The sequence below is a fragment of the Cnephaeus nilssonii genome, assembly GCF_951640355.1.
Source record: "Cnephaeus nilssonii genome assembly, chromosome: 9".
Classification (NCBI taxonomy): Eukaryota; Metazoa; Chordata; class Mammalia; order Chiroptera; family Vespertilionidae; genus Cnephaeus; species Cnephaeus nilssonii.
Genome location: NC_137080.1, coordinates 84,231,649 through 84,302,319, shown reverse-complemented (window position 1 = coordinate 84,302,319; position 70,671 = coordinate 84,231,649). Strand labels below are relative to the sequence as shown.

Here is a 70,671-nt window from a genome sequence, read left to right as displayed (position 1 = left end):
GAGTCTTTGTTTATTTATACGTCAGTTACAAGTATATGTTAGTGAGAGGGAGCAGCTTCCTTCCCTCGCCCACTGGTCTTTGGGGGTCTCCCTCATCAGACTAGGAGCTCCCTGAGGACAGGGCAAGGCCTCAGGCTGGGGGGTCCTGGGGATTGAACATCTTCCCTGGGGCCTCCCTCTAGGCTGGCCTCTGCACCGTGGGTCTCTCCTGACCACGGTGCACCAAGGGGGTGACTATGCTTCTGTGTGGTACCCAGCTGGCTGTGCGTTGAGGGGGTGCCTGCTCCTGACTCCCCACCACCTTTGCTCTCCTTTCCTGACCAGTGGCAGCAGATCCTGTGAGTGCAGCTGGTTGGGGGAGATGGAATCTGCGGTGAGGGAGGGAAATGTGGGCAGCAGGAGGCAGTATAGCCCCCCACCCCTCCTCCCAGCAGGGCCCCAAAGGAGAGTGGGCAGTATGACCTCCTTCCTTTGGGTGTGAGGGAGGAGGGCTGGTCTTGGGCTGGGGTCAGGGTGGGGAGAGCAGACACTTGGCTGCGGCCGGTCACTCAGAGGCAGGGCTTGTGGCATTTGGGCTGGCAGGGGAGAAGGGAGGGAATGTGAGGAATATCCTGACTCAGCAGTCACCCCCCACCCCCAGCTTGAGAGGCGTTGGGGGAGGACTGATTGCTGAGAACATACAGATGGTGGAGGCATGTCCACCCCTCCCTCCCCCCTCCATTCTGAGTTCCCCTGCGCTGTGTTTGGGGAGGAGGCTGGGGATAGATATAAGTCAGAAACACTGGAGCCCCCAAAAGATAATGGGGAGGCAAGGAAGGAGGCTGAGGGAGGGGGACAGGGTGGGGGGTGCTTTTGACATTATCATAGCAAGAGTAGCAGTGACATGCACAGGAATGTGCCAAACACGAAGTGGATTACTCCTGTGGGGGACACGCGGGGGGACTGTATGAGGACAGAGCTTGGCTAGAGAATAGTGTGGGGGAGAGGGAGGGGCACTAAGTGAACAGTGGCCTGAGCCCCAGCCCAGCCGAGTGGGAGGCCCACGGAAGCCCGCTTTAGCGGAGTCTAGAGCTCCTGTCCACAACTTGATTAGAAGCGTCACTGAGGTAGGGACCGTATCTCATAACATCTCTTAATTATCTGACAACCCCTCCACAGGGCTGGGTGCACAGCCGGCGTCCTGCCGCGGCTTGATTCTGAGTATGCTTACATTATTTTTAAAGTGGTCTCGCACTATCAGTTACCCCGAATTAAACTCACACCCACTAATCCTGACTATTTACTTTCTCCTTGTACCTTCCACCTCTGTAGAGGTGCACACTTCCGGAAGGCCGGCTTATGCAAACTCACGTGAGTCAGGCTTGCCCAGCAGCCGTGGGAGAGGGCGCTGCCTGCGGGGTGTACACGGGTGCTCAGGGCAAGGAGAGCGGGGCGCACCTTCTCCAGGCAGGGCTCCCTCCTCTCCCCTGAGTGTGCGTTGCTGCCACACAGACACCTGCTCTGTGTATCTCCAGCTTTGAAAGCATTCCGACTCAGGTAAAAATGGGTTTATGGACGATTTGTCAGAACGTAAAACTAACCTGATTTGGGAACCACTTGTATGTGGCAACGGTTGGTTGTCTTCATGTACAGAGATACTCAACCATTTTGAGCTGGAAAACCTTATTGTAACACTAAAAACTTCAAAACAACACAGACCTCCTGAGGCTGGTTGTTGTCTGATGGGTGCCTGGCATTTGAGAAAATCTGTGAAGGCAACAGCCACACTGAGTGAGGAATACAGGGAGCCCTCTGGATCAGTGGGTGCCACGTCCTCATTCACCCAACTGCACATGGAAAATATTAAAAAAGAAGTTGGGTGTTGCTGAGATGTGCTGCATATTAGGCCTGTGATGGTCGCATCCACACTGGACAGGTACAGACCTTTATCCCTTATCTTTATTCCCTAAACGACTACTTACACAGCATTTTACATTGTATTAGGCATTATAAGTAATTGAGGGATGGTTTAAAGTATTTGGGAGTGCATGGGTCATATGCAAATACTAGACCATCCTATATAATAAAAGCCTAACATGCTAAATGTCCAGTCATCCGTTCAACCAATCAAAGTGTAATATGCTAATGATATGCTAAGGATGCTCAACCGCTCGCTATGATGTGCACTGACCACCAGTGGGCAGATGCTCTGACTGGTAGGTTAGTTTGCTGCTGAGGTCCGGCTGATCAGGATCAGGACTGAGTGAGATGGGCCGGGCATGCCCTGGATCCCTCCTGCGGCCCCTCCCCCGAGCCAGCCCCACCTCTGATCGGCCCCCAAAACCCTGATTGGGGGCAGGGCCAGCTGGCCAACCACCCACGGCCTCTCCCCCTGGCTGGCCCCACCCCCAATGGGCCCCCATTGGGGCTGGCCAGCCGGACCCCACCTGTGCACGAATTCATGCACCGGGCCCCTAGTTTTATATGAGGGGTTTGAGCATCTGTGGATTTTGGTATCTGTGGGGGGTCCTGGAACCAATCCCCCTACGGTACGGAGGGATGGCTGCAATTTGAAATGAAATCGCGGATCATGAATCTCCCCAGTATCTAAACAAGTTCGAGAGAACAATAGCAAATATATTCAAGAATAATATTCCCTCAACTATGTGAACAAAGATGTTCATGGCAGTGTTATTTAAAGTGAAAGAACTGGGCTCTCTCGGGAGAGGTCATCCATAGCCTGGGTACACAACGTCCCTACTTAGCTGTACTGTGTAGAACTGTGCGAGGAGGTGCAGGTGGCGAATGGGAAGGGAAGGCGTTAGAACACAGCATTTTTGCTTATGAAAATTCAGTGGTCCTTGGGGGAGGAGGGGAGGGAGAAGGGGAGGAGCTGCGAGGATGGTCTCATATCTGTAGGTGCTGGGAAGCCCACTCTGAGAGCAATTAAGTTAGTGCCAGGCCTTGAGTCCTGGGTGGGGTGGGAGAGCAGGCAGGGCCGGGTCACACAGACTCCTGTGGGCGCTGCTAAGCCGAGGCTCCTTATCCTCAGAGAGGAGACTGCCTCTCTGCGTGTAGCATGAGAGACAGCCGGGCAATTCTTCCTTGGGTTCACTGAGAGGGTGGACCCGTCCTTGCTGTGGGGTGGACCCGTCCTTCTTTGTCCCGCACTTTACATAGTTGCTCACTGTGCAGGGCGGTTGAGTGTAGATCTTCATTCTGCAGTTCCAGGGACCTATTTCCCAGACTCCATATCTTGGCCTGAGGTTTGACAAGTCCCAGAAGAGCTGTGGGGATTATGAAGCAGGATATATAAAATAATTAGGGCCGTCCAGAAAACCAGAGCAGGAGCAGGGACGCTGGGGCCCACTCCCACCTCCCCTCCCTGCTGTGGCCCCTGCCTACCCCTTTAAGGGGCTGGGAGCAGTCAGCCCAGGCACGCTGTGTGTCCACAGCATCTTCCGCTGGGTGCTTCTCCAAGAGCAACGTGCTGAGGGAGCACTTGTGAGCCATGGGGGCAGGGGTGGGGGCAGGGGTCAGGGTGCTTTTTAATTTCTCGTTAGCGATGACAGCTGTAGAACTCAAGCAATTAAGGAGGAAGACTCCCCCAGGATGCCAGAAGGCCAGTCCCCCCACCCAGCTGCGCAATCTTCCTCCCTTCTTCCTTCCATTACTACCCCCCACCCGCAAGCACACACATGCGTACACACACACACACACACACACACACACACACACACACACACAGGCTTCCCCGCTCTGGGTCCAGGAAGCTGTGGGCTACAAGTATGGGAGGAAAGGGTTGCACAGAGGCCGCCTCCTCTGGGCTTCAGCAGGGGGAACAGGACAGACAGAATAGGGAGAGGCTGATGAATTTAGAAGGTGCCTTCTTCATCGCCCACTCCTGGAGGTGGGTTGGACTGAGGGAAAAGGGGGGACACTCTCTTTGGAGGTGGTATTGAGGATGAGGGCATAAGAATGAGCAAGACCATAGGCGCTTCCCCTGTGCTTCTGCACCGAGTGACCCCCCAGCCCAGCTTGACTGTTAAGATGCAGGAGAAGCGGGGGACAGAGAGGAGCTTTCCTTGTAGTCTGTTAAGATCTCCACGTTCCGCAACTGGCCAATGTCCTCGCCATCATCTCACTAGGGATTCCTTCCAGACGCTGAATCTTGCCCATGTTTTTTGGATTCTTGTTCTGTCCCCCGTTGCGGGGGGCAGGGACACGTGCTCAATGCCATTCTTTTATCGGCGTCAGTCCTGCCACATGGATGCCCCATTTTCGGATGCAAGAGCAAAGCTGTATATCCCTGTCCAAACATCTCACTCCACCGACAACTGATACTTGAAACCCCACCATTAACTTTTGCCTCTTTAAGGCTGTCTGCTTATGAAATTGCAAATGCCCCTGGGAAGGGAGCCCTTTATCATGAACAAAAGATCTGACAGCTGATACTGATAAGGAAGCACTGGGGTGGGAGCATGCTGGCCGGGACTCCTGGTGTGGGGAGTGGTTGGGGGCGGTAGGTTTAGAGAGAAGAGTAGATACGCTCCACGGCTTTCCCCTGCTTCTGATTAGGTCTTTAGAGCGTGGGAGAATGACACTCCAGGCTGGTCTTCTCTGACCTGGGAGAAAGGGAGGCCTCCACATTCTCATGCTCGTGACCATTATCATGAGTAGCCGCACACAGACATGGAGCACCAACGATGCCACAAAGATGCTGCACACATGGCCCCTGCTCTCAAGATGCTGACAGCCTGGTCTGGGGCACCCAGTTCACCTGAGTGACCAACGAGGAGCCTATGGAGGTGTTAGAGGGAGAGTTTACATGTGCCAAGTGTTACCTTATGGGGATTCGCCAGGTGCTGGTGACCAAGGAGGGTCTGAGGCAGGGATGGGGCTGGTGAAGCCCTCAGTGGGCTTGCCATCATGCAGGTGAGAGCTAAAGAGGCCTCAGGGAGGCTGATGGTGGTGCAGACACAAAGGCTGGGGTTTATGGGGAGGCATTTTGGAACATGAACCTCTAGGACTCTGGCTATGGGGAGGATGGGAGGGGGGGATTAAGTGTGAGTCAAAGGTTCAGAGCAAGGCGGTGTTACTGGTAGCGGAAGGGCAAGCCCGGGAGCTGCTTTTGGGTGGAAGGTGAGTTCTGTCAGCAACTTGCACTTCCCAGAAGAGGGGAAGGCCGAAGGCAGGCCATGCATACACCGAGGGCAGCTTTTCCTTAAGAAGCTTACGTAAACCTCAGCCGGCCTTCGACGTGGTCAGTGCAAGAGACTAGACAATTCCCCCAAATACTTGCCTTCGGTCAAAACTCGTTTGTGGAATAGTTTCCAGGTGTCCATTAGTCTTGTGTAAGGACATGGAAACGGTGGGTTTATGCCTTACGGGAGCTTATTATCGAATCGGGGTGACCCTGAAGTAAACCTCATAGAAAACGTGATACGCACCCATGACTTCCCGTCACACTGGGTATAGCAGTTGTCTGCTGCTGCATAGTAAATGACCACACACTCGGCACCTGAAAACAGCATTTCGTTATTAGCCCGCAGTGGTGTGGCTCAGAAGCTTGGCATGGCGTGGCCGGGCTCTCTGGTCAGGGTATCAAAAGGCTGAAATCAAGGTGTTGGCCGGACTGAGTTTTTATCTGGAGGCTCTGAAGGAAAAATCCACTTCCAAGTTCATTCTTATTGTTGGCAGAATTCAGCCCTTTGTGACTGGAGTGCTGAGGTCCCGTTTCCTTGCTGGCTGGCGGCCACGGCTGCTCACACCTCCCGAGGCCGGTGTTCCTTGCCACACGGCCCCCTCCAGGTTGGAGTCAGCAGCGGCACATCAACTCCTTCTCATGCTGTAAATCTCCTACTTCCTCTTCTTCGGCCAGCCAAAGAAAACTCTGTGCTTGTTTTTTCTTTATCAATATTTTTTATGGGGATAAAATACACGTAACATGAAATTTACCATCGTGACCATTTTAAGTGTACAGTTCAGCTGTATTCAATACATTTATAACATCGTCCAACCCTCCGCCTCCAGCACGCTTTTTATCCTGCAAAACTGAAACTCAGTACCCATCAAACAGTAACTCCCATTTTCTCCTCCTCCTCCCAGTCCCTGGCAACCGCCAGGACACTTTGCGTCTATAATTTTGATTACTCTAAGTGCTTTATATAAGTGGAATCATGCGTATTTGTCCTTTTGTACTGACTTATTTCACTTAGTATAACGCCCTCAAGGTTCACCCACATTGTAGCACAGAGCAGAATTTCCTTCCATGTTAAGACTGAATGATACGCCATTGTATGAATATACCACAGCTTGCTTATTCGTTCATTCGTCAATGGATACTTGGGTTGCTTTTGTGAATAATGCTGCTAAGAAAACAGGTTGCTGGATCGTTTGATAATTCCTTTTCTAAGTTTTTGAGGAACTTACATACTGTTTTCCACAGTGTCTGTACCATTTTACATTCCCACCTACACTGCACAAGGGTTCCAGGTTCTCCACATCCTTGTTAACACTTGCTATTTTCTTTCTCTCTCTTTTTTTTTTTTGTTAATCCTCACCTGAGGACACTTTTCCATTGATTTTTAGAGAGAGTGGAAGGGAGGGGGAGAGACAGAGAGAAACATCTATGTGAGAGACATTGATTGGCTGCCTCCCACACACACCTCGACTGGGGCTGGGGATGGAGCCTGCAACCGAAGTACATGCCCATGACCGGAATCAAACTCATGACCCTTCAGTCCGTGGGCCAACGCTCTAACCACTGAGCAACTGTTCAGGGCAACACTTGTTATTTTCTTTCTTTCTTTCTTTCTTTCTTTCTTTCTTTCTTTCTTTCTTTCTTTCTTTCTTTCTTTCTTTCTTTCTTTCTTTCTTTCTTTCTTCTTCTTCTTCTTCTTCTTCTTCTTCTTCTTCTTCTTCTTCTTCTTCTTCTTCTCTCTCTCTCTCTCTCTCTCTCTCTCTCTCTCTCTCTCTCTCTTTCATAATAGCCATCCTAATGGATGTGAAGTGGTATCTCATCAGAGTTTTGCTTTGCATTTCCCTGATGATTAGGGATATTGAGCACCTTTTCATGTGCTTATTGGCCATTTGTATATCTTCTTTGGAGAAATGTCTCTTTAAGTCTTTGCCCATCTTTGAATTAAGTTGTTTGATTTTTGTTGCTGAGAAAATCCTCTTTTATAGGGCTCATGTGGTTAGGTCAAGCCCATTGAGATAATCTTTTATTTCCAGAGTCAACTGTGCCATATAACATAACCTTATCACAGTGAAGGCGCCCACATTCATAGTCCTTGGACTACAAGAACCACACCTTATCCGAGGAGATACAGTCTAAGACCCCCAGAGGATGCCTGAAACTGTAGGTAGCACTGAGTTCTATAAATTATGTGAATTATACGAATGTGGCCTTTCCCTCTCCCTCTCCCTCTCCCTCTCCCTCTCCCTCTCCCTCTCCCTCTCCCTCTCCCTCTCCCTCTCCCTCTCTTTCTCTCAATGACTAACAGGAGGGTAGTGTACACAGCTCAGATACGGGACAAAGGGATGATTCACACTCCGGGCAGGATGGAGCTGGACTTCATAGGATTTCATCACCCTACTCAGAGCAGCATGCAATTTAAAACGTATGAATTGTTTTTATCTGAAATTTTCCATTTAATATCTTTGGACCACAGTTGACTGTGGGTAACTGAGATCACGGAAAGCAAAACCATGGATAAGGGGGGACTACTGTGTACAGAGTGTGTACATGGGGGGGGGGGGGAGGGAGGAGGAACCCTGGGAGGCCATCTTAGGATTCTCCATGCATTGTGACGTTTCTGCAGCAGCCTATCAGAATTCACATGTTCTGACCCCTGGCGGCCCCTCTCCCCAGCCAGTTAGACGTTCTTGCCTTTCCTCAAAAAGACAAGCATGTTTCAATGTCAGGGACATTGCGCTTGCTTCTCTCACAGCCTGGAGAACTCTTCCCCAGACAAGTCATGGCCTTCCAGCCCTTTGCTGACCCCACCTAAAATGGAAATAGTATAGTCCCCCCAGCTCAGCCTCTATCTCTCACCTGGCTTTGTTTTTCTGCACAGTGTTTATTACCACCTGACTTATTATATATGTATTGAGCTATTCATTTATTGCCTGTGTTCTCCAACTAGAAGTGAGCTAAGTGAGGGGATTAACTTTGTTTATTCACTCTTCTATTTCCAGTGCCTAGAATAGTATCTAACATATAGTCAGTGCTCAATAAATATTTGATGGATGAATTATAGGGTGTGTTTTCATTGGGTGTTACCAAGAGCTTTTGAAATAGAAAGGTTATTCGAGAGCATAAAATAAATGAAAAAATTGTCCCTATATTATTATTGTTTTTAGTCTAAATTTTAATAAATTAAAAAAACTTTAGAGAAAATTAAACATAAAGTAAGCAGAAGAAAGGAACTAGTAACTATCAGAGAAAGTTAATAAAATAGAAAACAGAAAAAAAAACACATTAGAGAAGATCAATAAAACCAAAAGCTGTTTTTTTCAAGAAGAGCAATAAAATTGAGCCCTGGCTGGTGTGGCTCAGTTGGTTGGCTGTCGTCACGTGCACCAAAAGGTTGCTGGTTCGATTCCCAGCCAAGGCATATGTCCGGGTTTTGGCTTGATCCATGGTCAGGGAGCGTGCAGGAGGCAGCCAACTGATGTTTCTCTTTCTCTCTTTCTCTCCCCTCCTCTCTGTCTAAAAATCAATAAAAATATAAAATGAAATACAATAAAATTGATAAACACTTAGCCAGAGTGAGCAGGAAAAAAAAGAGAGAAGACACAAATTACCAATATAAAGAATGAAAAGTGGTGACTTCACTATAGATTATACAAATGTTAAATGAATAATTTGAGAACAATATGAATAATTTTACTGCAATAATTTCCATAATTTAGATGAGTAAACAAATTTCATGAAAGACACAAACTACAGAAGTTTACTCAAGAAGAAAGAGGTAACCTGAGTAGACCTAGAGCTGCTTTTAAAAAGTTGGATTTGTAGTTAAAAGCCATTCCACAAAGAAAATTTGAGGCCCAGATAACTTTACTGATAATATTTGCCAAACATTTATGGAAGAATTAAGACCAATTCTATAGAAAGTTATAGGGGAGGGAATACTTCCAACGCATTCTTTGGCCGACATTACTCTGATACCAAAACCAGACCAAGATATTACAAGAAAAGAAAACTATAGACTAATATTCCTCATGAGTGTTGATGCAAAAATTCTAGACAAAGTTTTCATACGTTGAATCTAACTCTATCTCAAAAGTGCATGCAAGTTTAGGCTGCCATTATATCCTGGAAGTCACTTAATCTGCTATTAGAGGCTTTTATTATTATCAATTCCATGTAGCATGTAAGCTCTCCTCAGGAAGACACATTCCATGAGGCAGGAATTGTGTCCGTCTGGTTTACTGTGGTATTCTATCCCCCAGCACAGGGACTGGTATATAAGAAAGCTTTAATAAATATTTACTAAATTTATGAATCAACAAATGAGTTGCCTTTAGAGCTTTTATTAAATTTTAAAAATTTCCTCATTACAGAATACCAATAGACATGAAAAGATGCTCAATGTCATGAATCATCAGAGAAATTCAAATCAAAACCACAATGAGATATCACCACAGAATGGCTAACATCAATAAATCAACAAACACAAGTGTTGTCGAGGACGTGAAGAAAAGGGAACCTTCGTGCACTGTTGGTGGGATCGCAAACTGGTGCAGACACTATGGAAAATAGTATGGAGGTTACTAAAAAAATTAAAAATGGGCCTTAGCTGGTTTTGCTTAGTGGCTAGAGTGTCAGCCTGCGAACTGAAGGGTTTCGGGTTTGAGTCCGGTCAAGGGCACATGCTTTTGTTGCAGGGGCCCAATGCGGGTGCATGCGGGAGGCAACCAATCGATGTGTCTCTCTCACATCGATGTTTCCCTTTCTCTGTCCCTCTGCCCCCTTCCACTCACTCTAAAAAAAAAAAAAAAAAAAAATCAATGGAAAAATATCCTTGGGTGTGGATTAACAAAACAAAAAGACAACAACAAACAAAAAAAAAAAAGAAAAATTTAAAATAGAACTATCTTACGATCCAGTAATCCCATGTCTGAGTATTTATTTGAAGAAGTCCAAATCACTAATTTTAAAAGATATAGGCATCCCTATGTTTCCATCGATAAATGATTGGATAAAGAAGATGTCGTACATATAGTATATACAATGGAATGAAGTCTTACCATTTGCGACGACATGGATGGACCTAGATGATATTATGCTAAGTGAAATAAGTTAGACAGAGAAAGACAAATGCCATATGATTTAACTTATATGTGGAATCTAAAAAATAAAATAAACTCATATACACAGAGAACAAACTGATGGTTGCCAGATGGGATGGGGTTGGAGGAATGGGTGAAAAAGGTGAAGGGATTAAGAAATACAAATTGGCACTTACAAAATTGTTATGGGGATGTAAAGTACAGCACAGGCGATACAGTCAATAATATTGTAATAACTATGTATGGTGCCAAGTGGGTACTAGACTTTAGAAGTTATATAAATGTATAACCATTATACTATACACCTGAAATGTAATAATATTGAATGGCAACTATAATTGAAAAAAAATTTTTTTTGAAGGAAAAAAATTTCCTCAACGATGTCTAGACTTCATCCTTGGGAACTGAATAGTATGTGGAAAGAGCCAAAAGTTGTTTAATGCCAAGACATGTGACCTAGAAGAGTGAGTGTGAATTGAACAGGTAATGACAACACCTTTTTTTTTTTTTCGGTCCTAAACAAGGTGTGGCATCAAATTATGAGGTTGATTTCCTTGTTTGGCACACAGCGAAGTCTGAGGTCAATTCACAAAAAGAAGTAAAGTCCAAAAGTGTTTTGAATGAACTTGATTTCCTTGGTCCAAATGTGTTGGGCCCAGTGCTTGGATGTATAAGATTTCGCAAGTGCTTTGGAAGCAAATGGTATGTGATTTGGGACAAACCATTTGGGTTGCAGAAGGTCTTGCCTTCCCTATCAGAAAAAATAAAGTTGAACTGGGTAAGCTCCCACTACCTTTTTGCCCATAAAGTTTGATCCATTCAAAGTCTTTGTTGAGCTTGAGATGTGACTACAGGGGCAAGCGAGTGCAGAGGTCCTTGCCATGGCCCTGTGGAGTCAGTATTGTTATTATCCCCGTTTTCTAGGTAAGGAAACTGAGTCACAGGGAGGGGAATGTAGTAGACATTCAAAGTCAGTTTAGCCACACGACGACAAAAGGAAGATAGCAAAGGAGGCCAAAAGGGAATACATTCCCCATGGCCCAATTTTATCGTAACAGCTAAGGATTGGTGGTGGTATATGTGAAAATCAGTCAGCAAGTGGTTTTCTGGTGGGCACTCCGTGTGCTATTTGCTGACTGACCGAAGTTGTCCATTTCATTATCAAAAAGTTGCTAAATTGTTGATCAACCAAGGGACAGAAAATAAGTTTCTCCTATAGACAGTTAAAAATAGAGAGAGGATCAATTGGGACCTTTTGGTGATTGAGCGAGCAAGGCAAGTAATTTTTCTGACTCACGCTGGGATGAGTATTTTTTCAACCTCACTTACTAAAAATTATTCTGAAACCCTCATAAGGAAAGACCCCCACCCCCCCCTCCGGGTGCCTGTTTCTGCAGTGACTGAGGGAGAGGGAGAGGGAGAGGGAGAGGGAGAGGGAAAGGGAGAGGGAGAGGGAGAGTGTGATGGGACTCAACCTCCAGCAAACTCTGTCTTGAAACCCTGAAATCATGTGACTGAAGCTTTGGTATCACCTTGCTTTACTGTTCGTTCCTTCTTTGAGAACAAAAAGGAAATTCTGGTTTTTGGTTCATTCTTTTACTCAAACCAGAGTGCAGGCTTTGGAGCCAGCCAGCCAGTTTAAATCCCAGCTCTGTTTTTCATTTGCTGAATAGCCTTAGGCAAGTTACTTAAAGACTCCAAGCTGTAGTTTTACAATTATAACCTACGTCACAGGGTTATTGTGGGGATTAATGCGATAACATAAGGCACACTGTAGGGGTGCCATCCAAGGCAGTATCTACCGTTATTATCATCATTATTCACAAAGAGGCTACTGTGGGTACTGACACCAGCAGGCCGGTATTACTCTTTAGGCGGGGGTGGGGAGTGATACAGGTCACTGAAAAATACAGTCCCTACTAGGTGTTGCTTGGAGATTTCTCTCTCTCTCTCTTTCTCCCTCCCCCGCCTCTCTCTCTCTCTCTTTTTTAAAGATCTGTGACTCTTTTAAAAATATATATATTTTATTGATTTTTTTACAGAGAGGAAGGGAGAGGGATAGAGAGAGTTAGAAATATTGATCAGCTGCCTACTGCACACCCCCTGCTGGGGATCTGCCCGCAACCAAGGTACATGCCCTTGACCGGAATCGAACCTGGGACCCTTCAGTCCGTAGGCTGATGCTCTATCCACTGAGCCAAACCGGTTAGGGCATCCTCCCTCTCTCTCTTACACACACACACACACACACACACACACACACACACACACACACATTCACAAAGTTAAATGCATTGAATAGCAATTCGAGGCTAGCATGAGAGATAGAGACAAATGCTGTAGGAGTTCTGGGGAGACCACTGAGCAGAAGTGGTCTAGAAAGTCTTCTCGTTTTAAGAGTTTGCAACTTCATGACTGTTGGGGCATAGACCAGGATTAAGAGCTAAGCACTGTGTGTGCTTGGGGCTGTCAGAAGGCGTGTCTGGCTGGATGGGATGCATGTGTAAGGAGGCAGTGGACAATAAGGCTTCAACGTAAGCTGGGGCCACACACAATAGCATTATTAACAATGGGAATAGCCATCACTATTTACTTAGCTTCTACTGTGTGCAGACCAGGGGCTTATACTACACTCCATATATTATCTCTTTTAATCCTCACGACAACCTTATGATGTAGGTATTGTTATCACAAGTTTTTAAGGAAACTAAGACTCAGAGAGGTTCGGTAACTTGCCCAACGACACAGAGCTAGAAATGGGCAGACCCACAATTTGGATGCACAACACACACACACAGCACTGACACAGACAGACACACACACAGGGCCCAGGCTCAGGTGACCGACAGGTGTGTCCCTTCTCATCCTTTGCTCCCTTCCCTTCTAGCTGAGTTAGGGGCTACTTCTTTCCTTTGAGTGGAAAGTGACCCCTCTCCTCATGTACCTGGCCTCTGCCTCAAATACTGCTGTGGCTTTAGTCCCCATGACAGGCAGCCCAGAGGGCAGGACTGGGACTATGATGAGGGAATGAGGTGACAGGTGCCGTATTAAGGGGTCACTCACCATCAGGGCCAAGCCTGCACTTGAGAGTAAGCACCTCCTCAGATTTTGTGCCCTGGCTGCCTCATTTGCCTCACTCTAGTTATGACCCTGAATGGGAGTGTGTGTGTGTGTGTGGGGGGGGGGGGAGGGGGTGGGAGGGGGTTTGCAGCTTTGCTGTGTGGGCCAAGCAGCTCTTTTTATCCCAAAGTCTGGCAGAAATTCCCAGGGCCAGGCCACTGCTCTCCTTTCTGTCCCCAGTTGAACAGGGGGATAGGGTCTCAGATAATCATTCTACTATTCAAAGTCTCCCTTCTTGTCCCTGCACCCTCCAAATAGCCCCTTCCAGGTCTGGCCCAGACTCTTCTGTGTCTAGATGGCTGAGCCTGGCTGCCTAGCCTCCAGCAGGGTGCCCCTCCCCTAGGAGCAGAGGGTAGGGGCAGCTGGTTGGTCCCAGGGGCCTGTGCAGAGAGCTAGCTGGTTAAGCCCCAGGGGCTGAAGTCCAGCACTGCTCTCCCTCGCCCTCTAGAGGCTTGGGGTGGCACTGGGTAAGCCACCCAGGAGGGGTCCTGATTGAGGAGGGGGCCCTGGGCTTCCAAGAATGTCTGGAAGGTGTCTACAGTCAGACAACAGCTTCACCTGAAGCCTGCTGATGGGAAGTGTCAGCAAGTTGGTGCTGTGGGCTCAGGCAGAAGGGGATTCAAGGCCCCCACCTCTGTCTGGAGGGTTGTCCCGCCTGTGGGTTCCAGAAAGAGCTCCCTAGCTTGTGCCCTGCCAGCCCAACCAGACAGCCCAACTCCACTTCTCATCTTCCCCTCGGGCAGGCAGCGTCCAGGGGGCTGGAGACTGCCCCTGCCAGCCCTGGGGGTGTGGGGGCAACTGCAATTCTGTCTTTTGACAGCCAGGAGTCGCCAGAGGGGCTTTAAGTCATAAGGGGAGGGCGGTACTCTGGCCTAACCTCTGCCAATCATTTGGCTGTGGCATTTGGGGGGCTTGCTCCACTCTCTTGCTCATTCTTCTCTTTACTTGGTCCTCACTGCAGCAAAAAAGGAGGTGTATAGAGGGCAAAAGGCACTTCCTTCCTGGCTGGGTTTCAGCCTCAGTTCCCTTAGATCGGTGGTCGGCAAACTCATTAGTCAACAGAGCCAAATACCAACAGTACAACGATTGAAATTTCTTTTGAGAGCCAAATTTTTTAAACTTAAACTATATAGGTAGGTACATTGTTATTAACTTAATTAGGGTACTCCTAAGCAGGCCTTTGATAAAAACTCAAGGGGCCAAAGAGCCGCATGTGGCTCGCGAGCCTCCCTTTGCCGACCACTGCCTTAGGTCCTTAGGAGATCAGAGATTCCTGGTTCGGACAGCAGAGGAGGGCCTAGGAATGCGTTACAGAATTGTCCCATCTGCCCACGGGCCCAGCCAGGAGAGCAAGGGCAGATTCTCTCCTGGAGCCTTACCAGCTGCCCCCAGGGGAGGGATTGAGGGGGGGGGGGCAGCCACAGAAAAAGCAGGACTGGCTGGAGTGTCGTGGCAGTCTTGGGGGAAGGAAGCCCTTGGTCCTCACAGCCTCCCCCGGGGCATCCCCAGCCCTCCCCTTCCCAGTGCCTGGGGGTGCCATTTCTACTCCTCAAACAGTGGCTCTGGGCTCCCCTGCCCAAGCTGATGCCACAGTGGAGGCGTAGCTCTGCCCCAAGGTCCTGCTGTGCCTGGAGTGTGGCTCGGGTGCCCGGGCAGGGAGCCCAGGGCCAAGTGCCCTCTCATCCCCTCCCCACAGGGAATGGTCTTTCCCTCCATTTCCCACAAACACTTGCTTTGCCACTTGACAGCCTTCTCATTCCATTCCCCTGCTGCCCTGCTCTCGGCCCCACCACACCCCTGACAAATTCCTTCCCCCACTTCAGCTCCCAGATCAGAACACAGGCACCCCACCCACCTCTGCTCCCAAAGGGGGGGGGGCGGGCAGGAGCTGACACCCTCTCTCACCTCTCCGCCTTTCTCTCCCCTTCTCTCCCACTCCCTGACATTTCATCCAGGTAAGGAACCGGCTTAGAAGTCTCTAAATAAACATCCTGCTGCTATCGCCTCATAAATCCCCCAGAGCCGATGAGTTTGGTAGGCCTCGCTTATCTGACTGAAATCCTTGCTCCAACCCCACTGTTCTGGGTGACGGCCACAGGAAAACTCAGGCTGTTTATCAGACAACGGGCGGAAGAGCACACTGCCCTCTGCCTCCCCACCCACGTGCGCTGCAGGGAGCTCTACAGCATCTCTGAGAGGTGGTCCTGGCTGGGGCTCCCTGGTCCTCCTGCCATCTCCATCAGCCAGGCCACGGCCAGAGTGTCCATAGCTCAGGCCTTACAGCTGTTTCCCCAGTCCCTCTCGCCAGTGACTGGAGCCCTACCAGAGCGTTAGAAACCAGCCAATGCTTTACTCTCTGGAGAGGACACTGAGGCCAGAGACAGGCGTGCTCTGCTCCGGGTCACACAGCAAGGCAGCCACAGTCCCTGATTTTGAACTTAGTTGTCCTGACTCCCAGCCATGGCCCCACATGCGGACACCTGAGGAGCCGCTCAGGGAGCAGCAGTGCTCAATGCCAGGGCGGAGGGACGCTCTGTGTGAGGGGCTTTCGAGGTAACCCCTCTGGCAGTACTGGGGGCAGCCTCTCACAGCCCTGATCGGCTTGCCTGGAACAGCTGGATTTCTGGAGCACGCTTCTCTTCTCTGTGGGGCCCCATCATAGTCAGTGGTGGTGGCGGTGTGTGTGTGTGTGTGTGTGTGTGTGTGTGTGTGTGTGTTAGTTCCCGTGGCCTTCAGCCTGCAGACCTGAGGGGAGAGGAGATTGGTGGATGAGTGGTGGAGAGAGGGTCACACCGTGGGGCGGAGCAGCTCGCCCAGGGCGATGGTGCGTCTCCTGAGGGCAGATTCACTGTGCCTGCCTCTGTCCTCTTTAAAGCCTGTCAGGGGCAGGGGTTGATGCCCTCACTGTACTCTCTAGAGTTGCCACCCCAACTCCCCTGGCACCCGATGGGCAGGAATGTGTCCCGTCTCCTCAGAAATCTCCCTTCTGCAGTTTGTCCCTTAGTCTCCGGAAGGCTGATGGGAGTTGGGGAGATGTGAAGACCATCTCTCCCCCTAGCTGGTCCCCCACTACCCAGCCTGGCTCCCAACCGTGAGTGGAGAATGGGGAGCAGTCACCTCCCAGGGGACTCTGAGAAGCTCAAGTTTCTGACGGGCACAGAGAAGCACTCAGCCAATAGGACCCACTAGGACGGGCCAGTTGTTCTCCTGGGACAGTGGGGGTCTGGCAGAGAAGAGCGGGGGTTGGGGGTTGGGGTAGGGTGGGGGGGGAGAAGGAGAGGAGGTCTGGAGACAGCCAAGGAAAGAGAAAGTGAAAGGAAAGTGCTTTGATTACTTGTCACTGTCTGTGATCTGGGCACTTGGGGCTGGGATTCCAGCCCAAGGGTGGGCTTGGCCATGTCTGCCAAGCTGTGGCTGGAACCTGTGAGGTCCCTGCTGTGGGGAGTGTGGGCTACGCTTATGTCCACAGAGTCGGGGGGATCCTGACCTGGTCTCCCCAGGAATGGAGGAGGTACGGAAGCATGTAGATCAGGGCCCCAGACAGGCCTCCTTCTCGGCTGGGAACTGCACATTCCAGCCTAGAGTCGACAGTGGACCGGGGTAGGGCAGACAGGCAGCTGGTACAGCCCGGCACGGCCACCTGATTGGTCAATCGCTGCTGTTCCAGCCCCCTGAGTCCTCTGTCTGCCTCTCTGACCACCCCTGTCCCTTTCTGGGTCCCCGGGACCTCCCCACAATCCAGAAACTGAGGGGTTTATGCCTAGCTCGGCATATGCCCCCAGTTCTAGGTGAACGGTGCCGGGGCCATAATGGTGTTAAATACTATTTTAGCCGTCACCTCCGCTGGGGGAGCAGGTGCCTCAGAGCTGGAGCTGTCCAGGGCCAGGTCTTGGGACGTGGGGAGCTGGCAGCAGGCAGAGCCACCCTACCTTACGTTTCCTGGTGCTTCCTGCTGTCCTGGAAGGAGATGGTCTGGCTGAGCAGGCTGGCATGTGGGGAGATGGAGGCAGGACCATCTCTCCAGGGGACCCAGGCCGTGGTTCACACCAGCGCCCCCACATGGGAGGGAGGAGCAGACCCTGGAGCCCTGAGCCCAGCAGCGGACCTGCCCCAGATGCACATGGCACCCAGCGCACCCTGGCACTGCCTGGCTCCCCAACTAGCGAGTCAGCTCTGGGAGGCAGAAGCTGTCAGTATCCCAAAGGTGCCGGGCTCAGCCCTGGAGCCCGAGTACGTGACCAAGCGGCCCTTGGAGAGGTAGGAATGTCACCAAGCTATGAGTCAAGAGATCTGAGTTCAGGTGTTGCCTCTGGGTAGCTGTATGGCTTTGCACAACTCTGGGCCTCATTCTGTTCATCTGGCCAGCGAAGGAGTTTTCAAACTTCCTCTTTAGCCGTGGAGTCTTTTCCAATCAGTGAGGCAAGATAAAACGGTGTGCTTTGCCTGCCCACTCCCACCCTTCCCCCACCCGCCCCACCTCCGAGGCCCCCCAAGGCCTCCAAGATCATGGTCCGAAGTTCTCCTCACATGGATACCCCTTGACTAACTGTCTGCTTCACGGATGACCTCGAGGACGTTAGGCCAGGCTGCTCCTGGAAGCCGAGGCGGGGTGGGGGGTGTCTTTCCCACTCCCCATGGCCTGCCCTCTCCTCTGGGTCTGGGAAGGCAGGCAGCATGGTGGGGGTGACTCCTCCCAGGGGCCAATCATTAACTGGCTTTATCTTTGTGAACGGTCCTGGGGGGCTTGGGTCATGGGCCAGGCTTCCGGCCAAGGCCCAGGGGGTCACTAGAGGAGGAGGGAAAGGACCCTTCTTGCTAAGAAGTGGGGGGTGCTTTGTGTCCCTGCCTCTCTTATTTTCCCCTAGAATTTCCCTGAAGGAACCTACATTGCAGCCAACTCAGTGACAACCTGGTGACACAGTTGCTCCGAAGAAAGGCAAAAGCAGGAACCCAGCCAACATACTCCCACCCCTCGTCATCTTTGGCACGCATTGTGTGACTTCTTTTCTTTTTCTTTTTTTAACAGGGGGATGGGATGGGATAAACCCACGTTCCTATTTCTTTCCGTTTGACTTTAGCCAAGTGATAGCGGGCTTGCATTCTCAGGGAGTTTGCTCCCTCACGGGGGTAGGGACAGGAGAAAGGGCAGGGAAGTGACATGATGGGGCACCGACTCTAGCTAGGCCAGGAGCTTTGCTGTGTTCACTGTCACTCGGTATCCATAATACCGCCAGATACCAAAATCCTCCCTGCCAAACCTCCGAGGGTATGGCGGGCAGACTGTCTCCCTACCACCTTGGGAGGATGGTCCATGACTCCCATTTTATAGATGAGGAGACTGAGGCTCAGACAGATGAAGTCACAGCTTGGACATGGTGAACCGAGACTGAGCCCAATCCGCCTGGCTTTTCTCACTGCATGCTATGCAGGTAGGTGGAGGGTCGGGTAGGGGAGCTGGTGGGGGCTTTTCACAGTGAGGGCTCACCAAGCTAGTGTGTTTTGTTTTTTTTAAAAAAGACCGAGGTTCCGGCCTCCCAGGGAAGCAGTTCCCTACCTGCTGAAATGTGATGGGCTCCTTGGAACCACATCTCCCCTGCACCACGTGGTGCCGTGCCTCAGATTTCACATGCATGCTGGGGTTCTCCGAGTTCAGTCTTGTCCTCTCTAGGAGCCTTTAAGAAGGCACACTGCCTGGAAGATGTGCACTTTGTATTAGCGATCGCACTCGGATGCTTGATGGAGCTGGTACAGAGACTGGAAGCTCAGGGGACTTTGACCTAGGCAGAGCCTGAGGTTCAGAAGTGGGTACTGACTTGGCCAGGGTCACACCACATGGAGGAGGCTTGGCTTTTTTTGCCCAGGGCGATTGCCAGGTCTCCATACATCCGTGGCAGGCAGCCAGGGGCGCGCTGGGCACCTGCTGGGGACGGGGAGAGGGCAACGCTGGAGCGAAGACCTTTCTGCTTTGCCTGGCCCCGCTGAGCGGCCCTGCGCTGGTCCCGGGCTGGCCTCCTCCTCTGGCCCCCAGGCAAACAACAGCAGTGCTGGACCCACCTCCAGTGTCTGCTTGTTTGTTTAAATTCTCTGGCAGAGACATGCTGTCCCAGAGGGTGGGGACACCAGTGTGGGGCTCACCCCCTGAGGGAGTGTCATTGTCCCTGTGGGCTTTGTCTGGGAATCTTTGTGAAAAAGCCCTAATCCCCCCTGTGGGCCATCAGAATCCTCCAGACCTCACTTCCCTGCCTGTTTTTTCTTCTTGCTTCACCTTGTTGACTAATCTGTTCTTCTATCAAGGCTCAAATGCCACCTCCTCCAGGAGGCCTTCCCCTGCTCCCAGCAACTATGGCCCCCTTTGGAGAGTTTCTATTTCCAGGTTCTTCTTTGATTCACCTCCACATAGGAAGCCCCTTCCACACTGGTGCAGTCCCAGGGCCCAGCCCCAAACAGGGCTCGTGGGCTGAGTTTAATGCCTGCTTATGGCATACATGTCCTACATCACCTCCTTCAGAAAGCTCTTCCCGACGCCCACTCCAGCCGGGTGGGCTGCTCGGCCTCAGAACCTTCATGGCACCGTGTGCCTCGCTCAGGGGCTTCTTTCCCATCATGCCTTCTGGGGTGACTGTGTGCACAACCATCGGTGCAGCAACCCTCCTATGCCGGTATTTTCAGTCAGTTTTACAGACAAGGGGAACTGTGGACCAGAGAGGTGGAGTAACTTGCCTAAGGTCACACAGTTAAAAAGAGGCAGAGCCAGGAGTGCCACTTGGGTCCATTTGGACCCGAAGCCCCCGAGCTTTCCACTAACCCACTTAAGGTCTCCCTGTGCCTCCTATAATATCAGCACAGTGTCTGGTGCCTGGTAGGCCTTGGAAAAGATACACAAGTTGAAATGAAGCTCGGCTCCAGGCAGGAACGAGGTTGGAAGGGGGAATATGTCTTTAGGACTTCAGCTACCACCTTGTACCATCATCTTCTTCCCAGCAGACTGGGCAGGGGTGTGGATGGGGCAGCAATGGGCAGGATGGGGGTCTGACTTTGAGGGTTAGCAAGGACAGCGTTGTCAGGAAGTGGACATGTCTGGCGCTGACAGGGAGAAGCAATCCAGGGAGACAATCTGGTGTTAGGGGTTAAACTGAGGCCCAGGAAGGAGAGGCAGAGGTTTGGCTGATGGGGCAGGGGGTGGTGTGGGTAGGTGTGCTCCCCCAGATAGTGACCCTGCCCAGCCCCTCTGCCCGGTCTCCCGCCTGCTTCCCCTCCTACTTCCCTCCCTTTTCCTGACTGGGTTCTAAAGGGAGTTAACCTCTCTGGCGTCCTCTGCTCCCATTTTGTTACCAATCAGCATGATTACCTATCATTAACCGAGTCAAGCCTCCAGATCCAGATGTGGCTATGATGTTGGCACTGGAAAAGAGGCCCTGCTTCCTGGCTTTTGCTTTGTCTCTCCATTGCTTTGTTGCAAAGATAACTAGTGAGAGACAGAGAGAGAGACTGACCCACAGCCAGACAGAATTGAGAGGAACCCACCCCATTCTCTCTCCTTCGATTCAACGGCTGGTATTCCTGTCCTTGCTGCGGGTTAGATCTGTGGACTACTCCGTGTCTGGGGGTCGGGAGTTAGTGGAGGGAGAAGACCTTCCTTCCATCACAGAGAGACCACTTGGAGAAATGTTTAGACAGCAGCAAGACTCAGCGACCCTCGCCTCACCTGAGAGGGGCTCTGTGCCTTTATCCACAGGCTTGGAGGTGAACTGCCCACACCCACAGGCGGGAGAGCTTCCCTGAACATCAGAGGTGACAGGACCTCAGGACAAAGTACAACTATTGTGCCTTGGGCCGATCACTACCTCCTTTGTTTGGGGCCACAGCTGGCTCCTGGCCACCTTTCACGTTCTTTTCCACCCCACCCCTACCCCTCTCTCCCCTCCCCCCTCACCTGGAACACCTTCCCCTTCCTCCTAGGCGCCTTCTGAACTGCACAGAGCCTTCTGTGGAGGCCTCCTCAGCCCCGAGTGCAGCTGAGGTTGTCTCTGAGGGGACCCAGCATGACCTCTGTTTGGGCTGCTCTCTGCTCCACGCCCCGTCCCACACCATGTTGTTGGGTGATCTTGGGTCCCTCTGTGCCCTTGGGATTTTCTGGAGGGACAGTCTTCCCTGACACTCCTGCCTGAAGCCACCTACAGAGCGAGGAGAAGTGAAATTAAGTCTGTGGATTAAGCTGTTGGGAAGAGAAGGTGCTATAGAGACATGACGTGGTCTTATGATTGCTGATTTGTGTTCTTTGCTCTGTGCATTGGGCTTTCGATTCCATGATAATGTGAGCATTGGCTGGGTCCATGATTGTGTACTGTTACCAAAGCTTGTGATACCACGTTGGGGGACGGAATCCAGAGTCAAGCCCCCTCCTCTAAGTCGCCACCAGGTTGTGTGTCTGAAATAACAGGTGGAGATGGGAGACCGCGGCCCCCCCCTACCCCCACACCTTGTTCCAGTCTAGGGTGCCAAAATCCCTCAGGCCAGTCTGCAATTCCGCTCCCCTGTTTCCTGTGGTTCCTTGGGTAGAGCTCACAGAGGGAACCTCACATAGGGCATTGGAACACACATGGCTGAATGCCACCAAGGGGGATGGCTGGCTCAGGCTGGGGAGAGCACTGGGGCTAGTAAGTGACAATGAATGGCCACACCTCCTTGGAACCTCTTCACCCTCCTTCCAAGTTTAGGGTCCTTTATTAAGACCTCCTCTTCAGGCCTCCCCAGAGGCTGGGGAAGCTTGAGATGAGAAGGGATATGGAAGTGATGCCACTGGGAGTCTCTGTCCTGGGCTCTGCTGGCTTCAGGGTAGGAATGAGGGAGGGGGACTGTGCCAAGGTGCCCACCCATACTTTGTGCTCAGGAGGTTTGAGAGGAGAACAGGTTGGGCAAGGAGGAAGTTCAGCAGCTTGCCTCCCATGCAGCAGCTTGAGCGTGGAGTCTAGGTGAGGAGGCCTGCCTGGGAGGGGGGCCCTGAGCCAGCAAATAAATGTTTACTAAAAAGTAAACTGTAAAAAGACCTTGTTCCTGCTGCTGGGAAGCCTGCCAGGTGGTGGAGACAGGCCTGGAGGCATGAATGATGGGAAGGGTAGGATAGAATTGGGGGGAGCCAGCCCCTCTGCTCATAGGGGTCTCAGGACACCACTCCCCTAGAACTGGAGTACTAAAGGGGTAACCTAGCACTCCCACCAAACCACAGAACCACTGCTGAGGTGGGGGGCTGGCTGAGTAACCCTTTTGGATCATTTTGACCAACTTGGGGGACGTTACTGCATTCCCATTCTCTCTCACCCTGGCTTCCACTCTCAGCCGAGGCGTTCACAGAGGCTACACCAGCCCTAGGCCAGGCCCTGGCCAGACCTAAATAAATAAGGAGACCAATTGGTCCCTCTCTTCCCACAGGTATTAGAGCCCCCCTTTGTTCCCTGGGGGAGCCCAGGAGCTAGCTACTGGGTCAAAGCCCAACCAGGAATTTTTCCAGGTTGGTCCTATATGCAAGGGTGGGGTGGGGGGCCTTGGGGAGCACTTAGAGAAGATAGGGGAGTTGGGAAAGAGCGAGGCTTTGAAGGAATGGAGGGGATGAGAGGAGAGGAGAGGAAAGAGGCCACCAACTGGGAGAAGCAGGCAAGGGATCCGGGTTCTGAGGGTGCAGAGGACAACTCCCCAATTCTTTTCAGAAGAGGAGTGGTGAGCCTGGTTGGGGCTGATGGAACCCTTGGCCCCCAGCCTGGTGGGAGCTCTGGGCAGCTGGCCTACAGACGTTCCTTAGTGCTGGTGAGTAGGTTTGAATCATCACTCAGGCCCTGGCCTCCATCCGCTCCACCAGCCCCTGGCCTCAGTTCCCTGGCAACATCTGGGTGGGGGGGAGCAGAAACAAGGGCCTCTGTCTGCCCAGCTGCCTCTCCCTTTGGGCTCTGCCAGACTCCACTGAGCATACGTGGTCTCCAACAGGTCCTCTCTCCTCTGGGCACTGACTAACCCCGGAACCACACGCTTCCCATTCTCGGCCCCACAAACTGTGTCCAATATGCTTCCCAAGGGAAGCCCCTCTGGATGCTTCCCAAAGGAACCCAGTCACCCCAGCCTGCTGGCTGCAGCTCACTCTGATGAGCACATTGTCCAGATGGATACACGGGGCCCTCTGTGCCCATCACGGGGCTCTCTGCACATGGGACCACGAGTCCAAAAAATATCAGTTTGGGAGGTCAGAAATGCAGGGCTCAGGGGTAATCTTTCACTCTCATCCTGAGGCCCATTCCCTCTTGAGCCAGAGCTGGGGTGTGTCGCTAGGGGGCGCTCGGCCACCACAGGGAGGCTGGGTGAACTTGGTAGAGCAGCGTCAGCGGAGAGTGAGGACGCGTTGAGTGTCAGTGTGAGTGTGGGGAGGGGTAACTGAGTGTTGGAGGAGGGTGTTGGAGAGGGGAAGAAGGGCAGGGGTCAGCCCAGGACTTCAGGAGATCTGTGTTTCCCTATCTCCACTCGTTCCTGTTTGATGCCCCCATCCTCACGCCCTCTCCAATATTCCCAGCAAAGGAGAATAGCTTTCTAGTCCTGTTCGCACGTAACCTCACTTTCCTGTTCCCTCCCCGCAAATACAGCGTGTGGGTCTCCGGGCAAAGGGGGGGCGGATGGGTAATTTTCAGGCTGTACGCCGTGGTGGGGGTCGAGCTTTCCCTTCACTGGGGTGGGTGGGGGGGCGTAGGCTTCACTAGGTGTCCGCAGGCGAAGGCTGCGCCAGGGGGCCGAGCCGAACTCAGAGCTGCTGGAGGCGAGTGTCTTCGCCTCGGGGGCGTGCCAGAGGCGGGGTTCGGTGGCCGGGGGAGGAGCCAGGCCTTTTTTTTTGGGCGGCTGGTAGCGTTGAGAAGCGCAGAGGCTTGGGGCAGCCAGGCTGCGGGGAGGCCGCAGCGCGGGGGGCTAGAGGAGCCGGCGGCAGCGGCGCACGGTCGGAAGACGCGGCGACGAGGCAGACGAACCCTCGGAGTCACCAGCCAGGGGTCTCCGCACTGGAATTTGATATTCATTTAACCAGGGTTTACCCTCCTCCTTTTTTTTTTTCCTTAAACATTTTTAAAAAACCGTATTCTTTTCAGTTTTAATTTATTTTTGCTTCCCACTCCCCGCTTAAATCGGGCCGACCGTTTGGGAAGATTGCTCCTGCACGCTCCCCAATCACTCCGGATTCTGGAAACCAGTAGCGAGAAGAAAGAGGTAGCAGGAGCTCCGAAGAGAAGTCGAGGAAGAGAGAGACCGGGTCAGAGAGCGCGCGCGAGCGAGCGAGCCACGAGAGGGACAGGGGCGAAGTGAGTGACCTGCTTTTGGGGGTGACCGCCAGAGCGCGGCCCCGCATCAGAACAGCCGCGCTGACCGACAGACAGACAGACACCGCCCCCCGCCCCAGCGCCCACCTCCTCGGCGGCCGGCGGCCGGCGGCGGACGCGGCGGCGAGCCGCGGGCAGGAGCCGCAGCCCGCGCTCGGAGGCGGGGTGGAGGGGGTCGGGGCTCGCGGCGTTGTCCTGAAACTTTTCGTCCAACTTCTCGGCTGTTCTCGCTCCGGAGGAGCCGTGGTTCGCGCCGGGGCAGCCGAGCCGAGCGGAACCGGGAGAAGTGCTAGCCCGGGCCGGGAGGAGCCTCAGTCCGAGGAGGAGGGGGAGGAGGAAGAAGAGAAGGAAGAGGAGAGGGGGCCGCGGTGGCGACTCGGCGCTCGGAAGCCGGGCTCATGGACGGGTGAGGCGGCTGTGTGCGCAGACAGTGCTCCAGCCGCGCGCGCGCCCCAGGCCCTGGCCCGGGCCTCGGCTCCGGGAGGAAGAGGAGCCCGCCTGGGCGACGAAGAGAGCGGGCCGCCCCGCAGCCCGAGCCGGAGAGGGAGCGCGAGCCGCGCCGGCCCGGGCCGGGCCTCCGAAACCATGAACTTTCTGCTCTCTTGGGTGCATTGGAGCCTTGCCTTGCTGCTCTACCTCCACCATGCCAAGGTAAGCGGCCGTCCCCGCCCGGCGCCGCGGGCAGCTGCGAGCGCCTCTCCCGGCTGGGGACGTGCGTGCGAGCGCGCGCGTGGGGGTTCCGTGCCCCACGCGGGTCCTTGGGCACCGGGCGCGCGGCTTCCCCCTCTGTCCTCGTACGTGTAGGGGGAGGGGGCGCGCGCTAGGTGGGAGGGCACCGGGGTAGAGTCTCACCGCCCACGCGGGCCCTGCCCACCCACCAGATCACCGCACGTACGATCTGGGCCGACCAGCGGAGGGCGGGAGCCGCTGGAGGAGGCCGAGGGGGCTGGGCTTGCGCTGCCGCCGGCTGCTGAAGTTTGCTCCCGGCCGCTGGTCCCCGACGAACTGAAAGTCCGGGCAGCGGGGGCGGGAGCCGGAGTCCAGCGGGCAGGGGGGTGCTCGGACCTTGGACCGAAGGAGGGCTGAGAGCGTGGAGGGGGCAGGGCGCTGGCGCAAGAGGGGCTCGCTGTCACTGCCGCTGGATCCCTTCGGCCCTCTCCGCGAGTTTAGGAAAAGTTTTGGGGTGGATGGCTGCGGAGACCCCCTCTCCGCCGGGCCACCTGCGCGGCGCCACCCCCGCCCGTCCCCGCTCGCGTCCCGCTCCGTGCCCGCCCTCCCCCGCCCGGCCGGGCGCGCGCGGCGCGGAGCCGATTACATCAGCCCGGGCCTGGCCAGCCGCGTGTTCCCGGAGCCGCCGCGGCCCGAGCTGGGAGTCCCGGGCGGCGAGCGGCGCCCCTCCCCCCGCCGGCCCTCCGCGGGAAGGTGACCTCTCGAGGTAGCCCAGCGGGAGCACCCGGAGAACCACCCTGTCCCTTCCGGCCGCTTCCAGCCCCTAACCTCTTCCTGTGCGAGGAGGGATTTCCTGACGCCCCTTCCCCATTTCCTCCCTAGCGCGGAGAGAACCCCCCTGCCCATCCCTTTAGTTTTCGCTCCCCTCTGCTGAGAAGACCCATCTAACCTCTCTCAGCCCCCGAGTCCAGGCAGAGGAGGATCTCCGTCAGGGGTCAGGGTGTCAGGGCCCACTGGGGGCTTTGTGGAGAGCTACCGCTTGGTGACAGGCAGCTTCCCTCCCTTCCCCCACACTTCCAAGTGGGATGCGCTTTAGCTTTTATGGGGTGGGCCCTGGGAGGGTTTACAGAGTGTCATTGCCCCACTTTACACTTTTTGGAAAAATGGTTTGAAATTTGCTGAGATGTAGGCACCCTTGGGAAGAACTCCTGCCAGCCTTGCAAACACACTTTGTCCTAGTGAAATGAGACACTGGAGCAGGAGCAGGTGGTTTTTTGGGAACTTCAAACTTGCCCACCCAACTTGATTCTCCAAGCCACCTAAGAGGTCATTTTTCCACCCCTCCCTTAGACCTTCCCCTTGCAGAGAGGCCCAAGGAAGGAAATGGGCTGGGGTCCCTGCTGCCACCGGAGTTCCTCAGACCCTGGCACAAAGGCCTTGGCTCCAGGCCTCCAAGTAGGGAGGGGAGGGGAGGGGAGGAGTGGCGGACTGGCCATAGCGTGACCTTCAGAGGCCCCCAGAGAAGGGCACCTGGCCCCTCCCCGCACAGAACTGCTCCTCCCTGTGCCCCCAGGCCTTGGAGGGGGTGTGAAGTTTCTCTCCCCTTTCCTAGTTGGGGCCCAGGAGGTGTGGAGGCCATAGAGAGAATGTTGGCAGAGGGAAGCCAGGGGGGGTGTCCTGGGGATGGGTGAGGGGCTGAGGTGGACACTCTGGGGGGCCCCTGAGGGAGCTGCAGTTGGAGGCTATCCAGCTGGGAGTCTGGAAACTGTTATCTGACCTTGGTCCTGGGGGCAAGGCTAGGGGAACTGGGGTGCATTGAGGGTGGTGGGTGGGAAGGAGAGAGAGGCAGACAGAGACTCTCATCTCAGTGGGTCTGCAGTTCTGTGGGCTAGGGGGTGGCTCTGCTGTTCAGGATCTGCCCGGAAAGAGGGGCAGATGGGGTGGGCAGTTGGTGAGAACCGGAGACCCTCTGGAAGGGCTGGGAGAAGCCTTTGCCCAGTGCTGTCAGGTTCACATGGTTGGACTTGTTGACCTTCACAGCTTCTGGGGAGGGGAGGAATGATCTGGTGGGGGTGGGGAGGGATGGGGGCAGGCCTCAGGCCTAGGTAGTGCAGGGGGCCCCCTAGGGGCTGGGCATTGCTAAGGCATAAAAGACTTCCCTGGTTGCAATTGAGGAAAGAGCCCAGCTGAGAGGGACTTGGGGACCCCCTCAGTCTGGGAGGGAGGAGAAAGCAGGGAACAAGACAGGAGTGTGAAGCTAAAGATGTTGGAGATATATTCAGGCCCTGGTGAGACTTGTGCTTGGGGAGAAATGAGCTCTCCCCTCCCTCAGGCCTTCCTCCCAGGTTTTACCCTCCAGGCAACCTGTGGGTTTGCTGAATATTCCTGAAGACTTGAGAGTCTGGATGGGGGAGGGTGGTTGGTGCCCTTCAGGCCTCTGCACCCCCTCCCTTCCTAGCATCAGCTCACCCTGGTATTTGTCATGTCAGCAGGAGAAGGTCACCATGTTGTTTTTCTCGCCCCCAGTCCTTCCGTCCTGCCCCAGTCCAAATTTGTCCTATTTGACCTTAATACTTACCTGTGGCTTTGGACCAGGGAGTGGGGAGTGTGTGTGTGTGTGGGTGGGGGGGTGAGGAGATTCACTTCCCTTAGCTCAGCAATGGGCCAGTGAGAATGGGGAGAGGGAACTGTGGAGAAGGGATCTGGACATTCTGCTGTTTTCCTACTGCATTTTGAGCTTCCCACCCCCAATGTCTGGTCAGTCTTTATCTTCTTTGGCTTCAAAATTGGAGCAGTCTGGGGGTGGTGGTGGGGTTCTGGCCTGTAGGGAGCCCCTGGTGGTGCCTAGTTCTACTCAGAAGCTTTGGAGAAGCCAGGGGCTATGGGCCGGGAGGGCCAGGAGGAGGGAGGAGGGGCAGAGTGGGGGTCCCCCTGCCCATGCCCCTGTCTCACTCTTTTGTTTTGTCCTCAGTGGTCCCAGGCTGCGCCCACGGCGGAAGGAGAGCAGAAAGCCCACCAAGGTGAGTCCCCCTGGCTCCTGGATGGGATCCCTTAACTCCCCAAGGGTTGGGTAGGGAAGCCCTGTTTCTTCTTTTATGGTCTGGGGTGGAGATCAGGAAAGGGTAAGATTAACCCTTCTTTCCAGAGCACTGGCTCTTCCCTATGCAGGCCTTTACTAGGGAAAGGACTTGTGGCCTTTTTCTTCTGCTCTTTCCAGTAAAGTTTTCTTTGGAGAGGGAGCTATGAGCATGGACCAGGAGGACAAACAATGTTCAAGGATCCCAGAAGTCTGTTTGTCGCACCCCCACCTCCTCCAAGGGAGGATGGATACTCCATGTCACTTCCAACCCAGCGTGTCTCATCTGTGGGGCCTGTGTGCAGGGGCTGTGACCCTTGCCATCCAGAGAGCTGGCTGTGCATGAGCTAGGGGGTGCGGAGACCCAGCCTCATGGGACCCCATCGCCCAGTTTGTATTCCTTTGGGGGTGGAGAGAGAAAGCCCTAGGCCCCCCTCTGCCCTCCAGGTGGAGGAGGTTTGGGTGCTGTGAACTTCCCTGCTGGGCCAGCAGAGGGCTGGCTGTAGCTCCAAGGCGCCCGCCCCACCCCCTGCCCAAGCCCAGTCTGCCTGCCTTTTGTTCCGATGAGGTCTGGTATAGGGAGCCTCCCATGTCTCGAGGGATGTCCAGGCTCTCCCCACCACTGCATGTGGCCTCTGCTCAAGCCTGGGGCGGAGTGCCCAATGCTCCTCCCCCAGCTCCCCATCTCCGAGGAGGTCTCCCTCCAGGCGCTTTTCCCTGACCTTAATCAAGTCGGCCCAGGGTCGTGGCCAAGGGCTGTGTTTGCACGCCCCGCTGGTGGTGATGCCCAGCCGGTTCTGCCTCCTTCCTGGCCTGGGAACCCTTTCCTTGGCCCAGGGCCTGGCTTCCTGGCCATTCCCAGCCTGTACCACGGACAGGCCACCCGCTCCCTGTGTCCCTACCCCCTCGGCCTCCCGGTGGTCTCAGTGGCCTGAGAGAGGCAAGACAAATGGTCTTTGTTGGGGAAAAGTTTGTCTTCGAGAAATAAGGAAAACAGCGGAAGCCCGATGCTCGAGTGTCTGTGTGTCCTCGCCCTGTGCCAAAGCAGGACAGCTTTCTTTGGAGGCAGTGGCTAGGGTGCTAAGGGTGCTGGTGGAGTTGTCCCCTTCTACCTGCCACCCTGGGGAATCCAGGGAGCTTTCCCAAGGAATTCTCACCCAGAGTCTTTTTACCCTCAGCTATCAGCCAGCTGGCCAGACTTTTCTACTCTCCTGTCCTGGGTGGGACCTGTGGCCTGGGCCACCTCTGTCCCCAATCATGACAAAGTGTCAGGTCTTGATTAGTCATCTTCTTCAATGTAGACTTGGCTTAGCAAAGGACTTCTTCAGATCCCTAATCTTGTTTTTATACTCTTTTTTTGAAGACACTTTGCCTTAACCCTTTTGGGGGTAGAGAAGAATTTTGTGGCCATTGCCTGAATGGAGAAAGTAGAGGTGGCAGGCAAGGCCTGGGACTGGCTTGGGGGTCCCCCCTGTTCTTTCTGTTTTCACATCTGTGGCTTCCCCGCTTCTTACTTTCCCTCGTCTCTCCAAATTCTCTTCAACCCACGTATGATACACACAGCCCGCTGGCTCCTTTGCCTTCGTGGCCCTGGAGGGAGGAGGGAGAGGAGGCTCAGCTGCAATCTCTGGGGAGAGCAGCCTGGCTGAGGTTCCAAACCTTGTGGTACCTGGGCTGAGAACAGGAAGCTTGTTTTGGGGCTGGAAATGGTAGACAAAAACTCCACATTTCAGCCTTTGTTTCAGTGTCTTTAGAGACCCGCCCAACCCGCTTGCACAGATGTGCAGAGGGAGGGGCTGGCCCGCGGTCACACCAAGTGGCGGCCGGAGCCCTGCCTCCTTGCTGGCTGGGTGCTGCTCTTCCCTCCTGTGTAGGGGAAACTCATTTCAGGGACGGAATTGCTATGTGGAGGTGGGGGTGTGTGATAGGGAGTGGCAGGCTGGGCCACAATTTGGAGTAGTCATTCCAGAGTCCTGAGTTTATTTATTCTCAAGGGCCCGCCCCTGTGGCCCAGAATTACCCCTTCATGCACCGATGCACCCCAGGCCCCGCCTCCAGCCTGGGAAGCTGTCTTTGCCATGCTCTCCCTCCGGATCAGCTTCTGGAAGTGCTCTGTGGCTGCAGTGGCAACACCGTTTTTCCATGATGCAAGCAGTTTGCCCTCTTGGGTGGGGTTATCGGTGGCTGGCAGGGCCGGCACAGTGTGCCCGCCCACTGCCACCTGCTGATTCCAGGCAGCCCCAGTCCTGTGCTGTGCCCACTGCCTCCTCAGCCTACCTGCGGGGAGGGGTCTGGCAGGTGGCAGGGTGCCCCCCCTGAAGCTTCCCCTCTGTTTGCTCATGGCAGAGGAAGGCTAAGGAAGGCTCTGATGCCCAGGCTGATTTTAACGCTACCACTTACTAGCAGCGTGGCCTTGGGGCAAGTTACTCAGCCTCCAAGCCTCTGGTTCCATGTTTGTAAAATGGAGGTCCTGCTAGAACCTCGTAGTAGAGTATTGTTTGAGATGTCAACTATAGAGTCCTGTGCACAGGGCCCAGCATACAGTAAGTGCTCATTGAATGTGGCTATGGAGAGGTTGTACATAAATGGGGAGTAGGATGGCCAAGCTGGCTGTTCCTTTTTCTATGGGATGCTTAGAGCACCCCAACAGGTATACTCCTACTCACACTGTCCTCTGGCATCAAGGTTGACCCAGGAATTGGCTTGGCTGTCATGCTGAGGCAGGGGGATGAGATGTGGCAGGCAGGCCCTCTCCCTCAGAACCCCACAGCATCCTGCGATCTTTGGCATAAAAACAGGTCTTCAGCAGTGTTGATAGAAAGCTTAGGGAAGGACTCTATATAACAATACAGTTTGAGGGACTTAAGTCAGATGTGTGGGAGGACTTTCCCGATAGTGGGTACCTCTCACAGAAACCCTGGAGAGTGGCCTTATGGAGCTGGGTGGAGATCGGGCTTGGCCATCTTTTGTGTGACCTGCTGGGCTCATGTGCCACCCCCTCCCGTGCAGTGGTGAAGTTCATGGATGTCTACCAGCGCAGCTACTGCCGTCCAATCGAGACCCTGGTGGACATCTTCCAGGAGTACCCTGATGAGATCGAGTACATCTTCAAGCCGTCCTGTGTGCCCCTGATGCGGTGCGGGGGCTGCTGCAACGATGAGGGCCTGGAGTGTGTGCCCACTGAGGAGTACAACATCACCATGCAGGTGCGTACCTGTGAGGAGGAGGGGCAGGAGGGCACTTGAGAGGAGGAGCCCGACCTGCCTTGTCCAGCTCCGGCCCCTGAGTCAGTCAGGGAGGTGTGGCAGGTCTTGCCTCTTTGGGGAAAAAGAAGCCTGTACTTCCCAGTCCAGGTTCCCAGGAAATCCCAACCGCCTCCTCCTTCTCCCTGACCTTTGCCCCTGGGTTCAGGAGGAGAATGATACCTGTGACAGGAGCCTGTCTCGTCCTCCCTCCCTCTTTGGGGCTCTGTTTGGGAAGCTGGATGAGTGTGGTTTGTGGAGAGTTTCTAAGCCAGTGGTTTGATGCTGTCTGGTGATGGGGTCCGTTTCAGCCTGGATAGGGTGGGAGGGAGGGCGCTGTGAGACCCCAGGGTGGGGGCTCTCAGGGTGAGGCCTAAAGGGATGAAAGGAGGGGAGGGATGGGGAGTGGTGAGAACTTAGGATCTGAATTCCCAGCCTGGCCAACCCGTGCAGCTGTGTCTGCCCTCAAGAGGAGCAGGGGCTCCTTGAGGTCAGCAGGGTTGGGGGAGTTGGGGTGGGCCTGAGGCTCTTTCTGATAGAGCCCCCGGTCCCCCTAACTCCACCACCCATCACTGCTCTGTAGAACCCCTGGGGGCTGAGTGGCAGGAGCCACAGGGGTGTCCCACCTGGGTATGGCTGGCTGGGTCACTAACCTCTGTCATGTGCTTCCTTCTCCTCTAGATTATGCGGATCAGAATTCACAAAGTCCAGCACATAGGAGAGATGAGCTTCCTACAGCACAGCAAATGTGAATGCAGGTGAGGGCGCAGTCAGCAAACGGCTGCCTGCTCTGTGCCAGGGTTAAGCCCGTTCCGCTTCTTAGCCCCTTTCCACCTCCCAGCTGTGTGACCTTGGGCATTTCAATTTGACCTCAGTGCCTCAGTTTCCACTTCGGTAAAGTGGGTACAATAATAGTATGTACCTCATAGCATTGTTTTAAGGATTAAGTGAGTTACATGTAAAGAGATTCAAACTGTATTGTTATATCGTAAATAACGATGTTAAGTTTTTATTAGTAGAAGTATTGTTGTTATATCATCACTATCATCACCATCTAAACCCTTCTCTGTTTTGTTCTTTTCTCTTTCTCTACCACTGCAGACCAAAGAAAGAGAGAGCAAGGCAAGAAAAGTAAGTGGCCATGACTTCAGTTCTCCTTCTCCTTGCCTGTTTTCTTGGTTTGGGGCTGTTGGCTTCCTCTGTCAGGGGCCTGATGACTTCACGGGGTCAAAACGTGGTCTCATGAGGACATGTGGTGGCCGCAAGGGGATGGAGCAAACTCCAGGATGATGGCTGTAGACGTAGGGACAAAACCCAGCCTGGAGCCTGCAGCTTCCTTTGGGAGAACCGACGAGCTCCAGGTCTCCAGGTCGTCCCCGGCTGGGACTTGAGGTTTTGGTGTGCGAGGGGTAGTGTGGACGCGGGCTCCCTGGCATGCCGTAGCTTCCCATCACCCACCGCAGGGAGCGGGAGCGGGTGGCAGAGAGGCCAGCTTTTGTGCGTCAGAGGAAGCGGCCTCTCTGGTGGCTGCCGTGGGAGTGCAGTTGGCTTTGGGGCCGGCTGGCGTGCTTTTGGGTGTATGCCCTCCTGCAGGAGTGAAGCAGGCCAGAGACACCCAGCCCTCCTGGTCAGGGAGAAAGAATTGATGGAATGTCGGTCATTTTCTGAGGCTTCCAATGGCTCAGTGTGGAGGGTCAAGTCAGGATGGAGCAGGGGTGGAGCCGGGCAAGGTCTGGGGGCAGTGAGCCCTCAGGACTCGGTGAGCAGCTGGCCTGGGGGACGAGTCTGCAGGAAAAGAGACAGAGAGATCACCTATGCCCTTCCCTCCCCTCCCTCACCACCCTATCTGCTCAGTTTCGGAGGACATTGAAGGCCCTTAGGCCTCAACCCTTTGCCTCTTCCTGAAGTCCCCAACTTCCAGAATTCCTGTGGGAGAGAGAGAGGGGGGGGAGGGAGGGGGAGAGGAAGAGAGAGGAGAGGTGAGAGAGAGGAGGAAGAGGGAGAATGCGAGTGCACACACTTGAAGACCTTCCTCCTCCTAGCATTTCTCCCGACAAGAGGAAACAGACCCGCCCCTTCCTCAGTGCCTTTCTCCCTTTCTTCCCCTGGCGGACATTCTGAGGGGCATTCTCTTGGGCTGGCCTGTGAGAAGAGCGCCGTTTCCCTTGACTGGACAGGCTTCAGCCTGCCTCCCTTGCCCTTTCCCCAAAGGCCTGCTTTGCCCACAGGGAGAGTGGGGGCTCGGTCTGGGGAGATGGTGTAGCAGGCTTTGACAGGCTGGGGAGGCGCAACCTGCCAAGTGCGCCCAGGCCCCTCCTCCCCACGCCTCCCTGCCTCCCACCCCACCCTCCTGCCAGCCTGCCCGGGCTGTGAGGACACCCAGCCCCACCTCTCAGCAGCCCAGGTTATGACTCGGACGGGCTGATGCCTTATATGTGCCGCCCTTGGTGGTGTGCCAGCCCCCAGTGGAGCTGTGCTCCCCCACGTTCTCAGAGGCAGGGCCTCTGGAGGGACCCTTTTGCTATTGCACTTGGAAATGAAGATGGAAGGTGCCTGGAGCACAGCCAGCCCCCCCCCCCACCCCCAATTAAATCAGGTTTCTGACCTTTCTCCCCAAAGCCTGGCCTACCTTTGATAGCCCCCTGCCAATAGGACCGGGCTTATACAGGGTAAAGGGGCTGCTCTTGGTGCTTTGCCCCCTCCCTGGGACCAGGAGCCACCATGAGCATGGAGGCCTTTGGGGTTTGTGCCCTCCACCCAAGGCCATGCCCGGGGCTGGGTTTGGCACCCCAGGGTGGCTAAAGTGAGCAGCAGGAGCCATCCGGTGCTTGCTGCCCCAACCTGCACATGCGTGCGAGCTCTTCCTCGGAGGCTGCCTGCCTCCTGCCCTGAGCACGTCCTGTCCCCTGCCCTCCTCACGGCTTCTCTTCCTCTCCCTTGCCCCGCCCCTCCTCTCTGGCTCTGTTTTTTTATTTTCCAGAAAATCAGTTCGAGGAAAGGGAAAGGGGCAAAAAAGAAAGCGCAAGAAATCCCGGTATAAATCCTGGAACTTGTACGTGGTGCCGCTACTGTCTCGTTCCCTGGAGCCTCCCAGGGCCCCCGATCTAACTCCCGCTTGCAGGACCCCTTAACCCTCCCCCCTCCCTCTGTCCCTCCCTTCCTGCCTCTTGTCCTCCCCTCTGCCCCAGTGTCTCACTCTCTCATTCTCACTCCACTAATTGGCACCAGTGGGTAGATTTCGTGGTGTTGTTGCTGGTCCAGCGTTGGGGGTGGGTGGGCAAAGTGGGCTTGGAGGAATCAGGGAGGGGGCTCTGGCCTGTGCTTGGCTGGGCACTGCCTTTCTCTCACCCACTGGGCACTGGTGGCCGGCCCATGTTGGCATGGGTGCCGGGCACTGGGGCCTGCTCACCCAACTGGTTTCCACTGCTCTAGGCTTCTGTGCTTGTCTGGAAGCTGAGGGTGGTGAGGAGGGTGGTGTGAGGAATGGGCTTGAATGACTCGAAGCAGCTTGTTGTTGGCCGAAGGAGGAGGTGGGGTGGGGTCAGGCACCATCTGGCGCCTCCTCTCATGGACTTGGAGCTCCTCGAGGAGGTCCCCCTCTCCCAGCCCGACCACGGCACCCGCAGAAGCCTCTCAGCAGGGCGGCTGCTTCCTCTGTGTTAGAGGCTGTGGTGGGCCATGCTCTGGGGCGGCTGCCCGAGCTCCCCTCCGTGGACACTGCCTCTGGGCTCAGCCGGGTGTCACACCCTATTTCAGCCCACCCCCGGCGGAGGGGCCTGGGCACGCGCCCTCGCACGCACGGGGAGAGGGTGGCTCCTGAATTCCGCCCCAGCAGGTGAAGAGTCGGGTGCTCTTTTGGGGGCAGCAGCAGTTGGGACCCTGTGGCCCGAGGCTTGCGCTCGTCCGTCCGTCCGTTCGGCGGACAGCACTGCCCTCCCGGCAGCCCTCTCCTTGCACTCTCTGCCCGTCTGTGTCTGCCTCTCTCTGCGGGGGGCTTCCTACCAGTGCCGCCTCTTCCTGCGCGCTCTGTCTTCCACTGCAGCACTCGGATCCTTCCAGGGCGTGGAAGGGTGTGGGGGCCCACGAGCTGGGTGGGGGCCCTGCTGCACACAGTAGGGGGTGTTGCATGGTTTTTTTTTCTCTCTCTCTGCTGACGCTCTAGCTTAGATGTCTTTCCTTTTGCCTTTTTGCAGTCCCTGTGGGCCTTGCTCAGAGCGGAGAAAGCATTTGTTTGTACAAGACCCGCAGACGTGTAAATGTTCCTGCAAAAACACAGACTCACGTTGCAAGGCGAGGCAGCTTGAGTTAAACGAACGTACTTGCAGGTTGGTTCCCAGAGGGCGAGCGAGTCAGAGAGGGGCTTGACACAGAGATGGAGACAGAGAGAGGAAGAGAGAGAGTGCGAGAGAGCGAGCGGTACCTGCGAGGGGCCAGCTGCTTGCTTGGCTTCTAGCTGCCTGCCTGGCGACTACTACCTTCCTGGCTCGCGAGGCCCCTGCGGTGGGTGGCGGGCGCTGGTGTGGCCGGGCAGGGCCCCTCAGAGGTTGCCCTGGTTGCCTGAGTGGGCAGACTGGTGTGGCTCAATGTGGGGGTGTGGACGCAAGCTGAGTGTTGTGTCCTGTGGTCCTGCTCGTGGTGGCTGTTGGTCCTGACCTTGTGGTTACTACCATCGCTATTAACACCGAGGGCCCTTCCCGGTGTGGGGACGCTATAAAACGCAGACACTCTCCTGGGGGCCTGGCCCTCTGAAGTCTGCACCACTAGGCTTTTCACCCCTCACTGTCTCTCCACAGGGGGCAGGGCGCGAGTCCCTCCTCAGACTGGGGTTCCGGAAGGCATGGGCTCTGGCTGTTGGTTTAGGGTGGGTAGGAGATTTAACATCTGGGGACAGAAGAGTTCTTTAATACTCCAGTAGTCGAGGCAACAACCCCTAACAGCCCACATATTTCAGATGCCCCCAGGATGGGTGGAGGGAGGGCTGATGCCCACTTTCCTAACATTAGACTGTGAACTAACTCCTCACACCTGGTCCTGGTTTTTACTCACCTGTGTACCTGTGTGACCCCCCTCCCCCCCCCTAGGGCATCTATACCTCAGTGCACAGTGGGGACCAGGGGAGTGTCAAGGGTGTGAGCGAGGTCAGAGGGTGAGGTCAGGAGCACAGGGCTGTTTGTACCAGCGTGGCCTGTGCTCAAGCATCACCCGGGGAGGAGGGGCTTTTGTGGGATTCCCAGGGCTAGTCCACATGCTTCATTAACAAAGCCCTCAGAATGTGGCTACCGCCCCGCCACCATGTTCCTGTGGCTTGTGAGTGTTCAGAGGATGCTGGGGACCGTGTCTTGGGGTGTCGCTGTGGGGCTCTGTCTGTCTTGGTGATATGTGAAGACAGAGAGTGTATATTGGTGTTGGCGGTGGGGGCTCTGCCTAACTCCAGGAGTGGATGAGGGGTCTCCACACCCCCTGGTGTTGGGGGGTGGGGTGGGGACTTGCCACTTTAGGGCTTCCATAGAGATTATTCTGCAGAGAGACTGTCTGGGGTGGGGATGTGTGCAGTGACCTGGGAGCTAACTGAAGTTACCCCAGCTTCTGGAGACCTCCCCCAGCCCCTGACTTAGCTGTATGGGGGATTCAGCACCCCAGCTAAAGGCTTAGGATCCCCATTCTCAGACTCTCAGAAGGGCAGGGCCTGCTCCCACTCCTCACAGTGCGGCGGGCAGATGTCCATCAGCCCAGGGGCAGGGGCATGAGGAGCGAGTTCTTGGAGTCCCCTCCGCTTCAGGGCGACAGCACAGCGCCGATGGCCTCTCCCCCACCCCACGCAGAAGAGCATATTGGAAAGGAAAGGGGCCTGGGGCCTGGGCCTGCTGCTGCCAGTGAGCGCAAGAAGGACGAGGCCCGTGGCTGAGGCTGGGAGGGCGGGGTGGGGAAGGGAGTTGTGCCCCCACCCCACTGGCTCCCCCGGCCTTGGGAGCCCTACTTTCTCAGCGGCAGCGTCCCCCTTCGGCTGGCTGTCTCCCACTGGGCCCCTTTCCCTTGCTCACTCTCCCCCAGACCTGCCCCATGAGACTGAGCTGAAACACCTCCTTCTGCAGGGACCTTCCTGGCTCCCTGGGCCCAGCTCTGGCCCCCCATTAGCCCTTAAGCATCACGCAGGGACTGTTCCTTCGTTTGTGTTTATTTGTTGCTTGTGATGGGTTGTCCCCATGTCCTTGCTTTGTCTCAACTCGATTGTAAGCTTTAGGGGGCAGATGGGGAGCCCTGAGCATGGCTACCGCTCAGACAGTGGCTGGGACAGGGCCCCTTGGACAGGGGCTGGCCTCTCCCTCGCCCGGGCTCCCCGAGGCAGGACCATGCTGTCACCGTCCTCCTGCTGCCGCGGACTCCCCCCAGCTCCTCCCCTGGCCCTCACCCCGCCTCTGTTTTCCGTTCCGCAGATGTGACAAGCCGAGGCGGTGAGCCAGGCTGGAGGAAGGAACCTCCCTCAGGGTTTCGGGAACCAGACCTCTCACCAGGAGAGATGGATACAGAATGACTGATACAGAAACCACGCCGCTGCCACCACACCACCACCGTCATCATCGACAGAACAATCCTTAATCCAGAAACCTGAAATGAAGGAAGAGGAGACTGCGCAGAGCACTTTGGGTCCGGAGGGCGAGACTCCGGCAGAAGCATTCCCGGGCCGGTGACCAAGCACGGTCCCTCTTGGATTTGGATCGCCATTTTATTTTTCTTGCTGCTAAATCACCGAGCCCGGTAGAGAGTTTTATTTCTGGGATTCCTGTAGACACACCCACCCACATACATATGTTTATATATATATATATTATATATATAAAAGTAAATATATATATTTTATATATATATAAAATATATATATTCTTTTTTTTTAAATTAACATTGCTAATGTTATTGGTGTCTTCACTGGATGTATTTGACTGCTGTGGACTTGAGTTGGGAGGAGACTGTTCCCACCCAGATCCCGACAAGGAAGAAGATGGGAGGAGAGACTCTGGCATGATCTTCCCGTGGCTCTTAGGGAGGCCAGGGTCCCCTCCCTTGCCTAGGAGCATGCAAGGCCAGGGCATGGGGGCAAATTTGGCCTGCTTTTGGGAACACCGACAAACCCAGCCCTGGTTCCGAGCCTCTGCCCCGAGTCAAATGGACAGAAGGACAGACGACAGGTACAGGGGTGAGGACGCTGGCTCCGATCAGGAGTTTGGGGAGCCTCAGGACACTGCTGTGCTTTGGGGAGCCCCTCCACGTGCTGCACGGGCATCCTGCCCCCAGGGGCACTGCCTGAAGGATTCGGGAGCCTGGGCAGCCTTGACCTACTCTCACCTGCCTCTGAGATGCCCAGGAGGCCGCCGCCAGGTGTCCTGGCGAAGAGGAGAGGACGCTGGTGGAAGAACAGCAGCCTGGTGAAGCTCGTCGTCTGTGGGGAGGGCCTCTTGCCTTGGCCACTTCCCTGCTCCCTTCCTGGGCGCAGCCCAGGGGGCCCGAGGTCCTCAGACCATTGAAACCACTAGTTCTGTCCCCCAGGAGACCTGGCTCTGTGTGTGTGAGTGGCTGACCTTCCTCTGTCCCCCCACCCGACCCTTCCCGCGGCACAGAGAGACAGGGCAGGATCCATGTGCCCACCATGGAGGCAGAGAAAAGAGAAAGTGTTTTATATACGGTACTTATTTAATATCTCTTTTTAATTAGAAATTAAAACAGTTAATTTAATTAAAGAGTAGGGTTTTTTCAGTATTCTCGGTTAATATTTAATTTGAACTATTTATGAGATGTATCTCTCTCGCTCTCTCGCTCTCTCTCTCTTATTTGTACTGGTCCTTGCTGGTCTTTGTGTATAAAATTCATGTTCCCAGTCTCTCTTCCCTGATCGGTGACAGTCACTAGCTTGTCCTGAACAGATATTTAATTTTGCTAACACTCAACTCTGCCCTACCCTTTCCCCCCGGCTCCCCACCACACATTCCTTTGAAATAAGGTTTCAATATACATCTACATACTATATATATATTTGGCAACTCGTGTTTGTATATATATATATATATGTTTATGTATATATGTGATTCTGATAAAATAGACATTGCTATTCTGTTTTTTATATGTAAAAACAAAACAAGAAAAAATAGAGAATTCTACATACTAAATCTCTCTCCTTTTTTAATTTTAATATTTGTTATCATTTATTTATTGGTGCTACTGTTTATCCATAATAATTGTGGGGGAAAAGATATTAACATCACATCTTTGTCCCTAGTGCAGTTTTTCGAGATATTCCGTAGTACATATTTATTTTTAAACAGCAACAAAGAAATACAGATATATCTTAAAAAAAGCATTTTGTATTAAAGAATTTAATTCTGATCTCGGAGCTCCTCCTGGTTTCTCCTTCTCCATTGAATCTTTGTTCCAGGTTTCCTCCTGTCCCCTTTCCCTCCTCCCTTGGGGAACATGGCATTTACTTGAGGCCTGGGAAAGGGGTCCCAGGTGCTGGGGCCTGAGTCCTTCCGGTGTAGCTGGGCTGGTCCTGGGGAACCTGTCCATGCTCTGCCATGATATGGTGGGGCGGGGGGCCCTCTGGGAACGGGGGAGGGAGAGACAGTTCCTTAGACAGGAGCCACGGGCTCCGAAGTGAGTAGAGCTACCTTTAGGAGCCACGTAGTCCTGGCCCTCCCTGTCCCTTGGTCAAGGAAGGAACTGGCCATGGGTCTGAGCTTGCTACTCAGCAGAAAGGGGAGGGCTGGATTTGGCTATGGGACTGGGAAGTGGGTGCTCATGGGGACCTGGACCCCAAGACGTACTTGAGTTTTCCTTAGTGAACCCTGGAGTTCCCTGAGCCCCTGAAAGGTAGACCCACAGCTCTTCTCAGAAGACCACCCTGGTTGCCCCTGGGCGGTCTTCTCTCCTGGGGTCCTGGGGCAAGTAGAAGCTGTCTGGGTCATTGGCATTTATGAACATCCTTCCAAACCCACTTCCTCTAGCCTCTCTCTTATTCCTTCAAACAGGATTTATGGGGACAGCCATCAGGCTAGGGCAAGGGATGCTGTTAGGACCAAGACACAATTTCAACCCTCACAGAACTATAAATCCACGAAGAGAAAAATTCATAAAATAGGATGGGGGCCTCTGATCCAGTTTGGGGGTGGGATGCATTGGGGGTAGCAGAGTCTGGGGGTCTTCTCATGGCATTACCTCTAGGCTGCCCCTTAAGGAACCGGTAGAAGAAGACCGAACAGGGAGAGGAGGGTGAAAGGGTTGAAGCGGACATTCCAGGCAGAAGGGAAAGTGTAAGCAAAGGCTTGGCAGGGGCCCTCGGACAGGGAGTGGGTGAGGGGTGGAGACCCGAGAGACAGGCAGGGTTAGCTTCTGGGGAGCCTGCAATGCTGCCTCCCCCAGAGCCACTGAGCAGCGGCTGAAGGGCTTTCCACGGAGCATCCCAGCAGCGAGGCAGGGGTTGCAGTCCTGCATGGGGAGATGCCCGGATGGTGGTGGTGTGGTGACTGCCACGACTGCTGGGGAGGGTGCCCGCTGCCTCCTGGCTACACTGAGGCCGGAGGCAAGGTCTCTGCCCGCACTGGAGCTCATTTTCCAGGTGCTTTCCACCTGCTGCTCTCACACCCACTGAATCCACACAACTGCCCTGTGGGGCTGTGGCCATCCCGAGGACGTATTGGCCTGAGCCTCTCAACCCGGAACTGTCCTCTCCACTCACTTGACTTGCCACACAACAGCCAGAGTGAACCTGTTAGAATGTGAGCCCAGTTGTGTCACCTTTTGGCTTAAGACCCAGCAAGACTGTTTTACTCAGAAAAAGCCCAAGTCTGTACAATGGCCTTAAAAGGCCTGCACCATCCAGGCTGCCTCTGCCTCCTTGGTCACTCCGCTCCAGCCACGCTGGCTTCTCTGTGCCTCAAACGGCAGGCGTGCTCCCTCCTTGGGCCCTGGCGCTGGCATTCCCGCTTCCTGGAGCATCTTCCCCAGGCGTGACATACCTTCAGTCTCGTTACCTTCTCCGTGAGGCCACCTTGACCACTGCGTTTACCATCGACACTCCTCTCTCCCTCTACTCCGGATGCTCCTGTTTAGCATCCCTCCCCCCCCCCCCACCCCCGTAGCACATACAACCTTCTAACATTCTAGAACAGAGCTGCTCAATAGAACCATAACATGAGCCATGCATGTAACAACGTTTTCTAGGAGCCAGATTTTAAAAGGTACAAAGAAACAGGTAGAATTGAGCGGGATAATAAATTTTACGTAACCCCGTATCTAAAATATCATCCCACCACCTAGTCAATATAAAAACCAATGAGAGACGGAATACTTTTAAAGTTAAATCTTTGAATCATTGTGCATTTTGTTCTTACCCACATCTCATTGGGAGTTGCCCCATTTCTAATGCTCAATCTACACGGTGGCCAGTGGTTACCATTTTGGATAGTGTAGCTCTAAGATTTACTCCCCACTGGGTCTGTCTTCACCGCCTCTCCCCCATCCGCTCTCCCCGACTAGGGTGCCAGCAACAGGAGGGCAGAGATTTTTGTCTGTTTTGTTCCTCGCTATGTTTCCAGCTCCCAGAACAGTGCCTGGAACATAGTACATGCTCAATAAACATTTGTTAAACTGAGACCCGGTAACGGCGGGTTTCGCCCCAAGACTGCGGAGGTGGATGAGGGTTGCACTGGAGAGAGTGGTTGGTGGGGGGGATGTGACAGGAGAGATTCTAGGCTTTCAGAAAGGTGGGGATTGGAGCGGGGCTTGGGAGAAGGGGACTCGTTGGTAGGTCTGAGGAACCAAGGCCTCTTTGTCAGTCCAGGCACTGTCTCCTCGTTTCAGCAACCCCGGAGAGGGGGCTCCTGGCTTCGCGTGGCAGAGGAGAAGCAGGAGGCTCAGAGGGGGTAAGTAACTTGCCTGGACGTTTAGGCACAGCCAGGAAACGGCCAAGCCAGAATCGAAACCAGCTTTCCTGACTCCAATTCCAGTGCTCTTCCCACCGCACCACAGTCGCCCCAGGCTAGGGCAGAGCATCCACAAATAAAAAGGAAAGTCTAGACTCAATACAAACAGGCAGAAGAGAAGTGGAACGGGGGGAGGATGTGGTGGAGGCCAAACCCAGAGCTGAAATCCAGACTTCCTCAAGTGTGGTAAGGCCAGGCAAGAGGAGGCAAGAGTTGTCTCCAGGGGTTGGGGCTCGTCAGTGGAAAATCCGAAACCTTAGTACCAAAGAGATTGCAACACGCAGCCTCGGAAGAAATGGCCTTTAAATAGATTATGGAGAAAAGAAGGAGAAAACGGACATGGCGCTTTCCCCAATTGTATAAGACCTGCGCATACACCCCTGCGGCCTTCCCAGAGGACCGCGAAGGCCCAGAGAAGGCCCAGAGAAGGCCCAGTGCCTCTGTTCTCTGTCACTGGGTCTGCCAAGCTGTCCCCGCTCATCCCCCCCCCACCCCCCCCGCTGTGGGACTCACATCCTGCCCCCTGGTCTGACCACCATTGTCCCTGGCGACCCACAGTGCTCCTCTTCATTCTCGCTCTGCCCACCCGGAGTCCCTTTCCCTTTTTCCTAGAGTGACCTACCCTGGTCATAGCCCCAAAGGCCTTTGGGGTGCTTGCTTCTCCAAAGAACCTGCCAGACTTCTCTCTTCCCTCCTGCAAGGAGGTAGGTTGGATGGATCCATGCAGAACTTGGTGATTCTGGATCCGTTTCGGGTGTTAGGACCATTGTGGGGGCCTGTGTGCAGATATGGCTGCAAACAGTTCTCCTCACCCCGGTGCCTGCCGGCTGCTCCTCCTAGCCAATAGAGCCTATTTTTCCTCCTTAGAATCTGGGCTGGCCTTGTGACTTGCTTTGTCTAAGAAATGTGGCAGAAGAGATTCTGGGGATTTTAGGCCTAGGCCTTAAGGGACATTGCCGTTTTCATTTTTGCCCTCTTGGAAGGCAGCCGCCATGCTATAAGGAAGCCCAACTACCCTGCTGCAGAGAGACCAGGTTAGAGAGGAAGAGAGAGGCTCAGGCAGAAATAACCCCCAGCTGTTCCAACCAGCCCAAGCGAAGGCACCAGACAGATGATTGAGGTCATTTTGGATTCTCCAAACCCAGGTGAGCCATGTTAGCCAACAGCACACAAAGCAGAGAGAAGCTATCCTTGCCCAAGTGTAGAGAGTTGTGAGCAAATAGAAGGAAATGAAAATGAAACATATTTTAATAAACACTGCCTTTCTAATTATTCAAAGTGTGTATACGTTTTTTGGGGACACCCTCTATATGGGCCGTCACTGTTTCAAGTTATGACGTGTTGGGCTGGTTGTAACACAGCAATCATACCTGAGCCATCCAACTAAAGAGTCACTTTCTTGGGGGTTAGCACCTTTGTCCCTTCCCATTCATAAGGTTTTACTGGTATGCGTGATGGTCTCAGGGGGTAGAGGGAGGTTCAAGGATGGTAGGACATATTTCTGAAAGAATCAGAGACCAGGGGTCTGCCCGGGTGTGAAGACTCAGGGCAAGGGCGGAGGCAGGACAAAACATGGTCCAAATTTCTAGAGGAGAGTGACTCAGTTGTATTGAAGTCTCACCAAGAGAAACTAGCCTGACCTACAGCATGAGGGGAAGAGGCTAGAGGATGAGAAGAACTGGCAGAGAAGTGCAAGATTTGGAGGAAAAGGCTATGGGCCCTTTTAAAAAAGAAGTTTTTATTGACTTCTAGAGAGACAGAAGAAGGCAGAGGGATAGAAACATCGATGAGAGAGAAACATCATCGATCATTGATCAGCTGCCTCCTGCATGCCCCCTCCTGGGGATTGAGCTCACAACCCGGGCATGTGCCCTGACCGGGAATGGCACCCGTGACCTCTTGGTTCATGGGTCAATGCTCAATCACTGAGCCACAGACTCTTTTTCATCATCCCTCTCCTCCCTCCCTCCCTCGCTGTCTCCCTCCCTTCTTCCCTTCCTCCCTCTGATTCTCTAGTATTTATGGAATATCAGCCATACATGCTAGGCTCTGGTGTAGAGTAATCTCTTGGTTACTAGGGCTGGCCTTAGCCTATGCCAGCCTAGAGACTGGGGGTGGCCTAGGTGACCCTGGCGAGGCCCACCAGGTTGGATTCAGAGTTGTTGGGAGGAAGACAATTCAGCTGCATCCACCGGACGTTCTCCATCAGGACCTGGGGAATGGGGAAGGGCAGGAAAGGGATCAGCAAATATCGACAATCTGCCTGGAAAGGGACAATGCAAGGCAAAGATAGGGCCTGGCTGCGTTCGAGGCGGGGCAGAGTGACTCAGAAAGGGGAAAAGTGATCCAAAGGGAAAGGACCCGTCAGGCATTGGTGCCTACAAGAGGAAGGCTGGGCCTGGTCTGCAAGGCTGAGCTTTAAAGCACATTTTATAAGGTTGCATTTGCCTCTCGGGGGGACTGGGCCGTTAATGAAGGAACTGTAGGCGCTGGCCTCTGGGAGCTCCCAGTCTGAGAGGTTGACATGGCCCTTGCCCTCACCGAGTTTCTAGTCCGAGAGAGGAGACAGCCCCCCGCCATCAGACAGTCCCTTGCTGATTCAGATGGAAACCGTTCACTTGGCTGTGGTAATGTTTGGAATCACCGGATATTGGTCCTGCTGAGCTCTTTTGGGACCTGCAACCTCACCCTTCCCTCTTCTCCCAGCACGCATTCGTGTTCCCCACGGGCTTCTCTTTCCATTTGTTATGAGCCGAGCGTGGCTCACCAATCTGCGCCCTGATGTTTCCCCACTCGTCCCCTGGGGATCCCTGGGTCTGGCCCCAAGTGGGGCAGATGCCAGCACATGCCGAGGCCCCGCCTGCCCTCCGCATTCACAGCCCCACTCGTCACTTCCTCAGGCTCCCTGCAGGAAGACCATGTGCCGACTCCCCACCCTTTCTGCAGCTGATCCAGCCATCCTGGGACTGACTGGAAGTCCCCCAGGTGGTGTGGAGATGGCCTGCAAGGCCCAGTCTGCAGAGACCTCTCTGAAAACGTCCTGCCGGGTGCCTCTGCCCAGCCCAATCTGGGCCGCCCTAAGCCCCACCAAGACTTCTGACAGAGCCAGGTTGGAATGCTGGGTCTGCCACTAGCCAAATTACTTATCTGGGCCTCAGTGTTCTCATCTGTGAAATAGGAACAATCATCCCTGCATTGTGAGCTTGGAGGGATGAAGGGATGACACGGGAAAGTATCTAGAACAGTGGCTGGTATGCAGGGTGTGCTCACAAACAGTCCTCACAATTATGCTGTTATTTCTAGTCCCCACATCAAGCCTTTTTCTTCTCTGAGCTCCCACTTTAGTATAATCTGGTTGGTTTTTTCCCACTTTGTTTTTTCATTTAAAAAATTAAAAAAAAATTGATTTCAGAGAGGAAGAGAGAGATAGAATTATCGATTGGCTGCCTCCTGCATGCCCCCTACTGGGGACTGAGCCTGCAACCCAGGCATGTGCTCTGGCCAGAAATGGAACTGTGACCTCCTGGTTCATAGGTCGATGCTCAACCACTGAGCCACACCAGCCAGGCGTCATTTTTTTTTTTCATTTTTATATTAAAATACCATGTTTGGGTTTTACATCCATCTTTTGAAATTCTCTAGCCTCACTTTTCCACTGAGGAGTGAGGCAAGGCAGGGCAGCTTCAGCCCTGAGCCAGGAGTGGGGCAGAGGGGCCGGGCCGAAGGGAAGGAGGGCGTGGAGAGACCCTCCCCTCCTGGTGAGGGGTGACACTCTGTGGCTCTGGTGTTGCCATGAGTATTGGTGGAATGAATGAGTAAATGATCAGGCCCAGAACACAAGGCTGGTCTTCTCTCTCTGCCCCCAAACACTGGGAGTCTCGGTGTGAAGGAGGCTTTACGTCCACCCTTGTACACACACGTGGGCTCCGGGCAGAAAACCCTGAGGCCTGGGAGGGCTGCCTGTCCCGCTGCTCCCAGCCTAGTCCAGCTTACATCTGGGGGGCCTGCCATGGAGGCCTCAGGGGTGTCTGTCTCAGAAGCCCCCCAGGACTACCCTCCTGCGGATCAGGATTTTACGGGGAAAGCTTTGTGGCACAGGGATGGGCGGGACCCCTAGACGGAGACAGGGAGAGGAAGGCCTTCCTGGGAGCGCCATCTCCGGGGAGGCAGCAGGAAGATGGCTTCTGGAGAAATAAATCGGCAGGGAGGCTGTTGGCCTATCAGTTCGCTTTTGGCTCCAGAAGAATTGCCACCCCCACCCAGGGCTCTCTGCTCCACCCCCTGCACTCCCCTCCCAGCGGCTCCTCCTTTGCTCCTCTCCACCCGGCTGGAGACAGAAAGGGTGGTCCCTGGGGTGGGAACTGTGGGGGAGACAGACACCCTGGAAGCATCCTCCCAGCGGAGCCGGCTGCCAGGTCACAGGCCTTGTCTGCACGAGCACATCCACACAGGGTCGCACACACACAAGTGTGACAGGGGTCACGGCTCCCAGTCACGGGGCGGCCGCTGATTGGGTAAGGGTTCCTGGGGCGGGGGCTGTGAGGCCCAGCGGAGGGAGCTGGCTTGTCAGGACAAGCCCCCATGGGACTGGGGGTGGGGGGCTGACCTGGCGGCAGTCCCATGACCCCAAGCTGCCCTCAGGGAACTGCTGACTGTTCAGCAATAAACACCTCAAGGCTATTAATATCACCCTCTATCTGGCAGCCACAGAACTGATAATACTTGGTCACTTCTGGCCCAGCCAAGCCTGACCGCCCGGGGTTCAAATCTCAGCTGCTCATCCTGAGTTCCCGACGTCCAAAGCCCGAACCCAAAACAAGGCCCCAACCCAGTCAGCTTCTAAACTGTGTCTTAGGACAAAATTAGCCGTTTGAGCCTCAGTTGTCATCTGTTAAACAGGTACCACGTTACCTGAGGCTCAGACCCGCGTGGCTGGGCTTAGGGTGGTGACTGGCATGTAGTAAGTGCCCCCAGAAGGTCAGCTATTGTGTCTGTTTTGGCGGGGCGCAGGGTGGCAGGAAGAGGGGACTGGGAAGCAGACAGAGCTGGGCTCTACATTCGACGCCAGTAGTTTTCTGGCTCTGTGACCCCGGGAACGTTGCTTGACCTCGCTTGGCCTCACGGTCGTGATCTGTAATAGGGGCATGATAATACCTCCCTCCCAGGTGTGAATGTGGATTAAACCAGACCATGAATATGAAGCGATTGCCACCTGGGAGGGGCTCAATAAACAGCACTTGTTGAGCGAACGGATGAACGTTAGTCACATCCCTCCGTCAGGGTCCCCGAGGGCTGGGACAGATTCCCTCTCAGCCTGGGAGCTCCTGAGGATGGGGGTGCAACTCTGGGCTTGTTTCCTGGAGACGGATCTACAGAACCCAAAAAAGGCTCAGCATTTGGGATGGTTTATTCCCTTGGTCGGTGTGGAATGTGGAAGGAGCCAGTCTAGAAACCCACAGGGCAAGAAAGAAAGAGCTTTTCCTTTCCACTTAGCAAGGCGGTGCGGGCAAGGCCAGGGCCCAGCACTGCGCCCCCTCCTCAGCCTGGGGAAGCGAACGTGTCGCCCACAAAAGCTGTACGAGCTCAGGGAATGCCCTCCTGGGGAGGCCAGTGGGATCACCCACTTTTCTTCTGGCTGCAACCACCCCAGCCACACCCCTGGCACTGCCCGGCTCTAGCGGTCACACTAAGCCAAAACTGTGGGGGTGTGTGTTGAGGGGTTCAGGAAGGAAGGAGGCAGAAGAGACACGAGGGTGGGGGAAGAGCGCAGCTCAGTGCTGGTAAACCCTCCCCCAGACTTCGGAGAAACTGCCCCCAGATGCCGGTGGTTTGCCAGGCCCAGCCGTTGGCGTTTGCCTAACAGGAAGTGTCCCTGAGGTTGTCTTATCTTGACTGGTCTGGTTCGGCTGCCGAGAAGGGGCACGGGAAGCCATCCACTTCCCTGCCCATCACCACCGCACGCCACTCCAAAGCCCATTTATTCCTGGCCTGCCCCCGCCCAGCCAGACTTCCTGGGGGACGAGGAGGTGGCTGCCCAAGCTGGGGGTACCTGTGGGACTGCCCTCTGGAGGCTGAGGGGTCCCAGGGCTCTCATGTCCACCCCGCCCTCGCCCCCCTGACGGGTACCTGGCACCTGGTCTGAGCTACTCGGGTTGTCTGTTAGCTCTGCATGGGCCTCTGGGCCCCTGGCCAGCCTGACCTCCTTGGGTCTGAGGAGGGCATGTCCTGGAGCAGGGTGACCAGTTAGAGCAAATAACAATACAGGATCACCCCGTTGACTTTTCATCGCTCGTCTGAAACTCACATTGAACTGCGCATCTTGTAGTTACTCTGGCGATCCGCGATCCGCGGCGGGAGTGGCTGCACCTTCCTCGCAGGTGATTCCTTCAGGGGCGCGGGTGCTTCTCGCTGCTCGGACCACGCGTCCCATCGTGATAGGCCCCAGTTCGGGCTGTGTCCTCGGTGTCTGCCTGCAGCCCAGGTGCGAATTAGGCGTGCTCTGTGGGCAGCCGCGGGGTCTCCCCTCAGACCGGGAGCCCCCCTTTCTCCACTCCTTGCTGTGGGAACCATTCTCGGGAGGACTTGGATGCTGACCTCAAGCCTGACCTTTCCTATAGGTTCGATATATTAAAAAAAATTTTTTTTTGTTAATCCTCACCGGAGGATATTTTTTTTCCCATTGATTTTTCTAGAGAGAGTGGAAGGGAGGGGAAGAGACACACAGAGAGAAACATGGATGTGAGAGAGACACGTCAATTGGTTGCCTCCCGCATGTGCCAGAGCCTGCAACCGAGGTACATGCTCTTGATTGGGAATCAAACCTGTGACTCTTCAGTCTGAGGGCCGATGCTCTAACCACTGAGTAAAACTGGCTAGGGCTCGATTTGGTTTTTAGAGCCAGGAGATCCGGAAGGTCCTGCTGGGCAGCAGGCAGTCAGCTCATAAAAAATTACATATATATATATATATATATATATATATATATATATATATATATGTATATATATATTGATTTCAGAGAGGAAGGGAGAGAGAGAGAGAAAAACATCAATGATGAGAGAGAATCATGGATCGGCTACCACCTGCACGCCCCTACTGGGGATCGAGCCTGGAACCCGGGCTTGTGTCCTGACTGGGAATCGAACCGTGACCTCCTGGTTCATAGGTCGATGCTCAACCAGGCACATCTCATCTTTTCTGACATCAGCCAGTGGTAATCTCCCCAGCCTTGTTTTTGCAGGCAATTATTTCGGAAGCCACCTGAGCTCTGTCACGGTGACCGTGGGCAGGCGGTGCCTCCTCTGCGCCTCGGTGTGCCCCTCTGTACCATGGCAGAGTATCTAGCCTGCTGATCTAGGAGCAGTATTTTCCCAACGGCAAGTGAGGGGCTATCAGTGGGTCATGACCTCGGTTCGCGGTTTGCAACTGACATTGTGCTTTTTCTTAAATACGAAAAGGAACAGGGCAGGAAATATTCAGAGAGGCCGCACGCAGCAAGGGGAAGTGTTGTTTCCTGACACTCTTGGTGTGTGTGCGTGTGTGTGTGTGTGTGTGTGCGCGCGCGCGCGCGCGCATATGTGTGCAGGGGTCACAGGGTAGGATACTTGGGTTCGCGTGGCTGATGGTAAACCAAAAAGTCAGGAGGACAGGATCTTAGAGGCTGTGACAGAGAGTGGAGGGCAGCGGAAGGCCCTGAAGAGTATCTGCTACTGCTCCACCCGCAGCCCCTCTCTGGGGTTCTTCTTCGTTCTCCGAGGCCTCGCTTCCTGCCCTGCCTCTGTGGGCCTGACCCCCTCCCATTCCCGAGGCCAGGTCCCTCCTAAGGGAGAGCCTCAGGGGCTCATCTACTTCCCCGGCCGCTCCAACAGAAGGTGCTGGGACCCTCAGCCTGGCAGGCCCAGTCTGCCCGCTGCCCGCTGCCCCGCAGTAACAGCGTATTGGGAAACCGAAGCTCTGGCCAAGTGGAGAAACACTGCTCCCTCCTGCTTTCCCAACTGCCCTCCACCCTGCAGGCTCCTGCTCATTAACCCCTTCCTGGCTGTGGGTCTGGGGTGTGTGTGTGTGTGACAGACAGAGGGCAAGGGCTGGGGAGGCTCAGCTGTGTCACCTGACATACCGCAGACTCACTGCCCCGTCTTTCCTCTGGGAAATAAGGTCCCGGTGCGCCCAGCATTCCCAGGAGGACTTGGGGGTAAAGCAGATAGAAGGCGGGAAAGGCCTGTAGAGAATATTTAGACGTGCATCACTGCTTCCCTCTGCCTCTCTCTGTGGATGCCGGCATCCTGGGCTCCAACTCACGTCTAGGAAAACAGGCAGACAGGGAAGCTGGCCCCGGAGTTGGGTCAGGCTCACTCAGGGAGGGGAACATTTGGTTTTGGTTTGAAATAAAACGTTGGAACCCAAAGTTCTTGATCTGTGAGGCTCTCAGTCTGAGGGAGACACAGTCCTGCCCTCAGGGAGCCCCAGTCTGAGGGGGACACAGCCCTGCCCTCAGGGAGCCCCAGTCTGAGGGGGACACAGCCCTGTCCTCAGGGAGCCCCAGTCTGAGGGGGACACAGCCCTGTCCTCAGGGAGCCCCAGTCTGAGGGGACACAGCCCTGTCCTCAGGGAGCCCCAGTCTGAGGGGACACAGCCCTGTCCTCAGGGAGCCCCAGTCTGAGGGGGACACAGCCCTGCCCTCAGGGAGCCCCCGTCTGAGGGGAGTCTGTCGAGATCCTCCCTTGCATTGGTGGAGCTGCGTGAGGCCCTGGAGGTCCTGAGCCGCGGGTTTGGGAAGAGTCTGCCGGGCAGTGCCATCCTTTTCTCTGCGGTGTTGCCCGTGGCCTTCGGTGCAGTGTGGGCAGATCCCAGGAAGGAGCCCCCCCCCCACTCCTGCCATGCCCACCGTCTCCGTCCCAGCTGCCCCTTCAGGCTGACCACAGGCTGCCGTCACCGCACTCACGTCCGTCCTTAGATGAGGGGCTGGAAAGGCCCGGCTGCTGCTCCACCTCGTGGACGCCGGCCCACCCAGCCCCTCTCCCCGGCTCTCTTCGCTCCCCGAGGCCTCGCTTCCTGCCCTGCCTCTGTGGGCCTGACCCCCCCTCCCCCCCATTCCCGAGGCCAGGTCCTGAGGTATGGTAGTTTTAATCTTAACTTAACCTGCTATTTGGCTTCTGTATTCACTTGCTTGCTAAAATAATAGAAGAGTTATTTTGATTTTCTGAACTTACGTATGATTGAATACCCCTTTGGTGACAGCTTGAATATCCCATTGATTGTGATCTCACTGGTCATCGGAACACATTCTTCTGGGAACCAGGACAGCTCAATTATCCTAAATTGTCTCAGTAGCTACAGATAACTGAGTTCCGGTTGACTCAGTGGTCCCAGAATCTGGACAGCACAATTATTCTAAATTGTCCAGGTGGTCCCGGATAATGATAACGAGTTTCCGTTGATTCAGTGATTCGTAGATAACTAAGTTGCTCAGATTCTGCTTCTGTGAAAATGCTTTTTTTCTCGAAACAGGTTCCTCATTCCAGACCCAGAGATGTAATCAATACTTTTGTGATTTTCTGCCAATAGAAGCCAGGCGTGGCAAGCTGTTCGATGCTGCGAGGTCTGGAGCGCTTTGCCCCTCGTCAGCCGCCGGCTCTTTAATAAATGACTCCATAATTTGACTTTTTTTGAAGCGTCCTTTTTGAGATTTGGGGTACATCACAACAGTCCCTCCTAAGGGAGAACCTCAGGGGCTCACCTGCCTCCCCAGCCACTCCAACAGAAGGTGCGGAGACCCTCAGCCTGGCGGCGGTCCCAGGTCAGAGCAGGAAATAGGCCTAGACAGGGGAGGATCCTTCCTGAGGTCAGAGCCGTGCTCTGGGCCAGATGGAGACTCGGGGATGTGGGGCCACGCACACATGGATGAGTGGGAAGGCATCAGGAGGGGGCGTGTGTGTGTGTGTGTGTGTGTGTGTGTGTGTGTGTGAAGGGGGAGGGATCTGGACAAGCCACCCTGGTCCTCTGAGCAGATGTGTGTCACAGGAGGGTGCTCTGCAAGGGGTCTGGCTGTTTCCTTGTCTCAGTGCAGGGCGGAGGGGGAGGGGCAGGCCTGTCCCAGGGAGACTAGCAGGTCTCGTTCCATCTCCACGGGGAGTCCATGGCCCAGCCCTCCAGCGACCAAGGGCAGAGGGCGATGAATCACGGATGACTCAGGTGCTATAGGCCACAGCCACGAGTGGCACGTGAGCCTGTTACTACTGGACAGTCAGGTGACCCAGGAGGCTGACACGGCGAGTCCTTTCCCATCAGACAGGAAGCTCCTGGTCACAGCCTTGGAGCCGGGCCCCGGGGTGGGCTGACTAGGCCGCCCACCTCCCAGTGGTCCTCCCCGCCGGCGCCGTGACCCGTGGGCTGGTTGAGTGGCCCTCAGTGGGCAAGGCTGGGCTGGGCTGAGCCCTCCCCGTGCCCCCAGGGGTGTGGGTTAGGGTCACTCTCCATGGGCAAGAGTTCTACCTTGCTCTTTGGAGCCAGCGTCCACCTGCACGGTGGCCTGGCCTGCCCTTAGAGCCCAGTGTTGGAGCACGGACAGCCGGGTCTTCTTTGCCCGAGGCCGAGAGGACCAAGCACTGACCTGCTGCTTGGCTCCAAGGCCTGGGCCGGAGGGTGAGACAGCCTGGGGCGTGGACCGTGTCCTGGGTTAGAATCTCCCCATGTGACCCGGAGCTGCACTGCTTTCTCTCGGGCCTCAGTCCTGCCCTCTGTACTACGAGGGGTTGTGTTGGACAGCTTGGGGGTTCCTTTTAGCTTCTCTCCCAGCGTGAAGGCCTGCTCTCTTCCCCCCGTGCCTGCGGCGGGGATGGCTGAGGAGAGGATGCCCGCCTGGCAGGGCATGCCCAGGGCCCCTGTCCACCTGAAACACCCACTGATTACAGGCTGAGCAGCCAGGACCAGACGCTGTAACCCGCCCCCTCCCTCCTGCACGGGCATCTGTGGTTCTGCTTTTACAACTGTTTTCTAAGAACCCTGGAGGGGAGCGGCTGTCATCTCCATGGAGTCAGGCTAGAGGCAAAAAGAGACAGGGAAGGAGGGAGATGAGGAGCGAGGAGGGTCCGTAGCGGGTGGGAGAAGAGAGGGAAGGAGGGACAGAGGATGAGGGGCAGAGGTGGGGAAGGAGAGAGAGGTGGCATCAGACAGCAGCAGGCTTTCCCCTGGTTGACAGAGTAAGGAAAAGGAGGGAAGAAGGGGGGCGTCCATCAGCTGCCGCTGCCTGGCTAAGGCTAAGACGCTCCTTCTAACAAAGACCCCCCTGACCTCACTGCCTAAAGTAGCAACCTCCTCCCCCGTCACTTTCTATCCATTACGCCCTTTAATAAGGAAAGGGTGAGTCAGATCAAGTCACTTTTGGGGTCAGGTCCCTGCAATGGCTCCTCATTTTCCTTGGAGTAAAAGGGCCCAAGTCCTCACAGTGGCCTCCAGGGTTCTACACGATCCCTTCCCAGTCTGCTTGCCTCTCTGACATCCTTTGCAGCTCCTCTCCTTCCCACTCCTGCAACCCACTGACCTCCTTGCTGGTTTTCAAACAGACCAGGCCTGCTCTGTCCCAGGACTGTTCACAGCCTTCTCCTCTGCCTGGAATGTTATCTAGATGTCTGCGACTCACTCCCTCGCTGCCTTCAAGTTTTGCTCGGACATCAACTTCTTCCTGGGGACTGCCTTGAGCATCCTACGTAAAATGGCAATATTCTGCACCACGCTCACCCTTCTCTATCTTTCTTCTAAACACCGACCCCTTTCTAACGTCCTCACATTCTAAAAGGCATTTATTTATTCAGCATGTGCATTGTGCATTGTCTGTCTCCCTTCACTGGAATTAAGTTCCACAAGGGCAGATTTCTTTGTCTGCTTGTTCACTAACATATCTGAAGTCCCTGGAACAGCACCCAACACATAGTAGGTGCTCCATTTGTTGAGTGAGTGACTAGCACCTATCCCTGTTGGAGAGATCTTTTCTCTCTCTCTGCCTCTATTACTCACCTACGCCCCACTCACCCATCCACCTCCCTGGTTACAATCTGATTCCCTACCCAGAGGAACAGCTCTGTGAGGGCTGGGGCCTTGTCTGTCTGTTCACTGGTGTGCTCCCAGCACCTGTCTGCAGAGTAGGCAATCGTGAATATTGTCAGCTGGATGGAAGGGACCTGAGGCAGAGACCAGGGAGAGTAGGAGGGCAGGACAGCAACAAAGAACAGGCCTATCAAGGGGGGTTCATGAGGAAGAGGATGGGAGGGTGTCCACTGGTCACTCCAAGGCTCCTGGGATCCCCCAATCCGGGCAAGAGATGTGCTATTCCAGGTCTGTTACACATCCACATATACATATACATATACATATACATATACATATACATATACATATACACACATCCACATCCACAGATCCACAATCCACATATCCACACATCCATACATCCACATCCACATATACACATCCACACATCCACATCCACAGATCCACACATCCACATACACAGATCCACAACCCACATACACACACATCCACATATACACACATCCACATCCACACATACACACACATCCACATCCACATATACACATATCCATACATCCATATACACAGATCCACATATACACATACACAGATCCACACACACACATACACATATATACACATCCACATATACACACACAGCCACATCCACATATACACACATACATACATCCGCATACACAGATCCACATATCTACATATATATACACACACACATCCACATATACACCCCCCCACATATCTACAATCCACATATCCACATATCCACACATCCACACATCCACAATCCACATATACACACATCCACATCCACACATCCAAATATATAGTACACACATCCAAATCCACACATTCACACATCCATGCATTCATATATATACACATACACACATATACATATCCACACATAATACATATATCCACACATCCATATATACACACCCACACATACATGCACACATGCATGTATACACGTGCATATGCACACACACACACATGCATATACAGACATATGCACACACACCCTCCAGATGGTCGCACATCAGTGTACTGAGCAGAGGGAAGGAAGGCTGGAAACTGTACGGTTGGGGTGAGGTGGCGTCGGGCTAACCCACGGAGGGCTTCCGGAGGAGGAAATCACCTGACAGCTTCGGACAGAAGTAACTTCGGACCACGTGGACGGGCTGGGATGGGGAGAGAGAGAAGGATGTGCCCGGGGTCAGCAGAGGCCCAGGAGAGGGGCAGGAGAGGGGCAGGAGAGGGGCAGGAGTGGGCCTGAGCCCGAGAGAGAGGCAGGAGTGGGTCAAGGCCCCAAGGGCTGGGTTTGGGGTCCAGAGGTGCCTCCCAGAACAGAGTGGAAGGACAAGGCTGGGTTACCCAACGGGAACCCCGAGAGGGGAATGTGCCGGGTTTCCCTCCGGTTTAGGCCCAGAGGAGGCGGTCAGTGTCGCGCTGTGACCGGGAGGCTCCTTTCCCTCGGGATGTGGCACCCAGAGTGGCTTTTGTATGTGGTTCAAGCTGACACTTTTTCCAATAAAAAGAAACTCTTGACTTTTAAAAAAGAACCATGCCAAAATCAGTGATGGCTGTCGGGAAAACATGGAGATGGAACGAGAGAGTGATCAAGAAGAGTTAAAGAACCGCCAAGACCGGGCGTGAGCGCGGCCTGTCCAGACGCTCTTGCCTTTCCCCGGGGGCGAGGCCTGCCGCATGGTGTGCCTGAGCCCAAGAAGGAAAGCAGTTTTGAAATTCTACTCATGATTGAGACACTGCTGGCCATTTTGGCCCCTTTCAGAGCCTGGCCTCTGCTCTCCACACCCTGTGTCACAACCTCCTTTGGATTCTTCCAAAGGCTCTATCTTCTGTTGTGATAGGGACACGTTTATATCGCACATTCATGTGGGACAGCTTTTGTGGGCAAAGGACACTGAGAATTTTTCCTGATACACAACTTGGAACCCTCGGCTTCCCCTGTAACTTGTTCCTTTCCTGTACCTGCAAGTGGTACCACCCCCTGGTGCGGCCCAAAGCCTGCCATTTGTATTGGATCAGCACTTGGGCTTGATCCCCCCCGCCCGCCCCCCAAATCTATCGGCAACTCCCGGGCCTGTTCAACTTCAAAAATATTTCATCCCTTGCTCCCCTCTCCCCACCCACTGGCCTGGCCTCTGTGACTGTCTTGCTCCCCTCCAGCCCCTCCAATCTTACCCCACTCAGCAGCCGGGATGAGCTTTGACGCAATGACGTCATGCATAATGTGCAAGGATCATGCTGCCTCTGCTCAAACCCTCGTCGCACGCAGCATAAAGCACGTCCTCCTCACCTGCCCCCTGACCACCTCTTCCACCTCCTCGAGAGCTTCTCTCACCCCCTGCACACACTGATCTGTTCGCTCCTGAACATATCATCTTTATGTATGTCTTAGGGACTCTGCCCCGATGTTTCCTCCTTCCGGAACATTCTGACTTTGCGTGGATGCCTCCTATGTACCTTTTGGGACTCAGCTAAAATGTCACCTCCTCCGGGAAGCCTTCCTTGAGTACCCCCTCCTCCACAGTTATATCACCAAGCTGTTCAAATATCACCCTATTTATTTTCTTTTTTCTTTTTTCCTTTTTTTTTTTATATTTCACTGATTTTTCACAGAGAGGAAGGGAGAGGGACAGAGAGCTAGAAACATCGATGAGAGAGAAACACCGATCAGCTGCCTCCTGCACACCCCCCACTGGGGATGTGCCCGCAACCAAGGCACATGCCCCTGACCGGAATCGAACCTGGGACCCTTCAGTCCACAGGCTGACGCTCCATCCACTGAGCCAAACCGGTTTCGGCCACCCTATTTATTTTCTTTATGGTATTTATCTCTAGCTAAACTAGCTTCATTTATTTCCTTGTTTATTGTCTTTCCCTCTCAGATTCCACTGGGTGATTTACCACTACATGCCCATGTCTAAAGCTTAGGGTTCAATACAAATCTGTTGAATGAATAAATGAATGAATGAATGCTACAACTCGGCCTTTGCTGAGCTTCTAGAGATTTTGCAACCTCTCTTACACAACCAGGAGCTTGATAACCTGTTTGTACCCTCATTCCAAGGATTTTAAGCTTGCTTGGTCAATGAAGTGACAGCTCATCCATTCTTGGCAGCCCACCCCCGTCAGAGGACACAGAACACACATGAGGACCCGGGGCTGAGCTGGTTCATGCAACCTGGCTCCTGTGCTGATTATCTATGACTTCAAGCAAGTACATAGGCCTTTTGTGGTTTGTATTCCTCATCTGGTAAGAGGAATGTACAGATGGTCTCTAAGATTGGGTTTGACTTTCAAGGACCAGAGTGGAATGAACGAGGCCAGGGGGTTTAGTGGGTTGAGAGGAAATGGGTGGGGGCAAGGGAGAGGGTGGTGAGCAGTTTGGAGGGGGCTTTCTTTTCAGCGCCTTAAAGATTGGCTTTGGGGAACCCTTTGGGCAAGGTTTGCTCTTCCAAGTTCGGGGTTTGCCCCTTGTCCTGCTCTGCTCCCCTGAGACTGGGGCCACGCGCTGAGAACTGTGACAGCCCCTGTCTCCTTTTCTGCTGTCATGCGGCAAGTGTTCCCTGCCTGGGGCTAACGGACCCCCTGAAATTGCCCGCACAGTCTTGGGGGTATGCTGGTGAATGTATTTTGGGGAGAGAAAGTCCTTGCTGTCATTGCTTTCTCCAAGGCCCCTTAAAGTTTAGGGACCCAGATTTAGAACACCAAGCTGAACTGAGAAGATGAGGGAGGGTTTCCTTGTCAGTAAAACTAGAAGTTGGGGTGACCTCTCGTAACATCCAGCACCGAGTGTTCTAAATAATAATGCCTAATGTTGTGTCACGCACACGATCTCAGTTACTCTTTCCAAAAGCCCCGTGAAAACGTCTCCTCCCCCTTTTGGGTGATAAAGCCACGGTGATGAGGTTTGCTGACTTGCTCGAGGTAAGTGGCCGAGTGTGCCCCAAACTTGACTGCTGGCTGAGACATTTCAGGGCTTCCCTTGTACTGCCCAGCAGCGTCTCACACAGGGAGGCCCCTAGGGTTCTCCCGCCGCCAGTCTGCGCCGAGGCAAGCGAAGAGAAGGGAGCAGAGGACGAGGTGGTGGAGGCAGAGGTCATGCCCAGGTGGAAACCCGCAGCTCCTTCCAGCAAATCCAGGAGGCCTCCTGGAGAAGGGGGCGTTTGGGGAGCTCTAGCTGGGCTGTGGAGGGGGAGAGGGGAGGCATTCCCAGGTAGCCGACAGCATCCCTTCTGGTGGGTTCTCAGGTATTTACAGCCTCCTCGGATGACTGGAATGCAGGTGTGTGCTCTCTATCGGACTTTGGGCCCTGCTTCAGGCCTCTGGCTGGAGAGACTTTTTGGAATGTGCCCCATGCCTTCCAGGGCCACCTTTGGCCTCACCTGCTATTTACCCTCCTCTTCCTCCCCTTCTGCCCCCACCCCCTCCCCCTTGACAGCCTGAACCAGTGCCAGGAAATTGTTGGTCAAAGGTGAGGTCACCAAGAACGTGGAGAAATAACAGGCCCTCATTAACCTTGTTTACCTGCCAGTACCTGTGGCCTTATAAGGTTCCTTTTCATTACCTGAGCCTCCTGCTCCCTTAGAAGCTCAGATCCGCTGGGCAGATTTTGGTGGGGACTTCAATATTGACACTCCCAAGAGAGTCCCAACTCCTCCAGTTTTTGGTACATGGTCCATACGTCTATTAGGTCACATCTCAGACTGCATGGTCACCTGAGTTTTTTTTATTTTTATTTGTTTGTAAGTGTATGGAAAGGTTTATTTAGAAATTTTTTCCCCCAGTTTCTTTAAAAATAATCTTTAAGGGTGGGCATGTGCTCGGGGGTGGGGGTGGCTGGGGAGAGGTCAAAGGAGACTTATGTAATACTTTCAACAATAAAGAATTTGAATTAAAAAAAATAAAAATATTTATTGTTGAAAGTATTACATATGTTCCCTTTTTACCCCATTGACCCCTTCTAGCCCCCCCATCCCCATCCCCCGCCCCTCGTCACCTGAGTTTAGATGCTGGCTTCCCAGTGAGACTGTAAGCTGCCCAAGGGGAGGACTGTATTTATTTACCCGTGTATTCTCAGGGCCTGGCATTAACAATGTCTGTTTCAATGGATGGTTAAATGGGCGAATGGAACTATAGTTCAGAACTTAACCTCTTTTAGGGCACCCCCTAGGATATCCTCTACCTGTTCTTATCACTCTGCCATTCCTATGTTTGGTCTGTCAGTCCTCTCCTGATTTCTCCTTGCTGTTGCTCTCAGGTTATTTCAGATGGGTATGTTCAATCACAGTGAACTCTGCAAAGTCAGAGACCATGCCCTCTAATTCTCCCCTGTGGCCCTCTGACACCCACCACAAATGCCGTGCACACAGCAGGCCCTTAATCGATACTCACCAACTCACTGGCCTGTGGGATCTGGGCCGAAGAGGGGCCGGGAAAACCAGATTATTTCTGTTTTTTGGTGAAAGAGCTTGGGTCTGTCCTGGCCCAACCCGCACATCATCACTCAGACCCGTGTACACCGCTGATACTTTAAAACCATCAACATTCATTCATTTATTCAGTCAAAAGCTGTTTGCCCAGGCCTTGGGCGTGCCAGGCACTGTGCATGCCCTGTTTCTCAGAGTCGGCGAGGTTTGGTGACTTGCCCAAGGCCACACAGCCTGTGAGTGGCAGAGTGGGCCCAGAACCCGGCTGTTGGCTGAGGCATTTAGGGGCTTCCCTGGTGCTGCCCAGCAGGGTCCCTAAGGTTCTCCCACCAGCCAGTCTGGGCCAAGGCAAGTGAAGAGAAGGGAAAGAGAAAGAGGAAGACGGGGTGGGAGGAAGAGGTTCCTGGCCTCAAGGAGGTGCAGACGATTGAGGGAGGCGGGATATTTACCAGAGAAGTCCTCAGCGCTGGAGCCAAATGTTGGGACGTCAGCGAATGCTTCCCCAAGGAGCTGGCACCTGAGACCCTGGAAAGATTCTTACACAGCCATTCATTGGTGGAAGCCCTTTAAGAGAGCTTTGCCCATCTCTGTTAGCCCAAGACCTGCCTGTGACCTCCTGTGGTCCATCATCAGCACCAAGGGCTGCAGAGCCACAGGGCAATGACAGGGCCCATCACCAGCAGGCAGGCATGCTAGGCTCAGAGAAGGGCAGAGACCCTCCCGAGGCCCTGCAGTAACTCTGGGCAGGGTGCTGGGCACGGAGGGATGTCCTTACCAGGGTTCCCCTTATTGCACAATGACAGATGGCACTGAGAGGATGGCCCAGGCTAAGACACCTGCTGGGAGGAGGTGGGGTCTGAAAGAAGCGTCGCCGTTGGTGCAGAAGGATGCTGGGGCAGAAGGATGCTCGTGTGAGAGACTGTGACTCCTGGAGACCTGTGTGCACAGCAGAGCCCATTATTTACGGGCAGGGCAAGCCTATCAGAGGCAGAGAGCGGGAAGAAGGCTGTCTGGGCTGGACTTGCAACCCATGGACCTGCCTGGGCAGTCTCCCACACAGCTCCCAGGCCTTGTTTTCCCCAGTAGCTTAAGGGTACAAAGTCCAATGGGGTGATTTTGTCATCTCTTCCCAGGGCAGCCTTAAAGGGCCAGTGCCTCCTCCTGGGATTAATGATTGCCTGTTGGGTTGCCCATAGACCCAGATGTCAGTGTGTGTGAGGATGGGTGGGAGTTGGTGACAGAGGGGTGGCCAGGATGGGACTGGAAAGAGACCTGAGGAGGACAGTAGCTCCCTTGAATCTCTCCTCTCAGGGGCTGCATCCTCTTCTGCCTGGCCTCGGGCCATGAGGAGGGACCAGTGTCTTTAAGGGCAAACAGCCCAGGGAACTTGTGAGCCTAAAAGGGAGGGTAAAGTCCAGGGTGCTGCCCCCAGCTCTAACAGGAGAGCAGTTTGGGAGACAAAAAAAAACCCACACATGCCAGGCTTAGGTTAGGACTCCCACAGTAGAGGTGTCTATGGGGGAGGGGAGAGGGTCTCCTAGCCAAATGAGAGGGAGGGGCATGTCTGGGGACCTCAGGAGGTCACAGCTTGGTTAGGCTAGCCCCTGGGGCCGTTCCCTCAAGCCCCTGACACACTCATGTCCCACAGACTTGGAAGGCGCCTTCGCGTCACCCAACACCTCCAGTCCTTCTCTTCTCCATCTCTGTTCCATCCCCCTCCCCAGCCTTGTGGAGCAGAGTAATAAGTAATAATAATGATAACAAGAGCCACTTTTTGTTGGGCCCTGGGCACAGTACATAGATTCACTTGTGCTCCTTACAAAAGCCCTGGAGAAGGGTACAGATTTCACCTCCATTTTTACCAGCGTGGAAAAGGAAGCCCCGAGAGCTTATGCAACCACTCACCATCCTACACAGAGCAAGGGGCAGAGCGGGACTCCACCCCCCCACCCCCCCGCCCCGGTCTATCTATTGTGGGTGATGGGCTGTAACCCTGCTATTTCCCCTGCAGACTGGCTCAGCCAGGCCTCCAGAGACCTCTGAGATTTATCCACCCAGCTTCTTCTTCTTCTTTTTTTTAAAAAATATATTTTATTGATTTTTTACAGAGAGGAAGAGAGAGGGATAGAGAGTTAGAAACATTGATGATAGAGAAACATCGATCAGCTGCCTCTTGCACACCCCCTACTGGGGATGTGCCCGCAACCAAGGTACATGCCCTAGACTGGAATCGAACCCGGGACCTATTTTTTTTTCCCCCAATTTTTTTATTAAGGTATTATATATGTACATATCTTACCATTGCCCCCCCCCCACACCCACTCCCATATATGCCCTCACCCCCCAGAGTTTTGCGTCCATTGGTTATGTTTATATGCATGCATACAAGTCCTTTGGTGATCTCTTATCTTCCCCACCTCTCCCTAACCTTCCTGCTGTAATTTGACAGACTGTTTGATGCGAACCCGGGACCTTTGAGTCCACAGGCCGACGCTCTATCCACTGAGCCAAACCGGTTTCGGCCACCCAGCCTCTTCTTTTCCTCTCCCCCACCCCATGAGAATCCAGTCATCCTGAGCACAGCCAGGCTGGATTCCTCTGTCACCATCTTGGGCTCTGTGGCTGCAAGTGCCGGTGGCCTTCCTGCAGCCCAGGGGACAGGAGGAGGGGCTCGGGGGGCTTGCTGAGTAGGACCTGCCAGGAGGAGGTAGAGGGATGGATGGACAAGATGATTCAGGCACCAGAGCTGTGGAACGAGTCAGCCCTACTTCTGGGAAGATTTTATGTCAAGCTCACCCTCCCTTCCTGCTCTCGATTCACAGAGCTCTCATGAACACCTTTCTTTACTCAGGGGTTTAAGTCCTTTCACCAGATTCCTGTCTGTGGCTTTCAGCTGTTATCATCTGTCTCAAGTACCACATGCTCGCGGTTTATCCTTCCCCAAGTCCTTTGCACACACGGTTTCCTATGGGATCGGCAGAGCAGATTTTATTAATCCCACTGGACAGATGAGGAGACAGAGCCCTCAAGCCAGGAAGCCACACATCCAGGACCCACACTCAGCTCTTCCTGCGGCTACTTTCTCGGCTGCCTCTGCCCTGTCCCTGCCCCAATGAACCGGTCCCACCTCAGCCTGGCTGGCTTTGGAGTTACACTTTGTCCCTGGTTCTTTTACTTAACTTTTGTTTATTGTGGTAAAATACACGTTACATAAAATTTACGATCTTCACCACTTTAAAGTATACAATGCAGTGGTATAAAGTACATTCATAGTCTTACATAACTGTCATCACCATCCATCCCCAGAACCTTTTATCTTGTCCAGTTGAAACTCAGTACCAATTAAACCACTCTTCATTACTCCTCCCTCTCCACCACAGCCCTTGACAACCACCCTTCTACTTTGTCTCTACTCTAAATACCTCTCATAAGTGGAATTTTGCAGTATTTGTCATTTTGTGACTGGCTTATTTCACTCAGCGCAATGTCTTCAAGGTGCATGTACATTGTAGTATATTGCAGAATTTCCTTCCTTTTAAAAACTTATTTATTGATTTTGAGAGAGAGAGATGGATGTCGATTTGTTGTTCCACTCATTTATGCATTGATTGATTCTTTTTTTGGGGGGGGGGAGGTCCTGGATTTTATTTGTTTTAATTTTTTTAAACCTTTATTGTTGAAAATATTAAATGGGTCCTCCTTTCCCTCCCATAAAACTCTTCCAGCCTGCTCCCCATTGGTTGATTCTTGTATATGCCCTGACCAGGGACTGAACCCGAAACCCTGGCGCATCAGGACCACCCTCTAACAAACTGAATTACCTGGCCAGGGCAGACTCTCCTTCCTTTTAATGGCTGAATGATATTCCATTGTATGGATGTATCACAGTTTGCTTATCCTTTCATTTGTCAATGGACTCTTGGGTTGCTTCCTCCTTTTAGCTAGCTATTGTGAATGACGTACTATGAATATGAGTGCACAGGTCTCTCTTCAAGACCCTGCTGTGAATTCTTTGGGCTACATACCCAGAAGTAGACTTGCTGGATCATATGGTAGTTCTGTTTTTAATTTTTGAAGAATTGTCTTACTGTTTTCCAGAGCGGCTGCACCATTTTACATTCCTATCAACAGTGCACAAGGGTTCCAATTTCTCCATCTCCTTGTCAACACTTGTGATTTTCTCTGTGTTGTTTTTTTTTTATAGCAGCATTTGTAATAGGTGTGAGGTGGTATCTTTGAGTAATTTTGATTTGCATTTCCCTAATGATTAGTGATGTTGAGCACCATTTCATGTGCTTATTGGCCATTTGTGTATCTTCCTTGGAGAAATATCTATTCAAGTCCTTTGCCCATTTTTAATCCTCTCCCGAGGATATTTTTTCATTGAGTTTTAGAGAGAGTGGAAGGGATGGGGAGAGACAGAGAGAAACATTGATGTGAGAGAGACACATTGATTGGTTGCCTCCTGCATGAACCCTGACCAGGGCTGGGGATTGAGCCTGCAACCAAGGTACCTGCCCTAGACCAGAATCAAACCTGGGACCCTTCAGTCTGCGGGCAGAAGCTCTATCCACTGAGCCAAACCGGCTAGAGCTTTTTTTTTTTTTTAAATTGTTGAGTTTTAGGAGTTCTTTATATATTCTAGATATTAATCCCTTATCAGATATATGACATAAATATCATTTTTATTTAGTGGGTTGCCTTTTAACTCTGTTGATAGAGTCTTTTAAAAAAATCCTTACTATTTAAAAAATTTCATTAATATTATTGGAGTGACATTGATTAATAGGATTATATTGGCTTCAAGTATACAATTCTATAATACATCATCTCTATATTACATTGTGTGTTCACTACCAAAAGTCTAGTCTCCTTTCATCACCATCTATTAAGCCCCATTTCCCCTCTCCTGCCTCCCCATTTCCCTCTGTTAATCACCATACTGTTATCTGTGTCTGTAAGTTTTTCTTTGCTTGTTTGTTGCTTTTTGTTTTATATCCCACATGAGTGAAATCATATAGTCCTTGACTTTTTCCATCTGGTTTATTTCTCTTAGCGTGATATTCTCAAGATCCATCCATGTTGTCACAAATGACAGTATTTCATCTTTTCTTATGGCTGAGCAGTATTCCATTGCATATGTTCCACATCTTTATCCAATCATCTGTCGAAGAACAGAGGGTGCACAAAGGGTTTAAAACGTTCATGAATGCCCATAGTTCTTGGTGCTGTCACTGTGGCCCTTTCACCTGGGTTCCAGTGTCACGTACCTTTGGTGCCTCTTGACCTGTGTCCAAGCATTGATGGCCTGTTTACCCGGCTGGCCTCACCCGCCAGACAGAGGGAGCTCCCTGGAAGCCAGGCCCTGGCCCGGCTGAGGTCTGCACTCAGCAGGTGCGTAGTGTGTGTTTGGTGAATGGGTGAAGACAACCTCAGTGGATAGCAGATGATTCCAGCTGGGGGTGGGGTGGAGGGAGAGATGAGGAGCTCCCAGCCATGGTGAATGGATCGGAGACAGCCTGCCACTGCCATAAAGGTTGGGGAGAGTAAGATGGCAAGGAACCAGAGTGCCCAGTTCAAATCCTCTCTTGGCTGTGTGGCCTTGGGCAAGCTGCTTAACCTTTCTATGCCTTAGTTTCTTTGCCATCGGTGAAATGGGAGTAATAATGGCATCTAGCTTAGAGGGTTGGTTATGAATATCAAAGGGCTCATTAAACCCTGAGACAGGGCTTAGCATATAATAAACATCATTCAGGTGCTGGCTGTGATGACTTCATTATCGTCTCAGCTCTCTGAGGGCAGAGAACACATTCCCTGCTCCTTTGTGGCCCCAGCACCTACATCGGAGTTGGCGCTTAGTTGACATTTGTTCATTGAATTAAATTGTCTTTTGTCAACCGGGCAGTCCTTCCTGACTCTGTCCCTAGTGTTTCCTGCTGCAGCTTTCTGACACTTTTAGTCCTGTTCTCTATCATCCTGCTGCACAGTTGGGTCTTGTTCCCCCTTCCCCCCCAGCCCCCTCCCAGCTAAGGGCCTCTAGGAAGGTCAACTGCTGGTTCTTGGCTCTTCATAAAGGGCCAGGGCTGGGCTGGGACAGGGGCTGGGTGGGCTGGGGTGGCACTTGAGGAGGGTAGGAGCTGGGCGAGGGCTGCCACTCTTCCTTTTCTTTCTCCTCTGTGTCTCCCTGCCTCAAACCACAGAGTCATGGAGTCTCAGGGCTGTTCTCCTGCCACCGAGGGGCCTGGATCAAGCTGTGCCTGTTCCCCTTACAGCTTGCTGGCTGCCCGGTTCTCTCTTGGAACCAGGGGATCAGAGAGAAGAGAAAACCCTTAAGCATTCTGGAACAGCGCTGGCCTTGTCTCCCAGAGCCTCTCTGATGTGACTCTTGATTATCTCCTTGGCACCCCGAGGAACCCAGGAGCCATGCCCTGGAGTGAGGGTGGAGGGACATCCCTGATTCTTCCCTGGACGCAGTGGCAATGGGCAGGCTCCCCTGAGGGCTGCCCCACTGCCCTCCATTCATTGGACACTGCTGCCACGGCCAGCTGTGTCCCAGCAGTGCCATGCCAACATGGACCTGGGCAGTCAGCTGTGCTCTCTGTCCAGGGGTCAACCCCCCTGGATTCCTGATGTCTGCAGTCCTCTGACGTCACCTCAGATCCTGTGACTTGCCCTGCCCCACTTAAGAGGCCATTGTCAGAAGACTTTGACCTGCCCTCAGATGCTCCTGGGTAGTGAGTTAGACAAGTCAGGTGCCCGTGAATGGTGGGAAGGCTTGGAGGCTGGCTTGGGGCTGGGGCTGGGGTACCACTTTGCCCTGCATGGCTGGCTCTGGACCTAAGAGCAATGAGTCACACCACCATTCAGGCAGCGGCGAGGAGAGAGGGCAGGCATGGGAACTGAGTACGTGCGGGTGTGGAGGGGTGGGGAGTCTGGGACCACACCTCAGATGTTCCCATCTTCTGAGAAGCCCAGCAGCTGTTCTGCATCTCCATGCATGTGTCGGAGTGTGGGGTTTGTGAGTGAATTCAGGGATGTGAGGATGGGCATTACATGAAGTGGGGGTCGTGTGTGTGCTCATGTGTGTCCGCATGCGGTGAGTGGTGGATGTGTTGGTGATAGGTGGGCACTGAGTGTGAAGCTGGGCCTCGGGGCTGAGTAAAGGTCAGAGTAGAGAATGACCACAAAATTACAAGGTACCTTTATCTCTATTTTAATTTGACCTCAGCCTCTGTTAGGGGTCAGGTGGCTGGGTAGCTGTTAAAAGTGTGTGTGGCGGGGTGGGGGCAGGATTTAGGGCCTCCTGTTGCCACCCTAGCTGTTGATTATCATCTGAATGACTATTTCTTGACTGGACAAACATGCCAGAGTCACACTTTCAAAATTATACAAACAGAAACAACATAGTAGAACTAAATTTTAACCGTCATTGTTACATGACTATATGCATATACATGTATATATCATACTTTCTATTATATATTTGACTAGAGGCCCAGTGCACGAAATTCGTGCACAGTGGGGTGTGTGTGTGTGTGTGTCCCTCAGCCAAACCTGCACCCTCTCCAATCTGGGAACCCTCAGGGGATGTCCAACTGCCTGTTTAGGCTCGATCCCATAAACAGACAGTCAGACATTCCTTTCACAATCCAGGACTGCTGGCTCCCAACTGCTCGCCTGCCTGCCTGATTGATTGCCCCTAACTGCTTCTGCCTGCCAGCCTGATCACCCCCTAACCACTCTCCTGCCAGCCTGATCGATGCCCACCTGCTCCCCTGCCAGCCCGATCATCCCCAACTGCCCTCCCCTGACAACCCGGTCACTCCCAAATGCCCTCCCCTGCATATTCCCTCTTTATTAGATAGGGTTTTTTCTTTAACATATTGGACAGCCCTAACTGGTTTGGCTAGGTGGATGGAGCATCGGCCTGCAGACTCAAGGGTCTCAGGTTCGATTCCGGTCAAAGGCATGTACCTTGGTTGGGGGCACATACCCAGTAGGGAGTGTGCAGGAGGCAGCTGATCGATGTTTCTCTGTCATAGATGTTTCTATCTCTCTATCCCTTTCCCTTCCTCTCTGTAAAAACAATCAATAAAATATATATATATTTAAAAAGAAACATTTGAGATTCCTCCATATCTGCCTGACTGGTGTGACTCAGTGGTTGAGACCCCAGGCTGCCACCACTGGGAGGGGGATCGCGCCGTGGGGAGTGAATTTGTTTTTATTTTTTATAAAGGGTCAGGAGGGCCTCTGGGCAGCATTCCACCAGGCTGCTTACTCTGTAGGCTCTCAGTGGCACCCCTCCCTGAGACTGGGGGACTCTGGCGGGGCTGAGAGGACTGGGCACTGCCATCTTGTGGCTATGGGCGCCACCATTTTTATTTTGGAGTGATGGTTAATTTGCATATTACTCTTTTATTAGATAGATATGTATCAAAATAAATGCCTTTGATATATTGTTGAATCTTAATTTTCTTAAACAATTAAAACTGTCAGTTTTTTTCTAATGTTTGTATCTTCTAATAATAAAATGAATCATTTTGATCAGATGCCCTTATTACCACCATCAGAATATAAGATTTATTTAATAGTTTATTATTATTTTTTTTACCCACTAGAATATAATCTTTAAGAGGGCAGGGATTTTGTCTGTCTTGTTCACTGTTGTCTTTCCAGCACCTAGAATAGTGCCTGGTATGTAGAAGGTGCAATATATATATAGTATAAGTGGAAGGGAACGCATTCCTAAGAAAATGGCATTTAAAAAGCGGCCCGGAGGATGAGGAGGCATTAACCAGGTCAAGGAGGGGTAGGGACTGTTTTAGATGGTAGGCACAGTATGTACAAAGGTCCTGAGGCAGGGAAGGTCAGAGCGCATTCTGAGGAGCTGACAGGTGGCTGGTGCAGCTGATGTGCTCTTTTGTGTGTGTGTGTGTGTGTGTGTGTGTGTGTGTGTGTGTGTGTGTGTGCAGGCAGTGTGCAGGGCTTTCTTGGCCATTTGAAGGAGTTTGAAAAGTTGTTTAAAGAGTTTCAAGCAAAGAAATGACATGATCAGGTCTGTGGCTTTAAAACATCCCTCTCGGTGCTGGCCTCTGGGGTGGGCGCAGAGTGAAAGCTGCAGGACTAGGCAGGGGAACCTGGTGCCAGCCGCCAGGGACTGGCACCAGGTTCCCCTGGTGGTTCCGATGGTGGTGACTCTGGCCCGGGGGGCGGGGGGTGGTGGTGGCTGAGGGAATCTGAATCCCAGGACAGGCTCAGGAGGTTTCAGCAGCAGACGTGGCAGGTTGCACTAATAGGCTGGATCGATGGAGTGGGCGGCGAGGGGGAGAGAGAAGGTAGAGTGCTTCTCAGTCTCCTGGCTGGCTGAATTGGCTGGCTGAATGGAGTGCTTACTGTGTGCTGCGGGCTTTGCTAACCACATCACTCTCCCCATTAATCTTCACGGTCCACGAGCAAACATAGGCTCAGGGTGATGAGACCTCTGCGGTGGGGCTTACACCGGGTGCAGCGATGCCCTCCCATCTAATACCATCAAGGCTTGTAGTTGGCTGGGTAGAACGGGGATCATAAAATAATGAGGCTGTTGCATGAGCTCTCTGTTCATGTCGAGGTTGAAGTCTCGTGATGACTGGTGCCATGGATCTGTCTCTCACCCAGTGGGGCAAACTGAGCCCTCCCTGGAGAAGAAGCCCGGGTTCCACAAGATATGTGATCAGTGCTGGGGCCCCGCCAGCAGGCGAGGGGATCCCAAGGCAAGTGCTGGGCATGGAGGCCACGGGGGCATAGGCTACCAAGGAGACAAAACTGAACCTCACGTCACCCTGCTTGGCCCCGGAGGATGGCTGGTTAGCCAGAGACGGGTAAGATTCCTCAAGGAAGGAACAACCTAAGACAGGCACAGTCGCAGAGGGGCCATCAGGAGAGAATTTGGGGATCAACAGAGGTGGGGCACAGACCCTCACCCCTCCCAACATTGCAGGGGCCTGAATCCTAGCCCCTTCTGAGGGAGGTCTCCTGCCCCCATGGCTGCTTCGTGCTTCCCATGCCCAGCTCAGATCAGGACCCAGGTGACCGACAGAGACTTGGCCGACAACAGCTGCCCTCTTACTCCAACAAGAATTGTTTGAGTTGTCTTATACCCATGGTGTGGGGAAGTGGGTTTACGATATCTAAATCCAGCCTACCACCAGGAATGCTCAGGACCTACTCAAGAAGGCAAATAATCCCTTCAACTAATATATACAGGGTAAAATAACATCGTTGTTAGAGCAACAAATCTGACAGCAAAATAGTAGTCAAGTTTTCAAGCAAATTTAAATTGGCTAGTTGAAACAAGCGAATATTCTAGAAAAATTAATTGTACTGGACAAAAAGTGTTCCTAAAGTGTTAACTAAAATTTTTATTGGTACTTCATCTCATGATAAAATTGTGCACTATGTAATGAACCTAAAACAGTAATA

General features: G+C 53.5%; 1 protein-coding gene across 1 annotated transcript; it reads left to right on the top strand.

The window, feature by feature from the left end:
* Positions 1–23,007: 23,007 nt before the first annotated feature.
* VEGFA (vascular endothelial growth factor A) lies at positions 23,008–40,081 on the top strand (the record flags this gene model as incomplete). The annotated part of the gene is made up of 9 exons (XM_079781632.1): positions 23,008–23,052; positions 24,624–25,397; positions 28,387–28,435; positions 31,501–31,697; positions 32,415–32,491; positions 32,835–32,864; positions 34,714–34,785; positions 35,927–36,058; positions 38,168–40,081. 9 exons carry the CDS (start codon positions 23,008–23,010, stop codon positions 38,187–38,189), a joined length of 1,398 nt encoding a protein of 465 aa, XP_079637758.1. The 3' UTR covers positions 38,190–40,081.
* Between the last annotated feature and the right edge of the window lie 30,590 nt (positions 40,082–70,671).